Below are 72,089 nucleotides of genomic sequence, written 5' to 3'. Positions count from 1 at the left end.
CATTTTTTACTATCCAGTACATACAACTCCTGCCGTTTGACGACCCATCCGAACATTCATAAAACCAATCGTCTCCTACTGTCAAATCGAAGAATAAAAACGGAAGATAAAAGTTACGCCAAGTTACTTCTCCAAAGACCCCAATGTTATATGTGATAACGATAACAATAAAGACTGTAAACGCAAATAATAAAAACTGTGAACGCAGTCTGTACAGACTGAATACCTTCTTGTCAAGTTGTAATTTTTTTTAGGACAAGTACTGTAGGCTTATTGTACAAATTCGAAAATATTTTACGGAACTTATTGCACACATATCCATTCTCAGTTTTCCACTTAACACTTCATCATACAATATAATATTTCTAACTTCTGTGCCAATTTGAATTTAATCTGCCAGGCCAAATAGCTCAGACGGTAAAGCGCTGGCCCTCTGAACTCTAGTTATAGGCTCAATCCCGGTTCATTCCGGTGATAGGTGCTCGAATACACCAAGCCTCGTGTCTGTATATTTACTGGCAAGGTACGTAAAAGAACTCCTGCGGGACGAAATTCTGACACTTCGGAGTCTCGGAGTAGTTGGTAGGACGTAAAACGAATATTATTATTGTTATTGGTATTATTATATTCTTGTTCTTTTTCTGCCGTTTTTTCCCACATGTGGGGTCACGGGTGCGAACTGCGTCCAACATGTGGATCTCGCCCCCTTTTTACGGCCGGATGCCCTTCCTGACGCCAACACTATATGGAGGAATGTAATCACTATTGCGTCTTTCTGTGGTGGTTGGTAGTGTGGTGTGTTGTCTGCATATAAAGAGCAGAGTGTTGGGACATACACAATACCCAGTCCCCGAGCCAGAATAATTAATAAGAAGCGATTACAATCCGCGACCTGGCCGGGAATCGACCCCGGGACCTTCTGAACTTAAGGGCCATACGCTGACCATTCAGCCAACGAGTTGGACGTATTATTATTATTATTATTATTATTATTATTATTATTATTATTATTATTATTATTATTATTCTGCGTTGTCATTTCTTGATGGATACAGTACTTTTGCACCCATCTCTTGGACAGGCCAAAGCAAAGTGTAGCTTCCACCGAATTCCCACTCTCATCCAGGGCTGTGACAATAGGGAAGTTGCTGGGGTATGGGTGGTGCTGAGTAATGAACTAATGACATTCGGAGCACGTCTGATTGTTATGAAAGTTGTTGCTCATAGGGTCATTCGTGCTGTAATAACGATTTTTGGCCTGTTGAGGAAAGCAATGGCAAACTATCTCACCCCTAGTAGGCCTCATTTTGGTGCTGTCATGGTTTTTGTGGTTTTCCTATCACTTTGATCGTGATATTTGAGGATCCAGCCAGCCTACGGGCTGATGACCTAAATATATTATTATTATTATTATTATTATTATTATTATTATTATTATTATTATTATTATTATTATTATTATTATTATTATTATTATTATTATTATTATTATTGGTTTATCCTGTCTCCTGTAAAGTTCATGATTTTCACCAAGAAGATTTGCCTGTTGATATTTTGATTCATACAGGGTTTTTGTTAAAAATAATGCACATCTTAAAGCCTCTTAATAGAATGCTACTTACCTTGATATCACCCTTCAGCATGATGACAGACAATTCACATTGTTGCTCGTAAGAATCCCAATAAATCACCACTTCTTCTAGTTATACACTGTACACCTCAATTTGAACACATCACTTTGTTCTCCAGTTGAATTCCTTACAGCTGACGGTGATGGTCTGAATAAGAAGTGTATGCTTATGTTGTTATCGCCACTTAAAGCTTCGGATGTCTAATTGACAGAGGTTATCGAACGCATACCACGTGCGAACTACAAACAGTCGTTACAACGTTTCTATGCTGCGGTATCCATTGTGGTCAGAGGTTGATCACGTTGACAACAGGACCTTATTCTGTTTGTTTCTGGGAGAAGATTCGTAAACTTCGATATGAATACGCAAAGGATTTTAAACTGAGTAATCTTCGAAAACATTAAAAGTAATTAGTTGGGCGTAAAATTAAGTAACATTATTTCAAATTCACCACGAAGTAAGAATGTTCGAACATTAGAAGAAATATTAAACCATGTAATACAACACAGGATGAGTTATTATTTGTATCCATTTAAACTGTCACTTTCTGGCTTGTGAGCGTATGGTTGTTATTGGTTTGAGAACACACACTTAGCACGATCCTGAGCGGAGTGCAGCCAGCGGTGAGTTCAGCCACATGCTAACACTGCGGTCGTCCACACGGAAATGCCCACTCAAAGCGCAATTCCTCAGCAGCCAAGGATTTTGAGAGGCCGATCTTCGTACAAGATACACTGTCCCCTCCTTCATCTCTCCTCTCTGCCAGCTTGCCCTCAGTCTTACACGCTCTCAGGGGTGAGCAAAGGAGCAGGGGAATTCCCCCCTACTCTCACGTTTTGCTCTGTCGAGCTAAAATTATAATAAGGTCCTGTTTCACTCGGAAGAGACCAGCTTCCTACGTCACTCGCTATGCTTTCGTCTGGTGTGTTAAATATTGTGATTTATATTCTATACGAGGATTTCTCAACCAGTGGTGCGCGTGCCCCTGTGGTTACACGCCGGGCCGTTACGAGGAATGCGGAAAATAATCAGCAATGGCAGAAAAAGACGAGGTTTACAATTCATATCACTCGGATTATTAGAAAACGTGCAGAAACACACAACGAGAAGTAATACCCAACGTTTCGGAATCAGAGTTACATGTTAAAATTTGTTTAAAGACGCTGCAACATCTGTCTCGAAGTGAACGATTAGAGGAAACAGAGCATTCTTCAAGGTGAACGCGGGGGTACGCGTACCCCTTAAACTTATGAAGACTGTTTGAGAAAATATACTGGTAAATTTCTGTCTAGTCCGGCAAATATAACTTCCGACTTGATCAGGTTGCGTCAACGCGCTGCTCACAAGAACGGGAGAAAATTTAGAGTAATCTTCGATTTAAATCGACCTATCGAATTAGTTCCTGTTGATTGGCAACTCGGCATTAAGGAAAATGATTTGAAATACTGAGTGCAATTACCATTTTGACATGTTGATCACAAATAAAATAGCGTAATCAATTTTTATATAAACATGTCAGCCCCAAAAATGATAACCGGACTGTGCATTATTGCCGAAAATATAAAGATCGTGATATTTTGTCCAGTACAACTGGGAGTACCCCTTAAAAATTATTTAGAAGAAAAAAAAACACTGAGCGGAAAAGAATATGCCTGCAAAACCAACACTGCCATCTTTCTAAGCAATACAACGTCTTTAAACATTTAGGATACGGTATGTCTGATGCTGTTAATGCTGCAGTAGTACTATCTCACTTTTGAGCCTAATAAACTGAGATCTTCAAAGCAAGCTGATGACCTAAGTAACAGTTATTACAGGCTGTTCAGTAGTAGTAGTAGTAGTAGTAGTTGTTGTTGTTGTTTGAGTCATCAGTCCATAGACTGGTGTGATGCAGTTGTCCATGCCACCCTATCTAGTGCTAACCTTTTCATTTCTACGTAACTGCTATATCCTACGTCTACTGTAATCTGTTTACCATATTCATACTTTGGTCTACCTCTACTGTTCTTACCACCTACACTTCCCTCAAGAAAGGAACAAGTCCTGGGTGTCTTCAGATGTGTTGTATCATTATCTCTCTTCTTCTGCTTAAATTTCTCCAGATAATTCTCCTCTCACCAATTCGATTCAGTCTCTCTTCATTCACGATTAGATCTATCGATGTAGCCTTTAGCGTTCTTCCGTACGAACACATTGAAACAATCTTGTGTTATTTTTCTCTCCGAGATAGTTATTATCCATGCTCACTTCCACACAATGCCACGCTCCAGATGAAATCCTTCAAAAACATCAAATTCCTGTAGGTATCAATGTTCGAAATGAGAAAGTTCTGTTCTTAAGAAAGGCTTATGCTAGTCTGCATTTTAGCCCCTCCTTACTTCTGCCATTCATTAATTATTCTAATGCACAAGAAACAATATTCATCTACTTCCTTTAAGACTTCATTTCCCAATCTAATATTTCCTGCATCACCTGACTTCATTCGACTGCACTCTGTTATTTTTGTCGATTTATTTATTTTCATATTGTATTTCTTCTCCAAGACTGTGTCCACACTATTCAGCAATTTCTCCTGATATTCTGCAAACTCAGATAACACAAATACATATTACAATTAAGAATTCGTTCAAAACTAATTTGTGTTACGGATATTGTAAAATTAAAACTGCGATTTGTAATTTTAGTATTCTCAACTCTCTACCTCATTTCTGCTATTTACGTTAAAATAGGTACTGAAAAGGCAGTATTAAAAACAGCTAGAGTATTAGAAACGGCTATTGATCCAAGCTCTGCATTCGGGAGATGAGTGGGTTCGAACCCCACGTCCTCCGTCCAGAGAATGGTTACGTGCGATTTCCATAATAATAATAATAATAATAATAATAATAATAATAATAATAATAATAATAATAATAATAATAATAATAATAATAATAATAATAATAATAATAATATTTTGATTTTACGTCCCCTAACTACTTTGACGGATTTAGGAGACGTCGAGGTACTGGAATGTTGTCCCTCAGGAGTGCTTTAACGTGCCAATAATCCTAACGGGGCTGATGAATCTGAGTACTTGAGCACCTTCACATAGGCTACCACCGGTCTGAGCAGGGATCGAATTCTCCAACTCGAACTCAGAGGCTGGTGATCTACCGCCTAGGTTACATAGACCCCAGGTTCCCGTTTTCACTTCAAGGTAAATTCTGGGAAAGTTCCTACTCCTTCCACTTCCTTACCTACTTTCGTTCATTTCAACTCCATTACCCTCCTCAACTGAGGTTGTACATCTAACTTACTTACATCGCCGTGTTTCAGTACAGTGTTCTTATTTAATGAATGTTGTTAAATACCGGTATTGTACATTTATCCTACATTGACGTTTTTCTGTACAGTATGCTGATTTCAATGAATATTATTGAATATTCTATTTGTAAAAAGAGCCGGCCCCGTGGTGTAGGGGTAGCGTGCCTGCCTCTCGCCCGGAGGCCCCGGATTCGATTCCAGGCCAGGTCAGGGATTTTTACCTGGACCTGAGGGCTGGTTCGAGGTCCACTCAGCCTACGTGATTAGAACTGAGGAGCTATCTAACGATGAGATAGCGGCCCCGATCTAGAAAGCCAAGAATAACGGCCGAGAGGATTCGTCGTGTTGACCACACGACACCTCGTAAACTGCAGGCCTTCGGGCTGAGCAGCGGTCGCTTGGTAGGCCATGGGATTTTTATTTGTAAAAAGAAAGTAACATTACTTGTATTCTATTTATCCTAGTCTCCTCCCCTCACGCAAAATATTTACACTAATTAAAAAGGAGGTAGGCTAGGCCTAGGCCTATATATATATATATTGTACAATCAAGTGTTCCGAACGTGATTTTTATATAATTTGATTACCGTTCATAATTTAGACCAATTTTGTTGTATAAAGCAAGGACATATGTGATTACACGTCTTTATCACGGTGAGTTTTATAAGTACAAGGCTAGAAACCAGCTGTTCAAAACACGTCCCTTACCGCCATTACTCAGCTGAAGATATAAAAGTTAACCGCAAGATGTCACGGCGATCGTAGCCATCCTGTCCACACCGCTTCGTGGCTAAGTGAGGTAACATAGATCTGTTATAGAGATTTTTTTTTTTTTTTTTTTTTTGCATGTTGCTTTACGTCGCACCGATACAGATAGGTCTTGTGGTGACGATGGGACAGGAAAGGGCTAGGAGTGGGAAGGAAGCGGCCGTGGCCTTAATTAAGGTACACTCCCAGCATTTGCCTGGTATGAAAATGGGAAACCACGGAAAACCATTTTCAGGGCTGCCGACAGTGGGGTTCGAACCTACTATTTCCCGAATACTGGATACTGGCCGCACTTCAGCGACTGCAGCTATCGAGCCTTTTTTTTATATAGAGATCGGTCACAGGTATATGTAGACAGCGCAAGGGACCCCGTGGTCACCAACTTCAGTCTCATTTTGAGAGTCCCTGCGGTTAGATCTTTTCGTCGCCTCTTACAAATGGCAGGTAATAACGTGGATCTATCGTAACACTTCATTCAATGGGAGATGTCGGTTTAATAACTGGTTGATAGAAGGGAATTCTGTTGTCACGGCCTAGTTCGTAAACCGTAGCACCAGCTACTTGGGCTAGTAGGTGGTCGGATTTCTGTTCTCATGGCACAGAAGACGGCATATTTTACTTATTTTTAATCTTCTCCAACAGGTAGGAGTACGTAATTCTGTCTTCACTCCCATTCTCGTAAGAACCTTGCAGGGAATGAGTGTAAGACAAGCGCATAGCTTCACAGGCAGTCATTTAAGAACTCTTACAATATTCTCACGAAGTCCCACAGTCTGACATCCATTTTGCAGGCCGGTAAATCCTTGGAAACAATTTAACCTACGCTTTTAATTCATTTAGCACTAAACAGCATGATCCATTCATCGTAGGAGAGTTGCTTGTTAGAAATAAAATGTTTATTTTCATCACGTTCAATCAAATCTTTTGATGAACTCTGTTGAAAGAAACGATCAATGTTTGCTTTTAAGTTGTGCGATTTGTAAATTATTTTTGAATAAACAGTGTCTTGTAAAACCGCAGCAGGCCAATCATGACTTTATAACAAGAGTAATAATGATGGTAGGTGTGTGACGATGCCTCTTGAAGTACAATCAGCGGTGTTGATCTCAGGATGGGTATAGAGTAAACATGTATGTGTCCAATACGTAGGACTATGGAATTCATCCACAGTCAGTGTGCTTGCTTTGTGGCTTCACATATGTGTGTGTTTTGAATCTTCAGCCCGAAGTGAGGCAATTTTCCGTTGCTTTCCTTGCCGAGCCAGAAATTATTACATATCAGCAATTGAAAGGTAATTAAAGCATTATTTTATTACGTGAACTTATGATTAGAGGCGAGAATTATAGGCACAAAAACAGTTAAAATAGGCAGGCATATAGGCTCTTAAATTAGCCAAAATAGGCATTTAAATAGGCACTAACTTGTAAAATAGGCAACAAAATAGGCATGAAAAAATTACTTATAATTTAAAAACATACTCGATTACTATAAAAGGAATTTACAAGCAATGTTCCGATGTTTTCTGGTAACAATCTTATTCTCCTCTCATGCATAATGTTTTTATTCTGAGAGAAAGATATCTCTACACCACATGAAGTGAGTGGACAAAACTTCAATGAAAACGCTTCATCTGGTTTTATTTCGCTGACAGCGGCTGCTCCCCCGACTTCTTCCGCAATCCTAAATGACTCCACCAGGGGCATGCCACTCTTCTCCAACTTTGTGACTGCTCCCGGCAGCTTGTTGCAATTTGAAGATTCTGCGGTTTATGGAGGGGCATATTACCTCCCAACATTGCAGTGCATAGGTCGGAAGGAAATGGTTGTTGGTCACTGCCCAAAATGGATTGGTAGAAAGGCTGCGTTGATACAGATTTCTGTACTAGTACTGTATCAGATGCATCGCAGTATTTCTAAGTTGATCTATGTGGTATTTTTCTCACGTTTGATCTGAAAAATAATAAAATTGACATAAATTACATTGTCCCTATATCTTGAATTTCACCGAGCTCGATAGCTGCAGTCGCTTAACTGCGGCCAGTATCCAGTATTCGGGAGATAGTAGGTTCGAACCCCACTGTCGGCAGCCCTGAAGATGGTTTTCCGTGGTTTCCCATTTTCACACCAGGCAAATGCTGGGGCTGTACCTTAATTAAGGCCACGGCCGCTTCCTTCACACTCCTGGCCCTTCCCTGTCCCATCGTCGCCATAAGACATATCTGCGTCGGTGCGACGTAAAGCAACTAGCAAAAAAAATCTTGAATTTCTACAGTTGGGTTAATTGGCAGTAATGCTCAGTATATATCACGCATTTGTTTCATTAAAAAATACTATTAGAGATGATGTTTCTAGAAGTACAAAACTTTAAAGTAGGAACAAGGGGATTAGTTATACATGGAAATATGTCCTCAAGGATTCTCAATTATAATATGGCAGTATCGTGTCGAGTTCACCGGGTGAATAATATAATAAACAAGCCATGAAACGATACCGGAGTAGCGTAGAGGAGAGATCCGTTCTTTTTGCTTGCCAAGGACCCACTCTTACTTATATAGAAGAATGAAAACGAAGGCACTATCAATCTTAAATTTGTGAACATTTTATTTGTTTCGATTCGCCGGCTTTGGTCAGCCGGGTCAGCTGTCATGAAGACTATTTTCTGTTGCCTGCAATAGATCCTGCATCATGTGTGCCCACAAGGCCGCCACCCTCGTTGAAAATTAAAAACCGTGTGATTTGAAACTGTCGTGACATCCTCCCATAACCTTATACTTGTTACAATTTTGCAAGACTCTAGAGGGGATGCTAGAGGCTTGTTAACCTGGGAGCTTACGCCCCTCAGCTCCCCCCCCCCCCCCCCCCCACCAAACACAACGGTTACTAACCGGACCTCGCCAGTCCACACCAACTGTCTTTTCACTGGCCTGGTCTTGTAAAGATAGTCTTAGCAACCTTGTAAAACACGCTATGGCATCATCCTAGCCGGGCTACATTGAATCTGCAACCTGTATTTCGCAAAGGCTTAGCGGAAGTGTAATATAATTTACGATTGATTAAAGGGAGTTTTAAAAATTGCATTTCCGTTCTAAATCTCTATTTTCACAGGAAATGAATCACAGTTCAAAATACCGATGTAATTTTCATCCATTCTGTGACAAGAGACCACCGGCGTTCTAACTCATCGTTCAGTAATTTAATGATTATTTACATTTTAGCAATATAAATTATTTAAAGTTCACAACTAGTACAGCATTGCAACAAAACAACTTGCCACAATACATACATTAGTAGGCCTATATATGCTACAATGAAATGCGATCATAGTTCTATGTCCGGCTCCATTGCTAAATGGTTATAGTGCTGGCCTTTGGTCACAGGGGTCCCGGATTCGATTCCCGGCAGGTCAGAAATTTTAACCATAACTGGTTAATTTCCCTGGCACGGGGACTGGGTGTATGTGTCGTCTTCTTCATAATCATTTCATCCCCATCACGTCGTGCAGGTCACCTACGGGAGTCATATCAAAAGACCTGCACCTGGCGAGCCGAAGTCCTCGGACATATCCCGGCACTAAAAGGCATGCGCTATTTCATTTCATAGTTCTCAATCACAAAAAGATAAAAGGAACAAACGAACTTACCACCTTACAGCAAGCTTGACAGATCCGTAGTGAAACTGGTATTCCGTGTGATCCACTGCTTCAGCCAGTAGGACTTAGACGATTTTTCTTCGGGCATTGCCGCAAACACACTTCTACTTCTACTTCTTCTTCTTCTTCTTCTTCTTCTTCTTCTTCCACAATACGTTCTGAACATAAAGCATTCGCGTACAACAGTCCGCATCGAAAGGGAGCTGCAGGGAATATGGGTTGTGCAACATTGTTCTACGCTGACTGGTTCTAGGTTGGAAATTATAGGCACAATAAAACCAATGAAATATAGCTAAAAATACCCTAAAACGGATTGATATCCCAAAACCCTACGTTTATGAACACAGGAATAAAATAGGCAAATAAACTTCGAGTTCAAACTGTTCCTTGTTTTTCCTGATGGAAATTTCCCTAGAACTATTTCTGGTGACTTCTGAGAATTCCCATTTTTATTCGTGGGGTAAGCAGATGTTGAGCAAAGAGAAGACAATTCTGTCGAGCAGACTAGCTACAATATAATGCACCGGAAGAAAATCGGCTGTTTTAAAATATAGTCAAAAGGCATTAAATAGGTAATTATAATCCAAATAGGCACAAACCCCTGAAATAGGCATTTATAGGCACAATAAAACCAACAAAATATAGCTAAAAATAACCTAAAACGGTTTGATATCTCAAAAGCCTACGTTTATGAACACAGGAATAAAATAGACAAATTCCCGTCTCTACTTATGATTCTATGAACAAACTAAGGAAGATTTTGATGTCAAAAGGCATCATTGGGCTAGAAACGGTTCAAGTATAATGCTTCCACTTGTATCAGGCGTTTGTGTCCACTTAGTGCAATGAAATTTCTTTCTCTACTGTAACAATCGAATTATCTGAACTTTACACCGTAGAACTGCCGATGTCCAACAGGGAGAGATGCTGGAGGCTTGCATCAGCAGGAATAAACACTTCGTCTTATCGACTGAAGACTGTTCTGTCCAGAGGCCCTGCACGTGCTCTCAGTCATTACTATGCACTTCAAACTGGCCGTGAATAGCTCGAGAAAATTCGCTTAATTGTGTATGCATCATGCAGATACAACTCTTCCTAAAGCTTTATTACGGAGCAACGTTAAGAGGTTAAGAGTACAATGAACCGCAGTAGATCAACTGTACTTTACTAAGTTCTAAGGTCAGTAATATCCTGGTCAACAACAAGAACAAAAATGAAGATTTGTTAATGGAGAATTACAAAGAAGCATTATTTAGGAGGTAAATATTTTGTATCCTGGTTTACTTTCGCTGATGAAAAGCGACAACCTTAGTAGCTCTGCCAGTTAGTCGTCAGATTTATACTTCCTAGGCAGCAGGTTCGATTCCTGCTGAAGTTTGTGTCATTTGAAGATGTTTAATTGCAACCTTGCCCGTTGTTGGCTTCCATCAGTTTAAGAACTCATGTAGAACCAAATACCGGAGTCCGAAGAACTTCTAGATTCATGTACCTTTTTCTTTTTACTAGTGGTTTAACTTCGCGCTAACACGTCGCAGGTTTTCGACGACGGAAGGATTGGAAAAGACTAGGATTGGGAAGGTAGCGCCCGTGGCCTTAATTAAAGCACAACCCCAGCATTTTTCTGGTGAGAAAATGGGAAACCACAGGAAACCATCTTCAGGGCTTCCGACGGTCGAATTCGAACTCATCATTCGCCGAATGGAAGCTTAAGCCACGCGACACTAACCGCTCGCCCAGCTCGCTCGGTGAGAACGGATGCTATAATAATAATAATAATAATAATAATAATAATAATAATAATAATAATAATAATAATAATAGTAATGGCCAACATTAGAGCTCAATGAAGTTGTTTTATGGATGATCCAACAGGAGTATAATTGTTTGCTTGTTTGTTTGTTTGTTTGCAAGTTGTTTTACGTCGCACCGACACAGATAGGTCTTATTGAGACGATGGGACAGGAAAGGGCTAGGAGTGGAAATGAATCGGCCGTGGCCTTAATTAAGGTACAGCCCCAGCATTTGCCTGGTGTGAAAATGGGAAACATGGAAAACCATCTTCAGGGCTGCCGACAGTGGGGTTCGAACCTACTATCTCCAGAATACTGGATACTGGCCGCACTTCAGCGACTGCAGCTATCGAGCTCGGTAAGTATAACTTTTAAGAGATGTTGTAATGCTGAAATTTTGTCCAGAAAAGATGTTCTTCAGAGAACTGACATGCGTCTCACACAGGACACTTCTTTGTATCCTGGTTTACTTTCAATATATTAATGTACTCCGACAACGTTAGTATCGCTGTCGGTTAGTCGTCAGCTTTCTACTTTCTAACAGGCAGGTTCGATTCCTACTGAGGAATGTGTCATTTGAAGGTGTTTAATTGAGACGTTGCCCTGTCGTTGACTTAGATGAGAACCAGACACATACCGTCTCTTGAGATATTGTAACTGTTCCCTCTCGTCATAACACTTGGGGAGATGAAAGTTATAATCTTGGGACACATGAATATTAAATAAACTATTTGTGGCTTGCCCGCAAATTGCCACGCAAATAGAAACAATTAACATTCCATGGTTCCCCATTTCTCTATGTAATGTTTTAAATAAAACTGTAAACCAAAATTTATATTTACTAGCATAGTGACTTATACTTAAATCCCAGGGGTAGGATTTTAAATAATTAACCATTAAGTATCGCTTATGAAAGAAAATTAACGCAATATAAAATACAAATTAATTTATTATACAAAAAAATGAGATGAATCGGAAAAGTTTCCTTAAAGCGTGGAGGAATTTAGAATTTAATTTACTGAATTTACTTATTGCTTGCTTTATCTAATTGAAGCTCACCAATTGCAGCTTCCGTTGAAGTCATCTGGTTTCCGTGGTTACTCGTTCTCTTCTTCTCGATGTTGAATTTGCTCCATGGACATCCTTCCTTCCTTCTCTGATATGGTACGGGCTATCTGGACCTACACTCCCTACATGCCTAGTCTTTAAATTAGACATTAGCCCTATACTTGTAAAAACTGATCAGCGTTGATCGTAAGAGGAGACAATTCAGAGACATGAATTTTTCCATATTACTAGAAATCTCAATCCAACTGAGCTATACTATTTATACGGTACAGACTTGTACCAAAATTCCGTAGACTTGAACTAAACATAGTTCTTCGTCCACAATATTTACTGAATATGACACAAGCCATAAGCTTGTTTCGTTTCTCACGCAGATCCGATAACATTACCGCATCTAAGTACTGTATCGAAACGACAACACATTGTACAAAAGTAAGTATGTAGCGGAGCGACCACACACTGTTTCAAAAACACGTCGTTCAAAGTAGATGTTCACAGTAGAAGTCGTAGTGATGGAGTATCTCGTTAGGTTGTAAGGTTGGAAGGTCCCGTTCTCGTGTTGAGAATCAGTATATATCCGGGCTCACCCCCATTCTTGGTAACAGTTCAATCTCAAAACTCATATACAACGAAGTATCTGATTCGATAGATCGAAGCATCAACTCCCCTTCTCTTCCTCCTCGACAAGTCCAGAAGGCGTGGCGATGATGTAGCTGACCAGCTTGCAAGCCTCGAGCGCGGGTCGCTGTTTACTAGCCTTGGTCATAAAATAAACCCATGACTCACGCAAAATCCCAAGCTTCAAGAATAACCCTCCGTATACATAAATATGAGATGAAATGAAAACAACTATGTCTCAACATATTGACCGTATTTACAACATAATGAATTCTTATCCTACATAATATAATAATTTAAATAATGAAACGATGTTATCATATATACAATATGATTCCAAAAAGCCTTGATTACAAATGATTGACGTTGAATAAATATGTTATTACAAATAATTGCCGATGGCGGATAAACTTGATATCAAATGATATCGCGTAAAATGATATTATATTAAATTAGTAGGGCTGGAGAAGCCTGGACGGTTACAATATCATGTCGTCAATATTTCACATGCCTGCTTTTCTCTTTTAGTAGATAACACTTCTGTACTATACTTTCTCTCCCCAAAAGAACCTTTCGTGGACTCTTTGAATTTATCTTGAAATCATTGAAGAGTGAGGGAGAGAGTTAGGTATAAGGTAATTCTTACGAAACCTCCTACTGCAAGCTATTCAACCTCTTTTCAACATAAGTGTGAAGTAAGGAAATTCTATGATCTACTGTCCACCTACCATAAGAAATGCTACTTTAAAAAAAGTAGTCTTCATTTCATCCGTATTTCACCATCCGAAATACACAGGGAAGGAAGCATTTATGCATCAGACCTCTTGACTTTGGCCAAGCACAAAGCACTTTTCTTAACTATCTTCGGTGCATCTGCGGGCCAGACTATTCAAAGAATCTTTCGCCTGATGGAAACCATCACGGATTTCTTTGACCGGATATGAAGACGGAAGCCATGACAATGACTTTCAAGTTGCTAAGAGATATCATTCTAGCTTACCCAGTCGTATTTTCAGTTGTACTCAATAACATAAGTGCACCTGTTTAAATCCAAGGCGCCGGGCTGAGTGGCTCAGACGGTTAAGGCGCTGGCCTTCTAACCCTAACTTAGCAGGTTCGATCCTGGCTCAGCCCGGTGGTATTTGAAGGTGCTCAAATACGACAGCTTCGTGTCGGTAGATTTACTGGCACGTAAAAGAACTCCTGCGAGACTAAATTCCGGCATCTCGGCGTCTCCGAAGACCGTAAAAGTAGTAGTGGGACGTAAGGCAAATACGATTATTATTATTATTAAATCCAAGGCAGCGTTGGAAATCGAAATCGTGTGAACCACAGAAAAAGCTTTTGTTCTAACCCCTGAATTATGATGACCTAGGTAGAAAGAAAACGACAAGAATAACGGCCGAGGGGATTTGTTGTGCTGACCATACGACACCTCGTAATCTGCAGGCCTTCGGCCTGAGCAGCGGTCGCTTTGTAGACCAAGGCCCTTCGCGGCTGTTGCGCCATGGAGTTTGGTTTAGTTCATTTGGATTATGATGACGACTCTCAAGACTTAGATTGAACACATTTAATATGATGTACTGAACAAGGCCGAGCTCTATTAAAATAATCCCATTGGTTAGCTGGAGGTGGGTGGAGGAGGCGGGGTTAGTTAAAAGTTAAATATACAGAAATATACCATTAGCGTGGGTTATTGGGCGTCGTTGTTGTCCGAAACAACGAGTACCAAACTCAAAATAAATGATATAACGTTTTAAAACTTTATAATACAGTGTTATCATTATTATTCTAAGAAGTATTGTATTACTCTTTAATAGATCTCACAGGAAGGCCGCTCCACACTATATTGCAAGGTTACGTCATAAACACTCTCTGTTGCGGTAATGTTCTCATTGTCGCCCCCACAAGAGGTCATGGTCCGTCTATGAGGTGCGGTAGTGTAGAAGATTATACGCCAGTTTTCTTCCGTGTTCAGTCCGAGTGAATGCCAAGGTTTGATACACATCAGATCATTAACACATAGTCGTGCTATTGATTTGATTTCGTCAGAGACAAGTTTGGTTGTAAATATTGGAATAACGTATTTATTGTTCCATATTGTTGTTTCATACAGAGGGTGGGACGCTCCTCTATGGAAAAGTAAGGAGGTTATGAAGAAGATAAAGCCAAGATTTACAGTTCAGTTTACTACCGTTTTTGTACTATGTCACTATGCTGCCAAGACAAAAATGGCACACCTAGACCTACATGAGATGACGCTAGAACAAAGGCGCCCACAATTCGGCTAAATTAGCAGCGCTCTAACTCGAGCAGGTAATGTCTCGATCTATTTAGTGCGGTAAAATACGACAAGGAAAAAAATAAGTTATTTCGTGTAAACTAAGTACTTTGTGTATACAAACGCCATGTGCTAAGTAAATGTTTAATTAGGCCTGTATTAATTTCATTAGATTAGGCTTAGCCTAGGAAATGTAATTAATTGTTTTGAGACGTGATAACCAAATACTCCTTTTACTACTACCTGTAGTCATGGAAAAACAATAGGCCAACATAAAAGCTTTGTTTAGAAATACAACAAGTTTTAAATTTTTATAATAAATTCTTCCTCCACCTAGAGGCTGCCCAAAGACAAAGAATACACAATACAGTAAATACTGATTAAAACAGAAATAGTTTGTAAAGAGCTCGAAAAAATAAAAACGATTGTGAAATTGGACCTACAATTTTAAACAATTCTAAAACACAATTAGTGAATTTAAAAGCTACAGAAACATTTAAAAGGTTAAGAACAACTTGAGATGTCTCAAAATGATGATACACCACCTGAGAGCTTTTAGCACCTTGTCCACGGGTTCATCAGTGCTGACCCCGAAGAGTCTCACAATGAACGACGAACGATCCATACAATAGTATTGCGTAAAAATAATATACTCAGTCAGGTGCAATTCTGTGGCTATGCTTGCGCCTTGACTCCGCATATCGCCATCTAGTCTTTACTGCTGCCGACCTATGCGCAAGAACAACTGTAGTCCTTATTAACACTCATAACATACGTAATTTAAGCGTAAATGTGAATAGCGAATGTGTACGAGACCTTTTGGTACTGCAATCTACGAGCAGACTGTTGATGAGTGCGCCTCGTGTAACAGGATCTACTCTGGGTCGCGCGAGGAACAACGTTCCTGGCAGTGACCGCCGTTCGTATATTAGAGGCAATGAAACACGATGCACGTTCTCCTCCAACTCTAATAAACTGTAATAACAAACAGTAGCAGTGAATTAGACCATATTTTTGGCTTACTGTCCTTTCTACCAGTGTCCTAATCATTTCTGTGCGTTTAACCATAGACGAGAAAAACACCTTGTAGGTTTTTTTTTAAATATTCGTAAGGTACAACACGACACATTTGCCTGGAGGGAAGCAAATGGCCGTTTACTTGGTTTCTATTGGCTCTCAGATGGCAGAGTAGCCAGGGGTGCTATCGGTATTACTTGATCACCTCGTATGTTCAGCATTTCTCCCGTTTTGCTTCCAGTCTATCAGGTGCTGCTGTTGCTTTTTGTCCTTATTATGCGTCACGACATTCAAGTCATGAGTGTAACGACGAGAGAGAGAGAGACAGAGAAGGGGGGGGGCTAGTGAAATTCATAATAATGTTATTGTTTTTTACGTCCCACTAACTACATTTTAACGGTTTTCGGAGACGCCGAGGTGCCGGATATTTATCTCACAGGAGTTCCTTTACGTGCCAGTAAATCTAGCTGACGCATTTGAGCACCTTCAAATACCACCGAACTGAGCCAGGATCGAACCTGCCAAGGCGGGGTCAGAAGACCAGCTTCTCAACCGTCTGAGCCACTCAGAGAGAGAAATTGAGTAATGACCTACTTGTTATAGTTTCTTATTATTCGTTAAGTTGTATTATTGTTGTCGTTGAATACACCTATCGTTCCGCTCCATAACTGAATCCCCCGGTGAAAATTCATGTATCCAAAAATAAAATAAAAAAGAGTACCGCTATACCAGACTTTCTTCGATAATTTCAAAAGTACAAGAGCGAGAATTTTTTTTATCACTGATTTGAAAAGAGGAGTGTCCAATAGTGTACACAAGTCTTATGACACAATACCGAGAGTGCGCTGCACGAATTCACTATTTTGTGGAGAACCGGGGCCACCACGTGTTGTTCGTTTTGAATTCGTGAGTCCCATCGATATCTGTAATGACATTTTAGAGAAAAATGTCAGGTGCGTGTTGAATTATGAAATAGTTCAGAATATTGAGAAAATTCCTGAAATGTCTCAGCGCAAGCCTATTACAGATGAAAACAAGAGGAATGAGTTAAGGAGAATGGAACAAGCCCAAAATGTCCGAGACTGTGAATAGAGAGCCTATGTAGAACACAAGAAACGTGAGCTGGCCGAGTGCTACGAACAACCGAGCAGGTTTTAACTTACTGCCCAAAATGAAAAACAGAAGCTGTAATTGAAATAAAACAATTTCAGAAAGTAAGGTGTATGTATATACTATTTTAGTCTTATTTTTACCTCAAGATGACATCCACAAAGTTTGTACAGTGGTTTCCCAATCACCCTCTATTATTTTATTAATTACATGTTTTCATTTACAGGTATTTCCTAGTTTAGTAATCTTACATTAGTTTCGACACACTGAAAATCCTTTAAAGTTATATTTTTTCAATTTAGTTTCTCTATAGAAAATACTTCCCTCTTTAATCTCGTTAAAGAAATCAACATTCTCTATTGCTTCAAAATATATGTTTGTAAAAGTCCATGTCCGTGACTTGCTACGTGCCACTCTGTCATATGTTGTCGCTCACTTTCCATTTCTGTTCGTGGTTTTAATTATAATTCAAAAAACATTCAAGATATTTTCATCGCAGCTTACACGGTAGTGCGTTTTATTTATATAAACAGCATACACATCTTCCTCTGTGAATCTGTCTTGAGACATGTATCAACTGGACATCCTCCATGGTCTTCTGTCCTGAGCAACTTGTTTCAGTTGTTCATAGCTTCTGCTTGATTGACATTTATTAACATTCCAAACTTTCTTCTTCCTATTCCTCTTCTTCCATATGTTTTTCCCTCCATCACCCTCTGTTAAAGACAATTTCTACCTAGCATGTGACCCAACCAGGATATTTTCTTCTTTCTTTTCGTTTTCTTCTTAGCACTTCATTATTTCACTTTCTCTGTCCACTTCACTTTTTCCATTCTTCTCCACAACCATATTTCAAAATATTCCAAATACTTTGTATCTTTCTTTCTTAATGTCCATGATTGAGCTCCGTATGACACCACACTCCACAAATACTACTTTGCGAACCTCTTTCTTAAATTAGCAGGGATAGCCTTAGACGTCAAAAGCCCGTTCACTTTTCGAAAGCTCGTTTTCTCACAGATATGCTGTTTCTTACATCTTCTGATCAGCTTCTATTCCACGTTAACAAACTCCCCAAAAACATCATGTCTTTACTTGTCGTTTACTTAGAATAAAATAGAGGAATTGATTAGAAAGAATTATTCCTCTTTCCTGACATTTCTTCCCAATTATCTGGGGTAAGTACTAATGAATTAAGCATAGTTTTACGGCTTGATGCCCTTCCTGATGCTAAACTTATGTGGAGTGATGTATTCTCTACTGTGTGTTTTTATGGTGGTTAGTAGTGTGGTGTGTTGTATGCAAATTAAGATGAACACAAACACCCAGTCTCCAAGCCATAGGAATTAACCATACGCAGTTATAATTCTGGATCCAGTCGGGAATCGAAATCGTGGCCCTCCCAACCGAGTATGCTCACCATGTAACCAGAATGTTCTACCTGTCCTAGTGATATGATTACATTTCTCTTTTTCTCCTTAAACTCTTGTAGTCGGAAAGGTAAAAGTTTAATTAAACTACCGAAAGATGTACTGTACCAGTGCTCCTCAAAATAACTGGAGCATAATAGAGCATATATTTTTACACTATCATTTCGCGAGGCTATTTCTAGCCGGGTAATGAAATGTGTAGGTCTTCTTTGATTTGATTCCCGTAGGCGACCTGCGCGTCGTGATGAGGATGAAATGATGAACACATACACCCAGCCCCCGTGCCATTGGAATTAACCAGTTAAGGTTAAAATCCCCGACCCGGCCGGGAATCGAACCCGGGACCCTCTGAACCGAAGGCTAGTATGCTGACCGTTCAGCCAACGAGTCGGACTCTAGCCGGGTGCAACTCTTGCAAGGCAGACCCTCCGATGAGGGTGGGCAGCATCTGCCATGTGTAGGTAACTGCGTGTTATTGTGGTGGAGGATAGTGTTACGTGTGGTGTGTGAGTTGCAGGGATGTTAGGGACAGCACAAACACCCGGACCCCGAGCCAATGGAATTAACCAATGAAAGTTAAAATTCCCGACCCGGACGGGAATAGAACCAGGGACCCTTTGAACCGACCATCCAGCCAACGAGTCGGACATTTTTACGCTGATCTCATTACTGAGTAGGTTATAAGAATTGTGTTTCTATGGTGTTCAATAGAATTGATAATTTCATATCGGCTTAGTAAATCCATCCAAGTATGGATACCACTCGCGCTGAGAAATGAATGAAAGACGAAAAATAAAATTAGCGTTTTCTTTTTGATTCTACGAAGCTGGCTGCTAGATAAACTAATTATAACATTTAATATTTCTGATTCGAGGAAAATAAGACTCATGTATGTATCCTATTAACGTTTATAAATAAGAATGGATGAATTCCAACAAACCAAGTGTACGTAACCATCAATGATACAGAGAACAAAATAAGTACATAAGAAAATATATCATTTGGGATTGCTTGGTGTTTCTCCATATGGATGGCTACTCCAGATACATAAGCACTTTTTCACACAACTTCACGGATTGTTTAAATCCTTCAACTAGTACAAGACTGTGTGGGTTGTTGCTTCCAGCTGCAACCAAGGAACTTCCGTCCGCTGTTTTGAGAACATCACTTCAATTCATTTGAACTTCTTTTACGGGAAGTTTGATCCCCCGTTAAACCGAAATTTGACTACAGTTTTCATCTGATTTCTGTGCGTTTGGAATTAATATCATAAACATTTTCAAAATACAGTGAAAATCGCAAGTCTATTCACTATAAGCTTCTGGAACTGAACGTTTCTTTACAGTTTTGTAGAAATATTTCATTAATTCGTACATTAAAAATAAAATTATTATTCATTTTATTCTGTCTGGCTCCTTGGATGAATGGTGAGTTTCAAGGCCGCTGTTCAGAGGGTTACGAATTCGATTCCTGGCCGGATTGGTGATTTTAATTGCGAATGGTTAATTCTTCTGGCTCCGGGACTGGGTGTTTTTGTTTGTTAAAATACATTACTTCTCATATACAAACACAACATGCTACACTACCAACCACCACAGAAACACGCAATAATAATAATAATAATAATAATAATAATAATAATAATAATAATAATATTAATAATAATAATAATTATTATTATTATAATTATAATTATAATTATAATAAGATGCCACAAGGCTGCCTGCGTATCAATTTCGACGTTCTGTTTCATTCAACCGGATGGAACGAGTGAGTTGGATAAGCGGTTCGCACCGTGTAGCTGTTAGCTTCCATTCAGGAGATTATGGTTTCGGCAGAGCTGAGGATGGTTTTCCTTTTTTTTCTTCCTGTTTTCAAACTAGGCGTATACTGGGGCTGTACCGTAATTGAGTCCACGGTCACTTCCTTCCAAATACTATCCCTTTCCATCTCAAAATACTGAGTGCGTAAGTGCGACGAAAAAACACTTTTAAAAATATCTTCCGGATGCAGAGAAACTGGACCTCAGTTGGGCGACTTGCGGCTTAATTTTACATTTAGTCAGGTAAATTGTGTCAAGGGTAAGGGAGAAGAGGCACTGGGCGACGATATATTTTCTGGTGGGAAACCTGTGCCAGTGATCCAGTCGTAAACAGCTGGCTTAATTAGAGGCCTGGACCAGACTGACCGCCAATGTCCATAGAGGATATGGCACTTCCAGAAGAAATCGAATAAGAAGAATAAGAAGAAAAACCTAACGAATTATAGAATAAACATTATATGCAAAGGTGTGGTAGTAGAACAAATCAATACGAATGAGTAATTGGGGACGATTTTTACAGAGAATGCGAAGATCAACGAATAAATTATGAACAGTTACGGAAGCTAACCGAGTCCATTACTAAATAAACAACGCTATATCAGGAAAGAGGAAAGATAATATAAATAAAAGAACAGATCTTAAAAAGAGATTTTCCTTCCACTCAAGCACATGAACGCTAAAGTCGGTCAACTTTCGAAAAAAAACCCAATCAGAGCAAAACTGAAATTAACTCTGGATCCGAGAAGAGATAAAATCAGGAATGAAGGGACAAGAGAAGTAGGATCTGACCCTCTTAGAAAGCACACTGACAATTGGCATGGTTCGGGCATGATAATCAAATGAAAGATATATAACTCCAGTCCATAAGGCAAGACCAGAAGGAAGAAGAAATTGAAGAAGACCTAGTCGTACGTACGCAGACCACTGAAGTACTTTGAATGAAATTAGGAAAGTGAATAGGGGAGATTAAGAGACTTGTAAAACACCATGGGAAGTGGACTGAATGGATCAAAGAAGGAACACAAAAGCTGTAATAGGATAATGGCAAGGTTAAGGAGAAGAAATATTACGTATGTCATCAGTAGAGTGCGGATTCAAATGCACTAAAACACAGCAAAATATGAACTCAAAAACAGCACTGTATTCAGTCTATGCACTATTGCATACTCTGCAAAATACATGTTTTCCTTCTTTACATTTTACAATTCATTTTTAACGTCGCACCGACACAGATAGGTCTTATGGCGACGGTGGGATAGGAAAGGGCTGGGAATGGGAAAGAAGCAACCGTGGCCTTAATTTAAGGTACAGTCCCAAGATTTGCCTGGTGTGAACATTAGAAATCATGGAAATCCATCTACAGGACTGTCGACAGTGGGGTTGGAACCCACTATCTACCGAATGCAAGCTCATAACTACGTGACCCAAACCGCGCGGGCACTTGCTCGGTTGTTTTCCCTCTACGTATAAGGTTAGTTCTCCATATATAAACTGTTGAAGCAGAATATGTTTAGCCTTTCCTTTTGGCATGTTTTCTAATGTTTACTGGTCTTCGTACAACGAAGATATGAAAGTATAAGTTAGAGATCCAACATGGCGGCGCTCCGATGAGCTTACAATGCATTGACCAGATTTGTCAACGTCGGCGCATTACACAGAGCTATTGAATAACCAACACAAAATATGAATGGCAAAGATAGGTTAGAGCTACAAAATATTGTTCTGAAGAAGACCGTTGGTCCGCCTACGGACAAGACTAAAGGAACAAAGAAAATGGTGGCATTATTTTGTTTCAGTCTACTCCGATTTAAATTCTGCTATATAAGGTAAGAGAAGCCTCCGTGGCTCAGGCGGCAGCGCGCCAGCCTCTCACCGCTGGGTTCCGTGGTTCAAATCCCGGTCACTCCACGTGAGATTTGTGCTGGACAAAGCGGAGGCGGGACAGGTTTTTCTCCGGGTACTCCAGTTTTCCCTGTCATAATTCATTCCAACAACGCTCTCCAATTTCATTTCATTTCGTCTGTCATTCATTAATCGTTGCCCCAGGGGAGTGCGACAGGCTTCGGCAGCCGGCACAATTCCTATCCTCGCCGCTAGATGGGGGCTTCATTCATTCCATTCCTGACCCGGTCGAATGACTGGAAACAGGCTGTGGATTTTCATTATATAAGGTAAGAATACTTTTCTGGGGCGGGTCGGTTGGTCCCCGATAAGCATCGAGTAAGGATCTCTACTCTCTGTTACTTCAGGTATCGTAAAACATTATTTTTCTATGATTCTAACATCCGAACCGGATACCAAAGAGCCACAGAGGCGTACACATTGTCACGCTCTTTTTAATATTGTCGAGTATCAGCAACCATATATTGTTAAGGCTTCCGGCGGCGAATCGAATATTGAAATGTTCATTTCTTTGCACTGTCGTACTGATTTGAATGTCAATGTACAGTATTACCGGTGTCTTATTAAAAATCACAAGCACTGCAATATTATACATCTATATACACATATGAGGAGTGCTTGTTCTAAAGGTGCTATTTCCACGTTAGAGGAAGCTGTGGGAAAAGCGCAAGAAACGTAAAATTAAAGGGACATGGAACGTATCAATCATCGTGTTTGGCGCGCGGCTGTGTTCTTGCATCCAGGAGATAGTGGGTTCGAACTCCACTGTCGGCAGCCCTGAAGATGGATTTCCGTGGTTTCCCACTTTCACATCAGGCAAATGCTGGCGCTGTACCTTAAGATCACGGCCGTTTCCTTCCAACTCTTAGGCCTTTCCCATAGCTTCATCGCCATACGACCTATCTGTGTCGGCGCGACGTAAATCCAATTGTAAAAAGAAAAGAGCACCTTTTGAATAGACACTTCTCATATGTCAAGAATATGCTCATATTACGTAGATACGAATTTATATGCACTATAAAGCATAGCCAAACGACTTCAATTGCTATGAATCGCCTTTATTTATTATGGGCATATAACATCTTGAAACAAACAAGTCATGTAAATATGTCAAAATCCACCCTCTAGTCATCAGAGATCTTCTACATGCTTATATCCTCCGGCATGGAGTGCCGTAAGGACTTCTAAAAATCCAATTGCCATTGCTGGCCAGACCTAATATTAACAGTGCACTGTGTCTTCTGATATGGGCTAGAACAGATTTGTTACTTTCATCGTCCTGTATCCGTCTCACCCTTGGCTTTGACTATATGAAGATGACTGGGGCATCAACAATGTTAGTAATGTCCTTCTGAAGCCAGTCCCTCTTCCGGACGGCATGAAAGTGCCACAGCTCACAGGACCGGTTGGTTGCATTTACGTTAGTGCCGAGGTTACGCGTAGTGGAAGTCTTTACTTTCCACTTATCTAATAGCCTTTATGGCCTGTATGGAGATAGCTTTGCTTTGCTTAAGATGTCAAGCAAAATCGTTGAAATTATCACTTTCTTCTCTTAAGAGGGATAACTACCTCTAACACTACTACCCACCCACTACAGTCACCACAAGTTCTTAACACAGTGAGAAGTTCGAACAGATCACTTGAAGCTATCACAAGATTCCACATTTTCCAAACCCGAGAATTCTTACATCAAATCTATATAAATTTGGAAAGCCTTCCATAATAAACAGTTAATACTACTACTACTACTACTACTACTACTACTAATAATAATAATAATAATAATAACATAAAGAAAGAAAGAAAGAAAGAAAGAAAGAAAGAAAGAAAGAAAGAAAAAGTATCGAATTATATTCTAGTTTATAATGTTCATCCATAAGGCTATTGCCAATACTGGTAAAAATTCTGAAGTTATACATTAAATACAATTAAAGAAACTGCTGCATGTGTCTGCGAGTGTGTTGGGGAATGAGTCAATTTCAGACTTATAGATTTAAAGGAAGTAGTGAGCACAGGAAAGACTCGTTGGCTGAATGGTCAGCGTACTGCCCTTCGTATCATAGGGTCCCGGGTTCGATTCCCGGCCGGGTCGGGGATTTTAATCGCTGCTGGTTAATTCTTCTGGCTCGGGGATTGGGGTTTTGTGTATGTCACAACACTCTCCCCTTCATATTCAGATAACACACCACGCTACCAACCACCACAGAAACACGCAATAGTGATTACATCCCTCCATATAGGGTTAGCATCAGGAAGGGCATCCGGCCGTAAAACACGAGCAAATCCACATGTGCGACGCAGTTCACACCCGCGACCCAACAAATGTGGGAAAAGCGGTAGAGAAGAAGAAAAAGAAGTGACTGAATAAATGAGTGATTAGGTAATTGTCGATAGAGAATGAGTGAGCAGTGAGAGATTATTTATACATGTACATCTTGCACAGTATTTTTTGTATTTTGTTAATATTTTAAATAATATCTCATCTTAAAATAGCCAACGGCCGTAGCAGTGTTGAAACACCAGATCCCGTGAGATATCCGAAGTTAAGCAACATTGAGCGTGGTCAAGAGTTGGATGGGTTGCCACGCGCTGTTGGTGGGGGTAAGGGAAGGAAGGAGCGGAAAGGAACTGGCCACCCTACCGTACGTAAACTCCGGCCCAGGCACACTTCTGCGGAGGTTCGGACCTGCCTTCGGGCAAAATACACCCTTACCTTACCTTCTTCTTAAAATAGGTCTACCGGGCGAGTTGGCCGTGCGCGTAGAGGCGCGCGGCTGTGAGCTTGCATCCGGGAGATAGTAGGTTCGAATCCCACTATCGGCAGCCCTGAAAATGGTTTTCCGTGGTTTCCCATTTTCACACCAGGCAAATGCTGGGGCTGTACCTTAATTAAGGCCACGGCCGCTTCCTTCCAACTCCTAGGTCTTTCCTATCCCATCGTCGCCATAAGACGTATCTGTGTCGGTGCGACGTAAAGCCCCTAGCAAAAAAAAAGGTCTAGGAAGATTATTTTATACGTGCAATACACCGGGCTCGCCCTTTTTCTCTAGACCTTCCATATTTACGCTCGGAATTGTGGTAAATAAATAATCACAATATTACCTTTGTTTTCTTTGTTTCAGAACACAAGGCGTAATTTGAAGTCCAACAGGGAACAGTTTATCAACACGTGAGTCTGATTTTATTCAAACGGAATTGCACTGACGAATTTAAATGAGTGAGGAATGTAATTTGCCTTTCCGGCGCCGCTCGAGCCAATGCTCCCTTGCCTCCTGACAACGGCGGCTTTGACGAGAGAGTCTAAAAGAGCCAAACAAGTTCAACAATCGTGCCATTCACTTGTGACCGGCTCATTACCGTGCCGTGCAGCCCGCTGTCTTTAAGTAATTTCGTTTTCGATGAATGTGTTAACTATACACAGAGTATAACTGTGAGATCGGTAAACTCGACCTGTAGTACTATCAAAGACAAATAAGTGCCAAATGCATTCTATAACGGTAATGATTACTTTTTTCTTTTTCTGCAGATTGCCAGAAAAATTGAAACTAATTATAACATATAGGATTGGTTGTAGATACTGGATGTATATTATTTAAATGTATCAAAATATGCATACGACTGTGCTGCATTAAGCTTTTAGAATACTGTGAAGATCTTCGTTGGGGTAATCACATAAATGGGATTTTAAATAAAGGATCTCTGCACATGGTTATGAAGGTGTTTAGGGGTTGTAGTAGGGATGTAAATGAGAGGGCTTATAAGTCTCTGGTGAGACCCCAACTAGAGTATAGTTCCAGTGTATGGGACCCTCACCAGGATTACTTGATTCAAGAACTGGAAAAAATCCTAAGAAAAACAGCTCGATTGGTCCTGGGTGATTTCAGACAAAAGAGTAGCGTTACAAAAATGTTGCAAAGTTTGGGCTGGGAAGAACTGGGAGAAAGGAGACTAGCTGCTCGACTGAGTGGTATGTTCCGAGCTGTCAGCGGAGAAATGGCGTGGAATGACATTAGTAGACGAATAAGTTTGAGTGACGTCTTTAAATGTAGGAAAGATCACAATATGAAGATAAAGTTGGAATACAAGAGGACAAATTGGGACAAATATTCATTCATAGGAAGGGGAGTTAGGGATTGGAATAACTTACCAAGGGAGATGTTCAATAAATTTCCAATGTCATTGAAATCATTTAAGAAAAGGCTAGGAAGACAACAAATAGAGAATCTGCCACCGTGGCGACTGCCCTAAATGCAGATCAGTAGTGATAGATTGTATGTCCAACCCTTGCCCTGTTTATCTACGGGGTCGTGTATGAATCTTCGTAGTGAGTTTTTACGACAGGATGCCCATCCTGACATCAACCCCACCAGAGGAGTTAATGAGGTGAAATGAACGACGTGATATATGATGGCAGGAAAGGAGAGGGAGAAACCCAGTGCCGGCATATAGCCTGGTCCTGTGGAATAGCACCAAGAGGTCTACACTCAAGTTTTAGCATTCCTATCAACATCGATAGGTTCATATGCCATCACTCAATACGAACACTGCGAAGAGGATTGGAATTTAATCCAGGCTTTTGCCCACGCAATCTAGTGATTATAAACTGTATACCACCACCTCTCCTACTTCCGCCAGGCAAAATTTTGATGGTGAATGTTTTTTCGACGTAGGGAACTCGATCCAGCTAACCACACGACGTCAGATCATATAGACATGACGCCTGAACGTTCATGGCCACAAGGTGGGCTCTGTGAAGATATGTATGTTGTATGTTGAGTGCTCAGCCTGGAGGCTGGAGGTATAAAGAGATTCAGCTCCATCATCAGCCTAGGCGTCACTAAAGAGGTGTACCAGGAAAATGAGGAATCAGATAGTTTCCCGTTGCTTTCCTCACTGAGCCAAAAGTTGCTATTACATATCAGTCTGCAAAGCCCATTGAAATACCCGCACCAACTGACCCTATGAACAACATTTTCACACCATTCATAACAGGGCCTGGTTGCAAAAGGAATGGCACTACTAGCATTGCTCATACCTCGGTCACTTTCATGTTGTCAAAGCCAAGAATGAGACTAAGACAGGTTAATGAAAGTAACAAATTTGTTCTATCCCACACATGGGCGCCCATATGACAGTTTGTAGAGGGGGGACCAGACCTGGTGGGGTACGTAGTATTTTTATTATTTTGGAAGATAAATGGCGACTTGTATTCTACGGTAGAATAATCCACGGTATCCCCTGCCTGTTGGTGGGGCACGGTACTACCGCTACTACGTAATACTGACTTTTAAATCATTTTCTTGAAAGGAAAAACACCTGACTACACTAGATATTTTCCTTGCCCTCAGAGGTAGGGGGGGGGGGCGGCCCCACCTTGCCCCCCGGGTATGGGTGCCCTTGATCCCACACCTGACGACATATCGCACTGTAAACACTAGATACTGCCAGCAAAGGCAGTGAGAAGATATCAGTATACAAATAAAAGTAGGTAAAAATTTAATGATATATTGGTTAAAGTTAAATGGACAACGGGAGGTAAATAGTGTACCGACATCAGATGAGATAGGGTGAGTGTACTACTGTAAGTTAGTGGACGACCTGAACGAGTTAATGACCAGATTTATCTTTAAACCATCTAAATAAATGGCACCAAGCTTCTATACAATCATAGAGTATGTGCATGCATGTTTCATTTTACACTAGTTCAAAAATAAGATTATCTTCATAATTGCTAAAATATAAATATTGATATCTTGAGTTCGGTTAAAGCTTTTTTTATACAAGTATATATGCTAAGTACTGCCCTTTATATACTTCCAAACTTATGTAAAATATTCTTAAAACGTAGAATTATGAACATTTAGTCCTCATAACTTTGTTTCATGTCTCATCATTCACCGGTGCAATAGTAGCAAACGAATAGAGGGAAATGGCCATTCACTGGTGTTCAGGCAAACAGGAATTTGTCATTAATAATAATAATAATAATAATAATAATAATAATAATAATAATAATAATAATAATAATAACCTCAAATGATTGAGGTTGCCAAACCGACAAAGAATATCATACAGTATAAATTTAGTACCTAATCTAATTACAATATAGAATAAAAGATAAAAAATAATGATATTGATAATATAGAAAAAGCAGTCCTTAGTGACAAATAAGCAGCAGATAAAATACTTCAATTGACTTAATGAAGGGGGCGGACCGCAGAGGTGATGCCTCAAGATTTTGCTGTTTTATTTTGTTGTGTTGAAGCAAGTAATTCAAGTTACCATTCTTCAGACATAAACTGAGCGAAGCTTCAGATTCTCAGATCATCAGTTTCAATTATTCAATCCAAATGTGCTATTTTACGCTCCTTAAAGGGTCATTTATCAGAGGACTCACCCCATATCTACACAGAGATTATTGGGTAAACAAGGCGAAAAGGAAGCTTCATTAGACAGACTTGCAATGGAAGACTGCTGGGATAAAGAGATTCAAAATGAAGAAAAAAATAGTGCCGTAGGTCTTCTGAGCATAAATACGTTGTGTGGGTGTTGGGTGAGTGTTAGAAATATAACAGGTTGAAAACTGACGTTTAGTTTTTGACAGGTCGGCTTGCTGTTTCTTTGTCGTCATTGTTGGTCGCTTCGCTAATTGGTGTTGCAGATTTATGGCTTTATGTTAGACAGCACAGTGTAACAAAGTATATTTCCCTTGTGTTCTGACAGCTGGAGAATGTTGCATTTCGGTTGGGGCTGTTGAACGAAACGAAAACGATTCGGAACGTTTTTTTTGTTGCAAAGGGAATGTGCATGATTGTTTCCCACTTGAGTTTAATTCCAATGACTGGAAGAATTTCTGCATAAATAGGTAAGCTGCGCTTGTAGTTAGTCATGTTACTTACTAAATTCTATTTCAGTTAGATCTGTTAAGTTCTCAGGTAGGGCTACATTGTTTGTAAGTTTGAAGTAAACAAACAACTTTAATATCTTATATCTGCATCAGCATACTTGAAAACCACCAGCCGCCAATGCTAAAAGCATCGTCAAGTTTTGTGAATACTTACAAACCTGTTCATATATGGCAGACGCTCAGATAATTAAAAAAAAAAGTGAATGCATCGCATTGTATAAGTTCCTCGCGTTTACACTGCTTAGAAACAATTGAATCTATATCTATAATGTTTGTTTGGGTATCACAGTGTTTGTATCGACATGAGAGGTGAATTATGTTTTGATATGTATTAACATTAAGTCTCATATAATAGTAAATGCGATGAAAATAAAACGCCGTGTGCTCTTCCCTTTTTCTTTACAAGTTGCTTTACGTTGCACCGATACAGATAGGTCTTATGGCGACGATGCGGCAGGAAAGGGCTAGAAGTGTTCTGAAAGGCAGCAAACAAAATTTGGATTTGAAAGTAAGTCCGATATCTAGAAATAAGATAAAACAAAAGCGCTCATATATTTCAATTAGAATTTAACCAGATATTTCTCTTCCCTTTACCGTGCGTTTTCCTTTTATCTGAGGCTTGGAATGTAAGCACAGTAATGTTTGATAGCTATGCTGTTTTCTGTATACACATTCATAAACACGCGTTACTTTCCGTTTATAAAAGTGTCAATTTGGTGAGGTAAGGAAAGATGTTCCTTCCTCTAACTGGCTTGCGGTTCAGTTTCGAAGTGGATTTACGTGGTATTTCTACACATCTCTCCGAGAATGACTGAATGATATCCAACACGCAAACTATAGCCTCCTTGTTCCAGATCATTGTCTCAATCAAATAAAATACATACGCCACATCTTCAAGGCTTACCATATTTCACACATACTGTGTGATGGGGTTGGCTGAATGGTCAGCGTAGTGGCCTTCGGCTCTGATGGCCCTGGGTTCGATTCTCGGCAGAGCGAAGGATTTTAGCCACATCTGGTCAATTCCTCCCGCTCCGTGAATGGGTGTTTGTGTTCGTATTGACACACATGGTCTTGGAAAAAGTAGATGCTGCATACAGGAAAGTCAATGAAACCTTTGGAGAAAGGAAATCTAGGTGTATGAATATTAAGAGCTCAGATGGAAAACCACTCCTAGGGAAAGAAGACAAAGCAGAAAGATGGCAAGAACATATCCAACAGTTGTATGAAGGTAAAGATGTAGATAATTTGGTTCTGGAACAAGAAGAGGCTGTTGATGCTGATAAAATGGGGGACCCAATTTTGAGGTCAGAGTTTGACAGAGCTGTGAGAGACCTAAATAGGAACAAGGCACCTGGAATCGATGACATTCCTTCTGAATTACTGACTGCCTTAGGAGAAAACAGCATGGTAAGGTTATTTCATTTAGTGTGTAAGATGTATGAGACAGAAGAAGTCCCATCCGATTTTCGGCAGAATGTTGTTATACCTATTCCCAAGAAAGGCGGTGCTGACAGGTGTGAAAACTGCCGCACTATTAGTTTAGTATCTCATGCCTGCAAAATTTTAACACGTATTATTTACAGAAGAATGGAAAAACAAGTTGAAGCTGAGTTGGGAGAAGATCAATTTGGCTTCAGAAGAAATGTAGGAACACGTGAAGCAATCCTGACTTTACGTCTGATCTTAGAGGATCGAATCAAGAAGGACAAGCCCACGTACATGGCATTTGTAGATCTAGAAAAGGCATTCGATACTGTTGATTGGACCAAGCTATTTACGATTCTGAAGGTGATTGGGATCAGATACCGAGAACGAAGAACTATCTACAATCTGTATAAAAATTAGTCTGCAGGGATAAGAATCGAGGGCTTTGAAAAAGAAGCAGCAATCCAGAAAGGAGTGAGGCAAGGCTGCAGTTTGTTCCCCCTGCTTTTCAATGTTTACATAGAACAGGCAGTAAAGGAAATCAAAGAATAATTTGGAAAGGGAATCATAATCCAAGGAGAGGAAATCAAAACCCTGAGATTTGCCGATGATATTGTTTTTTTTATCTGAGACTGCAGAAGATCTCGAGAAGCTGCTGAACGGTATGGACGAAGTCTTGGGTAACGAGTACAAGATGAAAATAAATAAGTCCAAATCAAAAGTAACGGAGTGCAGTCGAATGAAGGCATGTGATGTAGGAAATATTAGATTAGGAAATGAAGTCTTAAAGGAAGTAGATGAATATTGTTACTTGGGTAGTAAAATAACTAACGATGGCAGAAGTAAGGAGGACATAAAATGCAGACTAGCACAAGCAAGGAAGAGCTTTCTTAAGAAAAGAAATTTGCTCACTTCAAACATTGATATAGGAATTGGAAAGATGTTTTTGAAGACTTTCGTGTGAAGCGTGGCGTTGTATGGAAGTGAAACATGGATGACAACTATCTCAGAAAGAAAGAGAATAGAAGCTTTTGAAATGTGGTGTTACAGAAGAACGCTGAAGGTGAGATGGATAGATCGACTCACGAATGAAGAGATACTGAATGGAATTGGTGAGAGGAGATCGATTTGGCTAAATTTGTAAGAAGAGATAGGATGATAGGACACATCTTACGACACCCAGGACTAGTGCAGTTGGTTTTTGAAGGAAGTGTAGGTGGTAAGAACAGTAGGGGTAGACCAAGGTTTGAATATGACAAGAAGATTAGAGCAGATGTAAGATGCAGTCGTTACGTAGAAATGAAAAGGTTAGTACAGGATAGGGTGGCATGGAGCGCTGCATCAAACCAGTCTGTGAACTGATGATTTAAACAACAACAAGAACACAATGAGCACAACAAGTGTAATTGAAATTTGATTTGCTACAAAAATATTATATGATTTTCTTTCGTATCTCTAAAAATTTCCGAGAAAATGCTTTTGTGTGTTATGGTGTATTCTTTGGAGGGTTGGACTGTGATTTCCTCACTTTGAACGAATAAAATAAGCCACAAAATAGCGGACAACTGACTCGTCTACTTCAATGTGAGAACCGTACATTAGCGCTGCGTGTAAGTCTATCTTAATTTAAATGTGCTTTATTGCCAATGAACCTGAATAAGGTTTTAAAAAAAGAAACAAAGTAAAACAGAATCGCACTCGGCCAGCTATCACGGCTCGGAGATTCACTACAACATACTGCACTAACATAACAGGGTGCGTTTTATCTCACACCTTGCTGATTTTTAACATTCTCCAAGCTGCAAGTGATGACATATTTTAGCGATAAGCTATACCTTGGATATATACTGTTCTTTAGGGAACCGTAATAAACGACATTTATGCTCAGGCCAGTTATACCATTGCACATTTCTACAGCCACAACATTGTTATATTAGTGCCATTTTCAAAATTATTTTGCCTACCTACGTACAGTACGTAGGTTTTTCTTACAATGTGCTTTACGTCGCACCGACACAGATAGGTTTTATGGCGGCGATGGGATAGGAAAGGCCTAGGAGTGGGAAAGAATCGGTCTGTCCTTAATTAAGGAACAGCCCCAGCATTCGCCTTGTGTGAAAAACACATTAATTACTAAAAACTAAATTAAATTAACTGCCTGCCACATCATATCATTTAATTCCCACCAATGATGGCTATCAGTCGCTGACGAGTATGATTGTTTTCATGAGTCCTTAGATGGTTGTAGAGGCCAATTTTGGAGCCGAAGTTTCTCTCACATTATTGAGATATATTTGGCCGGCTGGGTGCTGGCTGTGTAGTGTTGTTTTTCTTTAGCAGTTCCCATTGTTTCCTAGCATTGCGCTTGTCATTTTCCATTTTCCGACATTGTTGTTTAAAGCGCTGAGTTCCTTCCAAGACATCACGGCGCGATGCCGCACGATCAAGTCAGTAGCTTCCCAGTTGTCTGTTTTAACTTGACATTTCTTCATGTAGGCTCTTAGTGCAGCTTTCTTCTACTTCTGCGGTCCTCTGTGACGTCTTTGACGATCCTTTAGCTGGGAATACAGAAATCGCTTTGGCAGACGGAATTCAGGCATACGAACAATGTAGCCTGTCCAACAGAGTTGGTTCTTGATGATCACGGCTTCCTTACTAATGGAGTTTGCTTCTTGAAGAACACTATTGTTAGTGCGCCGATTTTGCCAATTCACTCTCAGGATCCTTATCATGCAGTGCTGGCGATATTTTTCGAGGCATCGTATGTCCCTTCTGTAGGCTATGCTTCCCACCCATATCTAGTGGTATAACAATAACTTTGTACACATAAAGCTTGGTCTGACCACTGATATTAGGATTAACAAACACCCTTACCCGAAGGCGACCAAAAGGCATGCTAGCAAATTTGAAGTGGTGTTGGATTTCGACATCAACATTTGCTGAGAGGTTTACGACAACAGAAACCCAAAAGATACGCAATCGCGATATCTTACTTTTGCCTAACAGTGTAGATTTCCATTGGCCACTGTTGTTCATATCACGCAATTATGTAAATTACCGTAGTTAAAGAAATCTGAATGACAGTCTGTGTCACATTGCTCTTCACAGACGGAGAAACACACAAAGACCTAATTGCGTCGAGACTCATCGCTACAATTCCAGCAGTGCTTGGAATATACGACAATGTGTTAAAACGAGGTAATTTTACCCTTCAGGGGCCTGGAAAGGCAATTGTAATGGAGAGATTTATCATTAAAGAACATAAATACATACATTATCATTATAGACTGTTATGCCTTTCAGCGTTCAGTCTGCAAGCCTCTGTGAATTTACTAAACGTCGCCACAATCCTCGATTTTCAACTAGTGTTGTGGCCTCATTTAGTTCTATCCTCTTATCTTTAAGTCGTTAAAAACCGAGTCTAGCCATCGTCGTCTTGGTCTACCTCTACTTCTCTTACCCTCCATAGCAGAGTCCATTATTCTCCTAGGTAACCTATCCTCCTCCATTCGCCTCACATGACCCCACCACCGAAGCCGGTTTATGGTACAGCTTCATCCATCGAGTTCATTCCTAAATTAGCCTTTATCTACTCATTCCGAGTACCCTCCTGCCATTGTTCCCACCTGTTTGTACCAGCAATCATTCTTGCTACTTTCATGTCTGTTACTTCTAACTTATGAATAAGATATCCTGAGTCCACCCAGCTTTCACTCCCGTAAAGCAAAGTTGGTCTGAAAACAGACCGATGTAACGATAGTTTCGTCTGGGAGCTGACTTCCTTCTTACAGAATACTGTTGATCGCAACTGCGAGCTCATTGCATTAGCTTTACTACACCTTGATTCAATCTCACTTACAATATTACCATCCTGGGAGAATACACAACCTAAATACTTGAAATTATCGACCTGTTCTAGCTTTGTATCACCAATCTGATATTCAATTCTGTTGAATTTCTTACCTACTGACATCAATTGAGTCTTCGAGAGGCTAATTTTCATACCATACTCATTGCACCTATTTTCAAGTCCCAAGATATTACACTGCAGGCTTTCGGCACAATCTGCCATTAAGATCAAGTCGTCAGCATAGGCCAGACTGCTTATTACATTTCCACCTAACTGAATCCCTCCCTGCCATTTTATACCTTTCAGCAGATGATCCATGTAAACTACGAACAGCAAAGGTGAAAGATTACAGCCTTGTCTAACCCCTCTAAGTACCCTGAACCAAGAACTCATTCTACCATCAATTCTCACTGAAGCCCAATTGTCAACATAAATACCTTTGATTGATTTTAATAATCTACCTTTAATTCCATAGTCCCCCAGTATAGCGAACGTCTTCTCCCTCGGTACCCTGTCGTATGCTTTCTCTAGATCTACGAAACATAAACACAACTGCCTATTCCTCTCGTAGCATTTTTCAATTACCTGGCGCATACTGAAAATCTGATCCTGACAGCCTCTCTGTGGTCTGAAACCACACTGGTTTTCATCCAACTTCCTCTCAACGACTGATCGCACCCTCCCCTCCAAGATGCCAGTGAATACTTTGCCTGGTATACTAATCAATGAGATACCTCTATATTTGTTGCAATCCTTACTGTTCCCTTGCTTATAGATAGGTGCAATTACTGCTTTTGTCCAATCTGAAGGTACCTTACCAACACTCCATGCTAATTTTACTGCTCTATGAAGCCATTCATCCCTGCCTTCCCACTATACTTCACCATTTCAGGTCTAATTTAATCTATTCCTGCTGCTTTATGACAATGGAGTTTATTGACCATCCTTTCCACTTCCTCTAGCATAATTTCACCAACATCATTTTCCTCCTCCCCATGAGCCTGGCTGTTTGCAACACCACCATTATGATTTCCTTTTACATTGAGAAGATGTTCAAAATATTCCCTCCACCTCTCCAGTGATTCCCTGGGATCTATTACGTGTTCACCTGAATTACTCAAAACACTGTTCATTTCCTTTTTCCCTCCCTTTCTAAGATTCTTTATTACAGTCCAGAAAGGTTTACCTGCTGCTTGACCTAGCCTTTCCAGGTTGTTACCAAAATCTTCCCATGACTTCTTTTTGGATTCAACAACTATTTGTTTCGCTCTGTTTCTTTCTTCTACGTACAAATCCCTGTCTGCCTCGGCCCTTGTTTGGAGCCATTTCTGATAAGCCTTCTTTTTACGTTTACAAGCTGCTCTTACTTCATCATTCCACCAAGATGTTCGCCTTTTCCCATCTTTACACACAGTTGTTCCTAGGCATTCCGTTGCTGTTTCTACTACAGCATCCCTGTATGCCACCCTTTCACTTTCTACATCCTGAACCTGCTTACTGTCTACTGTTTGAAACTTCTCACTAATCATATCCATGTACTTCTGTCTAATTTCCTCGTCCTGGAGATTTTCTACCCTTATTCGTTTGCAGACAGATTTCACTTTCTCTACCCTAGGCCTAGAGATACTTAGTTCACTACAGATCAGATAGTGGTCTGTATCATCGAAAAATCCGCGGAAAACTCGTACATTCCTAACAGATTTCCTGAATTCAAATTCTGTTAAGATATAGTCTATTATGGATCTGGTACCCCTAGCCTCCCATGTGTAGCGGAGAATGTATTCGTAACTGCTAAACCCAAACTAGCACAGAAGTCCAGCAAACGCTTCCCATTCCCATTAGCTTCCATATCTTCCCCACATTTACCAATCACACATTCGTATCCTTCAGTTCTATTCCCAACTCTCGAATTGAAATCGCCCATTAGTACTATTCTATCCTGCTGTTGACCCTGACCACGATGTCACTCAATGCTTCATAAAACTTGTCCACTTCATCCTCATCTGCACCCTCACATGGTGAATACACGGACACAATTCTAGTCCTAATTCCTGCAACTGACAAATCTACCCACATCATTCGCTCAATTTACGTGCCTAACAGAAACTATGTTGCGTGCAATGGAATTCCTGATAAAGAGCCCTACCCCAGACTCTGCCCTTCCCTTTCTAACACCCGTCAAGTACACTTTATAATCTCCTATCTCCTCCTCCTTATCTCCCCTTACCCAAATATTACTTACTCCTAGCACATCCAAATGCTGTGGCTACTCCAACCACTACTCTTATACCTTCATATCTTCCACATAATATAAATAACATTTGTTTGAGCGCCAGTTGCTTTTTTAAGAAAAACAACAAAATTCGGTAGAGCATACCTCTTATATCAATTATCTCAAGGCGTGAGGTGATAAACTCACATATCTGGCAATATACAGGGATATGGATCAGGAAAATATTAAATTACTGTTGCATTTCCACAATTGAGGATTGTACATGGAACTGGAATCACTTATTATAATTAAAATAACACTGAGTTTATGACTATAATTTACGTCACAATGAACAATCATTGACGTCTTTTAATTTAACAAAAGAAATATATCGTGAGATTTGCGGTACTAATAAAAGGAAAGTTTAATCTAAACAAAAAAAGCTATTGGCATGAACTTGAAGTGAGATGTGATATCGCCGCTGATTACATTCTTCTTCATGTTATGAATGCATAACATGTCTGATGCTTTAATTACCTGATGTCGGCATACACGCTGTTGAACTTGAAATTCTTGGGAAAACCTCTGAGCTGAAGTCGGGAGCCGTCTGCTGTTATCTTCTTATATAACAAGGAGTTGGCCTACATACCATGTACGCGTGTAGGGAGCTCCAATGTAATTACGTCCACTCAATATATTATAAGAAATTTGAAAATATTATTGAAACATCTTGTGAAGTCCATCCTCACAAGAAGATGATGTTTCTTTATCTGCATAGTACCCGTCTCTGCTCGGATACAACCACCACTTGTAGACCTCCTCGATTATTACTTCTTCAAACACAACTCTTAGCTCTGACCATCACACGAAGACCACTTCTTCCATTTGATACATCTGACTGTTTCATATGATCTGCACAATATGATCTGAATAATATGAACTGAATACCTCTCCCCACCGTTGCATCGACTTATATATAACCTCGCGATGACGACTCATCTCCCTACTCACTGTTCATCCCTTCCACTTCCACATACAGTAGCTGGCGAATACAGACACTTGGTCGCAATCACGTGCTCACGCACTGATGTCATCAGTCAAGTGTTGTCTAAGCGTGCCCAAGCGGATTGCAGGTGACTAAGTTGAATGCGTCACCGGGAAATCTACTTGCACATAACATTCTCAGTTAAACATAGCCTCGATTGCAAAATACTATGCCAGCTCATCTAGCCAGAGTTACAAGCCACAGCATGACAATATGAAACCAACAAATCTCACTTACTACAATACAGAATAATTACAAACAAATTTCACTTACCCTATGATTAAATACAATAATATACGTGATACCTAATTATTACAGTCTAAATGATGAGAAACAGAATATATAAAATCTAATGAATCGGGTTAATAATAATAATAATAATAATAATAATAATAATAATAATAATAATAAATACTGAATGGAATCTGTAACCCTGTTGTACGGTTACAATGCATCCTCTTCGCTGACTCAGCCAGTTCTACTTTCTTTCTTCCATAAGCCCCATTAATATTGATAGCTCCCCATCGAATTCCCTCGCCTGTCAAATGGGAGTGGGACTCAGTTACTCCCATAAGTCCGAGGCTTGCTTAAAGTGTTCTGAGCTCGGTAAATTCATGAAACAGGATGCTACCCTACTTGCACATAGTCGAAGTGAGGATCTCTCCTCTAACGGGTTATGGACCACCGGTGAATTGTATAGTCCTAGCCGCCTGAGCACAAGGAGGGCCACGACTCAGAATGTGTCCGAGATGCCCACTCCCATTCCATAGCAACTGGTATCCCGACTGTCAGGACCGCTTACTAGGCCACTCAGCCGTTGCCCATGGTTCACGAACTAGGACGTGACTACAGTAATCCACAAACATGAACCTAATCATTAAAAAAATATTGTTAAATCGAAAGGAATTTTATATGGTGTTAATGGAAATGGTGCCGGGACCAGAATATTTTATCGTTACAGAGGGGTTATCGTTGTATCGGTAATCGTTGTACGGAGTTTTCGCTGTACGATTGAAATTTAAAAAAAACAAAGAGATTCAACATGGTATGATATAAAATACCGTACATGGCACAAGTGGAGGTGTTTCACGTACTCCTTTCGAAATTAGAATAATGCCGGACTGCTTGGCAGTAAACATTTCAACTCTACACAAGCATATCATTTCCGATCCTTGTAGCTATTCCATTATTGTAAGTGAGTTATTGGTTGTACAGCCAACGAACCTACATAATGCTTGCTCCAAAGCTCCCTGTTTAGGCAACAGTATTTTCTTTTTTTTTAAGTTGATGCTTACTAAGTACTTTGTTAGAGGATTCAAAGTACTGCGTTATTGAAACTGTCCACAAAGTGTACTGAGTTCAAAGAAGAGGTTAAGAAGACGAGGAAACAAATTTCCGGTGCAGTGACCTGCTTTCATAATATGATGGAAGGGATGCTAAAATGAAATTACTTGCCATATGCTGGCAGGTACATCAAAGTGCTCTACTAGACATCCGGTACAGTCTGTCAAGGAGTCTCGCTTTGTTTTACGAGGCTAGAACCTGCTCGCTGTAGATAGCAGGAATAATAATAATAATAATAATAATAATAATAATAATAATAATAATAATAATAATAATAATAATAATAATAATAATAATAATAATAATAATAATTAGAGCTGACGAATTAATCGATTAATCGAACCGATTAAAATTGTAGTGTGGTGAAGGAAAATAAATCTGTTTCGCGCGGCACAAAACCTGTGGTCCGCCTCTGTGGTGTAGTGGTTAGCGTGATTAGCTGCCACCCCCGGAGGCCCGGGTTCGATTCCCGGCTCTGCCACGAAAATTTGAAAAGTGGTACGAGGGCTGGAACGGGGTCCACTCAGCCTCGGGAGGTCAACTGAGTAGAGGTGGGTTCGATTCCCACCTCAGCCATCCTCGAAGTGGTTTTCCGTGGTTTCCCACTTCTCTTCCAGGCGAATGCCGGGATGGTACCTAACTTAAGGCCACGGCCGCTTCCTTCCCTCTTCCTTGTCTATCCCTTCCAATTTTCCCATCCCTCCACAAGGCCCCTGTTCAGCATAGCAGGTGAGGCCGCCTGGACGAGGTACTGGTCATTCTCCCCAGTTGTATCCCCCGACCAAGAGTCTGAAGCTCGAGGACACTGCGCTTGAGGCGGTAGAGGTGGGATCCCTCGCTGAGTCCGAGGGAAAAGCCAACCGTGGACAATAAACAGATTAATAATAATAATTGTTACGGAGTATCCCGTGGTAGTTAGAGGTGAAAGAAGGTGCGGGTGTGAACGGGTCTCAAGCTACGAAATTAGAGTTCATGTAAAATTTAACAAGGTTATATTTTTTTATAAAATCAAAAAAAATAACAAGCATGGCAGGTACAGAGTAGCAAGGCCACTATTCGAGAATGTACAATTACAGAGTTACCGGATGGGCTCCGAGAGCCAAACCCACAATACTTGAACAAGTAGCCCAATTTTACAATATACAGGAATCCAACAAAGGGGCAGAAGACCCCAATCATGCCCAGGAGCACTTGCTCCAAAATTACACAGTAAAGCCTGCTCGAGGCACACAGAAATCACATTTCAAAAGAGCAATACGCTCTCAATGTTCTGGCCTATAAAAGACCACACCAAAATTGACTTTCAAGTTGTCCTCTAAGGACATAAACACAGGGGTAAGATACCCAACCTACTGAGGCCTATTAAATGAGAAAAGATTAATTACATGGCCTCTAAAGTACCAATTTGAGAGGAGGCGAACTGCACTCCTAATGCATTTGTTTAAAAACCTAATTTGGCTCTAGGCCACTAATGCAAGGGCTAATCCCATACTACAGAGGTGACTTTAGAAAAGAAAAATTTACATTACATTAAGGAAGAATCGGTTGTGAGAAATAAGTTCACCTCAACACAATATGAGTGGGAGCTCGAGAGGGTTAAGCACTCTCTATCCCAATATGTAGCTTAAAGGATAGAATAAATACAAGGTATCTTTACATTTTAGGGAAAGTTACATGGTGGAAACGCTTCGGACCCGCCCCGAGAGCTAAACTGCTGAGCTAGCAAGAAAAGAAGTTATTATACGGCCATTACCTTATTGTTGAACTGCTGCCCGAAGAAAGAGGCGCTTCCCGCCCCCTGCTAAGTACTTTACACACTGAAAGATGGAACAGAAGTGGCCCAGAGACCCCAAAATCAGCAGTTTATATACTCTCGCGGAAAGTTCGAGGCGTTTCAGGGAAGAAAACACCCGCCCACAATCACTTTATTGGCTAGGGTACAGCAACATATCCCCTTTGGAGAAGATACACCTGATTGGTTAGAAATTAATTTTAAAAATTCGGGATTGGCTAAATACAAAACAAGGGGAAAGAAAGGGGTATACAGCCAACTTAAACAATAACAGAAATAAATTTAACAAGAAACAAACTTTTGAAATAAAAATTTCTCCAAAAAACAGTTCTTTCACTTCGCACTAGGGTGCACTATTGTTGATCTTCAGTAGTGTCCTCTAGAAGAGAAAGTTCACACTTCTTACAATAGGGAAACAAAAATGCGTCGAAAACGACCCAGTACAGAAACTACAACATTTCCCAGTAGTGACATCTTCTGAGAAACTTGAAAATTAATACCGTAGATAAAGTTCAGACTTCCTCCAGCAGAGGAGTTTCAATTGGCGCAAATTTTAAATAAGCGGCGTGGAGGTGTACCGCCCGGTACAATAATAATAATAATACTTAGAGCTGACGAATTAATCGATTAACCGAACCGATTAAAATTGTAGTGTGGTGAAGGGAAAAAAATCTGTTTAGCGCGGCACAAAACCTGTGCATTGTATTTTACAATATTTGCTAGCCTCACCTATTTATTGTATTTTGATTTACCATAGTAGGAAACGCCAGTTATGTCACACTATCCTCGCGTTCAACTACAGTAGCACTGTTCCTGTGACCGCCAAGCAATCGCTGACCTCAACCACATCTTCTTCTCGTGCCATCTTTATAATGTACAGCAGGAAAAATTTATAACAACTTTACTTTCATTGAACTTCCAACTACCACTCAACATCCAGTGCATTTTATCATCCCAACAACCAGAAGCGTATAATGCAATCGCCTTATTCTTTTTTTTTTTTTTTTTGCTACGGGCTTTACGTCGCACCGACACAGATAGGTCTTATGGCAACGATGGGATAGGAAAGGCCTAGGAGTTGGAAGGAAGCGGCCGTGGCCGTAATTAAGGTACAGCCCCAGCATTTGCCTGGTGTGAAAATGGGAAACCACGGAAAACCATCTTCAGGGCTGCCGATAGTGGGATTCGAACCTACTATCTCCCCGCCTTATTCTTAAAAGACACCGATTTAAGATTATAAAGTTTGATGTGATACTACTTCAGAAAAACTACGTAAACATACTACAGTTGCAGTTCCAATTTGTTCTTTTTTTTTTCTCTTCGTATGTGTGTGCGCGCATTCTGTACGGGCTCGGAACGTAATACCATTATAATACTATGGAAGATTCATAGGTGTATATGTATTCTAAATGTATATTTAATGTATATGCTTTGTTATCTAATGTATATCTAGCTGGCTGTTTGGTCTGGCACCTAAAGCCAATAAATTAATTTAAAAAAACTACAGTAGCAGAGCATAGGGGTTGTTGAACCTGTTTGCTATCAAAGGCCAAATCATGTTGCTGTGCTCTTCCCCTAGTCACTGGGCAAGGGAGGGGGGAGGGGGGCGGAATAGCACCGACGAGACGCAGCCTTGCTGTACTCGTAAACCGGTCTAGCTTTCGTAATAATAATAATAATAATAATAATAATAATAATAATAATAATAATAATAATAATAATAATAATGTCATTAGGTCTTACGTCCCACAAATTACTTTTACGGTTTTCGGAGACACCAAGATGCCAGAATATTGTCCCACATGAATTATTTTACATGATACTAAATGAGCACTTTCAAATAACACAGGACTGAGCAGGATCGAACCTGCCAAATTGCGATCAGAAGACCAGAATCTACCGTCCAGCAATTCAACCTGGCATTAGAGCATCCGTTTCACCGTATTTAGGACATTATACACCTGTTGTCCGACTCGTTGGCTGAACGGTCAGCGTACTGGCCTTCGGTTCAGAGGGTCCTGGGTTCGATTCCCGGCCGGGTCGGGGATTTTAACCTTAATTGGTTAATTCCAATGGCACGGGGGCTGGGTGTATGTGCTGTCTTCATCATAATTTCATCCTAATGACGCGCAGGTCGCCTACGGGAGTCAAATAGAAAGACCTGCACCTGGCGAGCCAAACCCGTCCTGGGATATCCCGGCACTAAAAGCCATACGACATTTCATTTTTACACCTGTTGAGATCCGTAGTTATAAACATTCATAACTGTTTTCTAGGCAGACCATTAATTACGAGTAGTCAGTTCTTCTCTTTCTTCTCCTTCTTTTTCATATTATTATTATTATTATTATTATTATTATTATTATTATTATTACATACATACATACATACATACATACGTACGTACATACATACATACAAACATTATCCTTATAGACTGTTATGCCTTTTAGCGTTCAGTCTGCAAGCCTCTGTGAATTTACTAAACGTCGCCACAATCCCCGATTTGCAACTAGTGTTGTGGCCTCATTTAGTTCTATACCTCTTATCTTTAAATCGTTAGAAACCGAATCTAACCATCGTCGTCTTGGTCTACTTCTACTTCTTTTACCCTCCATAGCAGAGTCCATTATTCTCCTAGGTAACCTATCCTCCTCCATTCACCTCACATGTCCCCACCACCGAAGCCGCTTTATGCGTACAGCTTCATCCATCGAGTTCATTCCTAAATTAGCCTTTATCTCCTCATTCCGAGTACCCTCCTGCCGCTGTCCCCACCTGTTAGTACCAGCAATCATTCTTGCTACTTTCATGTCTGTTACTTCTAACTTATGAATAAGATATCCTGAGTCCACCCAGCTTTCGCTCCCGTAAAGCAAAGTTGGTCTGAAAACAGACCGATGTAAAGATAGTTTCGTCTGGGAGTTCACTTCCTTCTTACAGAATACTGTTGATCGCAACTGCGAGCTCACTGCATTAGCTTTACGACACCTTGATTCAATCTCACTTACTATATTACCATCCTGGGAGAACACACAACATAAATATTATTATTATTATTATTATTATTATTATTATTATTATTATTATTATTATTATTATTATTATTATTATTATTATTATTATTATTATTATTATTATTATTATTACATATGACTTCGCTCCAGTGATACATTCCAAAGTGTATTTTTTAGTGATGTGCGCGAGTGATGCCTGGAATCGCGGTACTCGATTCTTTCGAGTCCAGGCTCGGACTCGCTTCGCTTGCGAAGGCTCGATGATAGCATGACGTCACACGTTCGCTCACTCGCCGGCTCGTAGATGGATGAAGCATGCGTACAAGCGGTCGCTGAGGGTTTATGGGATTGCGACAGCGCGGTACGATATGAAAAAACTGAATGAATGCGCAAAAGGAATAACCTAAATTTGATAATTACTTGAGAACGATAATAATGCCACTTAATACGCATAATAAGATATGAAAATATCCGTTTACGGCGTCTCGCACACACTTCACTGAATATGCCATCTATTCTAATATTGATAATATAGCTTATTTGGCCTTCATAGCCCAACTTGGCCGGTTCGATACTGGTTTATTCCGGTGGTATTTGAAGGTGCTCAAATACGTCAACCTAGTGTCGGTAGAATTACTGGGACGTAAAAAATCTCCCGGGGGACTAAATGCGGTACCTCGGCATCCCCGAAAACCATACAAATGTACGTACTTGGACGTAAAAGTTATAACATTATTATTATTATTATTATTATATTATTATTATTATTATTATTATTATTATTATTATTATTATTATTATTATTTCAAATCCCTGTCACGGTATGTATGTTGTAATTAGTGTATTTTAAACATGTGCTGTTTGTAGACTATAGACGGTATTTCTGCACACATTGTATTGCTTCGCTACTGGTAAATTATATCTCATGTAGCCATTATGCATATACACGGGCGTAGATGTGCTAATATGATCGGTAGTGTGACAGATTTCTTGTAACCATAGCCTATTGCTAACCGCGCCAAAGCCTACAATCGTCCGGGGGAACAGGTGAATTACAGCAGTTTATATGTTCATCATACTTTCGGTAGATATAATGTCGGGTATTAAGATGAGGCGTCCAGAATGTGACGTACGTTCACGCAGCAAATCAGCGGACAGAACGTCATTCTGTTCTAGCTAAACAGCTGACAGTTTGTTAGTAAGTCACAACCTTTAGTGCCTATGATGATGATAATAATAATCATAACAATCGAATTATTGACGACCGATGACTGAACAACATCAATCATCAGCAGCAAACATATTGCACTCCACACCACAAAAATATTCTGTGGGTGACCCTGAATGCCGTGCACTCCAGTACAGTAGATTTTAGTTCTAAGGCATGTCCACAGATAGCGACACCAGTATGCTTGGACTCGAGTCTGGAGTCGAGTAATACCGATTCTAAGAGCACATTACTCGATTCTACTCGATTCCGTCGCTAGCCCATCACTAGTATTTTTGTTTTTATATTAAATATACTACTTTTTAACATCAAGACACAGTTAACTCTACGTGTACCAATCACGTGAGGAAACAATCTGACGCAGCTGTTATGCAAGCAAACCGAGGGACGTTGCACTCAGTGGTGATGGCGTGAACAAGTGAATGCGACACTGGATGTAGGCTCCACGCTAACTGCCCCATTGTCATTGCTGGTATGTTGCTGCCTCTCCAGCACTGTAGCCAATTGATTACATAATGGAAACATTTACATGTTCCGAGTTAGCTGATATTCACCTTGTTCACGGAGCAGCTGAATAAACTGCACATGCGGCACAGCAGTGTACGCAACGATTTTATAACCACCGTATTTCCAATAGCCGAACGTTCGTCGCTGTGTACCGAAGGCTCCAGGACCCAGGCTCGTTTAATCCCCGGAACGAGTGTCGTGGACCGCATCGCGATCCCTCGGAGCTTAGGCTGCAAGAAGGACTTCTTAAATTTGCCGAAGAAAGATCGACTGTAAGCACAAGGAACTCGGCAAGACAAGTAGGTACGTCTAACTAGACTGCTCATCGTACATTGCGTGAACAGCTATTGTAACCACAGAACTACCACAGAGTTCAGCATCTCCCCCAGGAAGTAGCCGCATAGTTTGAGTCACGTAGCTATCAGCTTGCATTCCGGAGATAGTGGATTCAAACCCCAATGTCAACAGCCCCGACGATGGTTTTCCGTGGTTTCCCATTTTCACACCAGGCAAATGCTGGGGCTGAACCTTTGTGAAGGCCACGGTTGCTTCTTTCCCATTCCTAGTCCTTTCCTATCCCGTCGTCGCAGTAATACCTATCTCTGTCGGTGCGACGTGAAGCAAATTGTGAAAAAACAAACAAGTTGAGCTTCTCCAAGAAGTGGATTACCTACCGAGAGATGAATTCTGTACCTGGATTTTGCAACAGTGTGAACGTAATGCAGACGTTCCGCAAAGTGTGTTGGTTACAGATGAAGAATCTTTTACTTGGGAGTGTATAATTAATTTTTACAAAGTTCATATATGGGCAGCAGAAGACCCTCATGTAATTTACCAAGGTCATTTCCAGCACAGGTTTTCTAAAGGTATTACGGCTGTAACTTTTTGAGATCAGCTTCATGGACCATTGGAGCTGCCTGGCTCTAGTTATCTCCATTTTCTGCAGTCTTCTCTGCCAGAGACTCTGGGCGACGTTCCACTACAGATACGTAATTGGATGTAGCTCATGCACGATGGGACACCTCCTCACGTCAGTACGTATGTTTGTAGATCGCTAGAACGCCGTGTCCCCAATCGGTGGATAGGTCGGTTGGCAATCGAGGTCCTCCACTTTAAATCCACTAGATTTTTATTTCTGGAGGCACCTCAAAGACTTGCTGTACCAAGTGTAAATTGTCGATTAAGTAACTCTAAGACAACGTATTTGGGATGCCATTGCAACTGCGAGAGCTGATGTGGAGATGTGGGCTTTATGGTTTCACCACATGGAAGTGCCGTCGAGTTAACGGACATTTCGAGCATTTCCTATGAAGGAACAGCACAGCAACTTCGGACGTTGAAGTACATGTTCCAGTAATTGGAGAGTCAAGTTCAGAGCTATGATTAATAATTCGGAGTCGTTGACAGTTAATATTTTCTTTTACGTGTATTCTGAAAAATTAAGAGCTACGATATTTGAATGTGAGGGTTAACTTTTATTTAGTCTCACTAACTTCTTTCTACGGTTTTTGGAGATTCCGATGTGCCAGAATTTTGTCCAGAGACCCCGAGGTGCCGGAATTTTGTTCCACATGTGTACTTTAACGTGCCATTAAGTCTACTGATAGGAAGCTGACGTATCTGACCATCTTCAAATACCACCACACTGAGCCAGGATTAAACCTGACGAGCCAGGATTAAGCCTGACATGTAAGGACTAGGAAGCCAGTGATTTAACCGTCTGAGCCAGTTAGCCCCACTTTACTGGACGAGTTAGCCATGTGGTTAGGAGCGTGAAGCTGTGAGCTTGCATCCTGGAGATAATGGGTTTGAACCCCACTGTTGGTAGCCCGGAAGGTGGTTTTCCATGGTTTCCCATTTTCACACCAGGCAAACGCTGGGGCTGTACCTTAATTAAGACCACGGCAGCTTCTTTCCCATTCCTAGGTCTTTCCTTTCCCATTGTCGCCATACGACCTATCTGTGTCGGTGCGACGTCAAGCAAATTGAAATAAAATAAAATGAAATAAAATAAAATAAAGAAATAAAGCACTGCAATCTCAGCAATAGGTTATGATGTTTTATTCTAGCATTATACATGTTCTTTTGGTTCGGAAGGACGAACTGTAGGTATGTTTAATTTATGTAGTTTAATAACAGCCGGGCTGAGTGGCTCAGACGGTTGAGGAGCTTGCCTTCTGACCCCAACTTGGCAGGTTCGATCCTAGCTCAGTCAAGTGTTTTTTGAAGGTGCTCAAATACATCAGACTCGTGTCGGTAGATTTACTGACACGTAAAAGAACGCCGACGGGAGTAAATTCCGGCACCTCGACGTCTCCAAAAACCGTAAAAGTATTCAGTTCGACTTAAGCCAATAACATGTACATTAAACGTTTCAAACACGACGTTTTATGTGCTTTAATAATTCGCTTTCAGTATTATTCATTTGGATAACCTATCCCTTGCATTATTTCTTTAACGCAATGAACTTTGTTTACGTATACATCAACATGATTTTCCCGTGTTCATTCTCCTTTTATGCAATGCAAAACGGGGATAGCATACTTCATGTGGTGGAGTGCCTATCCCAAACCTACGCTCGAATAATTATAATAACATAAAATCTTACAGACCCCGCAACGACACAGATAGTGAGGCTCTTTCCACACTCACTAGAGCATGGTACTGATAACCACATATGTCCTAATTCCCTCAAAGACCTAACAGAAACAGAACCCTGATTAAGACCGGCTATTCGATACATGTCCATTAACCGAGATTGATGACCAAGGGCGTCTGAAAATCTTGAAACGGAAAGAAAATATTTACAATTTAACGTGGACAGGCTGTCCGTAAATAAACAAAACTGGTTTGGGAAGAATGTTACGTAACATATCATGAACCTATAGCGCCAGCCTTCAGCTGTTATCTTGGACAGGATGCACACACCCGTAAAGAGAACCATTTAGCAAGAATGGTGTGTAACTTGTCACAACCCAGTAGGATCAGCCTTCAGCTGTTATCGAGGACAGGCTGTACATATACATAAACTACGCAAAGCTATCAATTCTCATCAAAGAGGCGTATTAACTACTCCAAAACACCATATCCCTTTGCTCATGAAGGTAACTTCCAACGATTACTATAATTGAATATATAGTGGTTCGACACATCTTTTTCGATTGCTCCAAATAATATCTGCACGCATACCCCTAACACTCTGTATATTCACATTGAGTGTTTGTGAGCTTTAATTACAGATATGGCTTATGAACCAATGCTTATCTGTGACCGGGAGAGAGGACTAATTATATACACATACATTTTTATATATGAATGCTCTTTCCCCAGTTGGTGGTAATGCGTGACTGGATGAGAAGAGTGTGTATTCATTTATTAATGCACGAACACGATTGAATAATGAAATAATTCACTCATTCATTCATTCACTCATGAAACTCTCTCCAAAGTTGGTGGTTACCCGTGGCATGGAGAGAGTATACACGTCTTAAGGGTATACGTGGAGATATTTTGCTAGTCGGTAAAGAAAAATACATCTCAGAACATATGCTATTTAATTTTTACCTTGTCCTATTAGTTTTCCCATAAATTAGCCACATATTTCAGGACCTAATGTATTTTGAGCAGCTGTAGTAGGAAACGCCGGTTGTGACATACTGTACGGTCCCCGTGTAGTAGAGTACAGTAGCAGAGCATAGGGGTTGTTGAAGTTGTTTGTTGTCGAAGGCTAAGAAATATCGCTGTGCCTTCCCTTAGCCGCATGGCAAGTAGGGGTGGTAGAAACATATGCCAGAAAAACTCCCTGTACTCGAAAACCGACCTAGGGTACTCTGTGAGAAGTACACGTAAATCCTTACCGACGTATCCACTCTTGTACTTTCTCATGTTGCCGCCGAATGCTATTTTATACTCGTACAAACCTTTTTTCTATAAATGTAATTATTGTGTTATTCGGATTTGTATGGACATCTTCGTTGGTTGAAATGGAACTGAGCTTACAGTGTAATTCATAAACAATACCTAAGGTTAATTAGTTTAAAGTTGTTAAGCTTCAGGAATATGTTCGGTACAATTTCAGTCTTTAATACGGGCTACGACAATTACAACTGTATGTGATGCGGAATATTGCATACAGGCGAATCAAGTGTTGTGCAGTGGTGTGTAATTTATATGACGCCAGTGACATTACTCAGTGATCCAAGCTGACGGAAATGAAGGGAAATAGTTAGTGAGTTAATGAACAGTTGGTGCACGATTTCATTGCTGTTACTGTGTCAGTCTGTGTTGAATTTTTGGTAACTGACAATGCAAATTGTCTATACTATTTTCAGATATAAACGAAAGAATGCTGGACACTGAAAAAACGCTATCCGTAGATTCAATGAAATTGTTATTCATGCCGCAAATTTCAAAGGCCGTAGTTACATCCATGTTTTTGAAAGTTGCTAGAAGGGTAAGGAACTACTATGAAATTGCCGCGCCGGGCTGAGTGGCTCAGACGGTTGATGAGTTGGCCTTCTGACCCCAACTTGGCAGGTTCGATCCTCTCTCAGCCCGTGCTCAATTACAATACGTCTGCCTCGTGCCTGTGGATTTGATGGGTGGTGGTGATGATTGTTGTTTAAACGGGCCTAACAGCTAGATCATTGGCCGCTAATGGTACGTTGTGCAACGAAATGAAACGACAATTAAAACTCGAAAATGTATCCACTGACTAAAATCTAAAACGAATGATGATGAGAAAATGACCACGAATCCAAAGCAATCAGTGGATCCATTTCACAATGCCACATGATGCCTGTTGTCCACAGGGCTCCAAAATTGAGGTCACCGGCCCCTCATAATTGTACTATTCACTGGTAGTGCAGAACCATGGTGGTACTAATCACAGGTAGAAGACTCCTAGTGTTCCTCGCGTGTCTGTTAGGTCATCAGCCGAGAGGCTGGATGGATCCTCAGATAGCACCACCAAAGGCTATGCAGGTATAGGTAAACCATAAAAACCAATGGCAGAGCCCAAATGAGGCGTACTAGGCAAGATAATAATAATAATAATAATAATAATAATAATAATAATAATAATAATAATAATAATAATAATAATTTCGTGTGGCTATTTCTAGCCGAGTGCAGCCCTTGTAAGGCAGACCCTCCGATGAGGTTGGGCGGCATCTGCCATGTGTAGGTAACTGGGTGTTATTGTGGTGGAGGATAGTGTTATGTGTGGTGTGTGAGTTGCAGGGATGTTGGGGACAGCACAAACACCCAGCCCCCGGGCCACTGGAATTAACCAATGAAGGTTAAAACCCCCGACCCGACCGGGAATGGAACCCGGGACCCTCTGAACCGAAGGCCAGTACGCTGACCATTCAGCCAACGAGTCGGACACTAGGCAAGATGAGGAGTGAGGTAGTTTGCCATTGCTTTCCTCACTGTACCAGAAGGTGCCACTGCAGCACGACTGATCCCATGAGCAACACCTTTCATAACACTAGGACACTATTTGTGTTCCGAATTTCATTACTCAGCACCACTCATACCCCAGCAGCTTCCATATTGTCACAGCCATGGATGAGACTGGAACTTCGGTGGAAGCTACACTTTGCTCTGGCCTGTGCCAAGAGACGGATACAAAAATATTGCATCCATCAAGAAATGGCAATGGGCATGGTGGTACAAATCACAGGGAGTGTATACCGATGGTATGTCACACACAATAGTACCACTAACAGGTAAGACAGACCCATGGTGTTCCTCATATAAGGGTACTACTCACAAGCAACGCAGACTCATGGTGTTCAGTGGGACTAATCACGGGCGCCATTATTCCCGTGGTGTTCCTCACATACTGGGATTAATCACAATCACAGGCCACGTATACTCATGGTGTTGCTCACATAGTGGTCATAATCATAGGCAATGTAGACCCACGGTGTATCGCACATTATGGTACCACCCACATGTAACACATGCCCGTGGCGTTGATCATATAAAGGCACTACTCACGGGCAATGCAGACCCATGGTGCTCCTCACATAGTGTTAATACTCATAGGTAACGCAGACTCGTTCTGAATACAGGAGAACCAACGCAATTCAGCGTGGCATATGGCAGCTCCTCCCACACGGACGCCAGTCCGTGATGTTGCGCGCCCGCTACCCAGCCTCGGTGGAATGCACACGATGGTACTAATCACAGGCAACGCCAAAACCAATGGTGTTCCTCACATAATGGTAGTAATCACAAGTAATCTCATGGTTCCAGTACCTTCATCGCTTGGTCGCCCCTTATAGTCGCCTCTTACTACATGGAGGAAATACAGTGGGTGTATTTTTCATCTACGTCCCCCATCCGCAGGGGTAACGGCAGATTTACTGGAACATAAAAGAACTCTTACCGAGTAAATTCCGGCACCTCGGCATCTCCGAAAACCGTTAAAGCAGGGGGACGTAAAGCAAATAACACTGTTATTGAGTGTATTTTAATAGAAGGTTCATTATTGGACAGGAAGTGCCAATAGATAACATTTTGACTAAATGAGCAATTTAATTAGAGCGTCTTTAATAATAATGATAATCATATTTTAATAAATATTATAATGGTTTTTACGTTTCACTAACTCATTCTTACGGTTTTCGGAGACGCCGAGGTACCGGAATGTAGTCACGCTGAAGTTCTTTTACGTGCCAGTAAATCTACCGACACGAGGCTGACGTATTTTAGCACCTTCAAATAGCATCGGACTGAGCCAAGATCGCACCTGCCAACTTGGAGACAGAAAGCCAGCACCTTACCCAGCGCGGCACCAATAATCTTACCTGCACGGTTAATCGATGTAGCTTACCTGGAGTTCCTCATAGGTACGTTACGAGAGTTCTCGGAGGACGCGTCGCTTCGACTACGCAGAACCATGAGGTTTTTACATGACTGATGTAAGCTGCTTACTGCGTGATCATTTGGATGAGACATTTCGTCAATGGTGGATAGGACGACGTGGACCCATCAATTGGCCCACCATATCTCCAGACCTTAATCCAATGGATATTTATGTCTGGGGAAGCATGAAAAACAAAGTATATTGAACTGAAGTAACCACTTCGAATGACCTCCGAGAACGTATTTTTCAAGCAACAGAGTGGAACAAACCTGGTGTCTTGGCTTGAATGCATCGCAGCTGGATTTGGAGAAGTGAAGCCTGCATAGAAGCCCAGTGTGGTCACTTTGAACAATTTCTACGAGTTTCACTTTGGTATGTCAGATGGTACGCCATTTCTGCAGCGTACTGACTTATGAGTACAGTACAGAATCGATATAGTGTTTTGAGTCTCGATAGTTCGATATTCCCATAAATCCGAACAAAATTTTTAAGTACCTCTAACAAAAAATTATAAATCGAGAGTTTCAGTACGCGAGTGCTTTTTACGTGGTGAAAGCTGGGCACAACACACGGAAGACGTGCTTGTTAAAACGCTAGACATTGACATTGAATGCAGTTCGGCGGTTTCTCAATTCTACCCTGCACGCGGTTTGGGTTCATTACATGTGTTCGAGCAAATTGTATAAATACTTTTTCATTATGACTTAATACATAAGACACTTTACATTTTAAAGGGCTGATGACCTTAAAACACCAATAATCATATTCATTATCACCATCATCATTATCACATTACAAAAATTCATTGAATGCGTGTTTTTATATTCACCACTATTGAATTAGGAACTATAAAGTTTAACTTAAGTAGGTTTCTTAGTGCAATTTTTAACATTTATAAAAGACAAATTAAAATCTATTGTAGTTGAAAGCAATCTGTATATTTTTGTTTCCTAAACTACTGTGCTGTACTGTTGAACATCAATACATTTTTCGTATACACAGGCTTTTTCGTGTACTTTCGTAAATCCGTGTTTTTCTATTCGAGATAGTCTTGTGACTGTTCATCTGGAATTACCGTGCCCCTTCTGTATGTTAGTTCATTCTTTTCTACAACAGTGTGTTACTATTACGACTGTATTTCCTCCGACCATGCCACGCTTATGCCTGTGTCACTAATGCGAACCTTGTTTGGCTATGTCCTGCTTGATTATGTGGCTCCCGTTACCTTCTTCTTCTTTTTCTACTGAAGCCTTATGTCTTATCTCGAGTGTATTCTACCGGCATCATCTTAACACGCGGTAGCTTAATCTACTGCGATTTGTTATTAGCACCATCATAGTAAAATGTAGGATATCTTTGTGGTGAAATTCTCTTAGATACGCTCGATATCTGTGAATTGTGTATAATTTGATAACTCATCTGGTACTCATGAAAGTGACCGTCGGCCAGGCGTCAGGCTAATAGCTACATGTCTGTCACGTGTAACCTTGTTTATGTTTCTCAGATTTGTTGATGTGTATGTTTGATGTTTATACACAAAACCTGTTTGCCACACTTCGTCCTCTCGCTCTAACCACAGTACGAGGTTATAACTGACTCATCCCCAAGAGCTTTACTTGGTTCTGGTCTTACGCATAGTATTTTTTAGTTGACTACTGCGACCGATGTTGCCACGTGTGACGTGCAATTCATCTTGTTTCCTCCTGAACCACGCATTATTACTATTTTCTTCCCTGTCGTTCAGCCCTTAATTTAATAATAATAATAATAATAATAATAATAATAATAATAATAATAATAATAATAATAATAATGTTATTTGCTTTACATCCCACTAACTACTTTTACGTTTTTCGGGACGCCGAGGTGCCGGGTTTTAGCCCGCAGGAGTTATTTTTACGTACCAGTAAATCTGCCAACACAAGACTATCTGAGCACCTTCAAATATCACCGGACTGAGCCAGGATAGAGCCTGCTAAGTTGGGACCAAGAATCCAGTGGTTTAACTATCTGAACAAATTAGACCGGCAACTTTTATTTTAATAGTTTAATAATCAGTGCAAAAGCAGCAGTAAGTTATAATCCTTTAATTTATACATTACACATATGCTTTTCGTTTGGAAACAAGAAATAATGTTCTTACGTCTAACTACTTTGACGGCTTTTGGAGATGCCAAGGTGCCGGAATTGTGTCTCGCAGGAGTTCTTTCATGTGCCAGTAAATCTACCGACACGAGGCTGACGTATCTGAGCACTTCAAGTACCACCGGACTGGGCCAGGATCGAACCTGCAAAGTTGGAGTAAAAAGGCTAGCAACTCAATCGTCTGGGCCCCTCAGCCTGTCAGGAAGCAGGAAATGTAGGTACGTTTAATTTATTTAGTTTTGTAACATGTCCATTATTCGTTTGAAACAAAACGTTCGATGTGCTTTGAGAATTCAATTACTACATCCTATCCCATGCATTCTTTCGTTGACGTACACATCAACACGATTTTGCCTTGTTTCTTGACCTTTATACAATGCAAAGTGGGGATCGTACCATATTCTCGTCCCGGAGCGCCTATCCAAACCTTACAGTTGAATAATTATATCACACGTTCGTACAGACCCCGCACCGACACAGGTTTTCAGGTCATTTCCATACTCACTAGAGCATGGGACTGATGACCACGGATGTCCCAATCCCCTAAAGGACGTAACAGCAAAAGAAGCAGCATTAACGCTGACAATTCGAACATCTAGAGTGCCTGAAACCGATGACCAGGGGTGTCTGAAGTCCCTAAGACGGAAACAAAATACTAACAACTACAAAACCAGTCTGGCGAGAATGTTATGTAACATTGCGTACCCTAGTATCAACCTCCAACTGTTATCGTAGTTCAGTTGCTCTTAAACATAAAACCTGTTTGGCAGGAATGTTGCGTAACATCTCGTGGCATTGTATCGGTAGCGTTCAGCTGTTACAGTAGTACATTTGCTCTTAGACATGAAAAGAAACCAGTTTGGCAAGTTGGCGCGTAACTTGCCGGATATCGAAGGAAAGTTATTCATTCACAAGAACAAGGCATATTACTTATTGCTCACGAAAGAAACTTCCGAGGATTACTACAAGTCTGATTTATATAGTGGTCTGTCACATCATTCTCTATTGTTACAAGAAATATCTGCACGTATACCCCTAACAGCCTGTATATATCATTTACAGGAACCTATATCAGTCAGTCAGTCAGTCAGTCAGTCAGTCAGTCAGTCAGTCAGAATGTTCTCTCCATAACGGCCTGGTTCCACAGCAGTAGACTGTGAACATGTATTCATTTTCATTCATTAATGAATTCTCTCTCCCTAGTTAGCGGCTATCCGTGAGTGGGTGAGAAGAGTGTTTATTCATTAATTCATGCACGAACGCAATTCAATCATGAAATAGTTCATTCACGAATTCATGCGGTTTTCTATTTATTCTTTTATCATTCAATTTATTTATATGTTATAATCTATATATATAAAATAACTTGTCCTGACTGACTGACTGATTCATCATCGCCGAGCCGAAACTACTGGACATAAAGAAATGCAATTTTGGGCATAGATTCATATTAAGATGTACGTGCTCGCTAAGAGAGGATTTTTGGATATTCCTTTGCTAAGGGGGTGAAAAGGGGGTTGAAATTTTAAAAAGAGTGTATCGATATCTCAAAACTTTGAAAGTTTACAGATGTAAAAATTGGTATTTAGAATCTCCTTTAAAAATAAGGAAACACGTATTTTTTTGTTTCCAGAAAATCCCAATAGGAGGGGTGAAAAACGATGAAAAATGGGTTGAATGCCTTTAATCAGAATACCAGTACTTAGATCTCAGAAACTGAACATATTACAGTCCTGAAAATTGGTACTTTTGATCTCTTTTAAAAATAAAGAAACACGTATTTTTTTGTTTTTGGAAAATCCAATTAATGGGAGGGTGAAAAGGGGGGTGAATTTTTAAAAACAGTGCAACTATATCTCAAAACTTTTGAAGTTTACACATGTAAAAATATATATTTAGAATCTTCATTAAAAAGAAACACGTATTTTTTTTGTTTTCAGAAAAACCCAATAGGAGGGGTGAAAAAGGGTGAAAATGGGGGAAAATGGGTTGAATGCCTTTAATCAGGATACCGGTACTTATATATCAGAAACTGAAGATATTACAGTCCTGAAAACTGGTACTTTTGACCGCTTTTAAAAATAAACACGTACTTTTTTGTTTTTAGAAAATCCAATTAATTGGAGGGTAAAAAGGGGGGTGAATTTTTAAAATGAGTGCATGTATATCTCGAAACTTTTAAAGTTCGCTGATGTAAAAATTGGTATTTAGAATCTTCATTAAAAATAAAGAAAGAACGTATATTTTTCTTTTCGGAAAATCGCAATAGGAGGAGTGAAAAGGGGTGAAAATGGGTTGAATGCCTTTAATGAGGCTACTTATATCTCAGAAACTTAAGATATTACAGACCTGAAAATTGGTGTTTGGGATCTTCTTTAAAAATAAAGGAGCACATATTTTTTTGTTTCTGGAAAACCCAATTAAGGGGGGGGTGAAAAGGGGGGTAATATTTTAAAATGAGTGTATCTATATCTCAAAACTTTTAAAGGTTATAGATGTAAAAATTGGTATTTAGAATCTCCTTTAAAAATAAAGGAAAACGTATTTTTTGTTTTCGTAAAATCCCAATAGGAGGGGTGAAAAGGGGTGAAAATGGGTTGAATGCCTTTAAAGAGAATACTTATATCTCAGAAATTGAAGATAATACAGACCTGAAAATTGGTGTTTGGGATCTCCTTTAAAAATAAAGAAACACGTATTTTTTTGTTTGTGGAAAATCCAATTAATGGGGGGGTGAAAAGGGGGTGTTTAAAAAAAAAGAGTGTATCTATATCTCAAAACTTTTAAAGTGTATAGATGTAAAAATTGGTATTTAGAATCTCCTTTAAAAATAAAGAAACACGTATTCTTTTGTTTTCGGAAAATCCCAATAGGAAGGGTGTAAAAGGGTGAAAAATTGGTTGAATGCCTTTAATGAGGCTACTTATATTTCAGAACCTGAAGATATTACAGACCTGAAAATTGGTAATTTGGATCTACTTTAAAAGTAAAGAAACACGTATTTTTTTCGTTTTTGGAAAATCGAAATACTGGAGGGTGAAAAGGGGGGGGTGAATTTTTTTAAATGGGTGCGTCTACATCTTAAAACTTTAAAATTTACAGATGTAAAAATTGGTAGTTAGAATCTCCTCTAAAAATAAAGGAACACGTATTTTTTGTTTCCTGTAAATCCTAATAGGAGGGGTGTAAAAGGGGTGAAAAATGGGTTGAATGCCTTTAATGGGGATACATACATCTCAGAAACGAAAGATATTACAGAACTGAAAATTTGTATATGGGATCTCCTTTAAAAATAAAGAAACACGTAATTCTTAGTTTTTGGGAAATCCAATCAATGGCGGTTAAACAGGAGTGACAAATTGGGATTAATTTTTTGAAAGACTATATCTACAGAATATCTTGGAAACGTAAAATGTTACAGACGTAAAAAGTGGGTGTTTGGAATCTCCTGTAAATGTAAAGAAACATATGTGATTTGTTTTTGGAAACTCCACTTAAGGGGAACTCAAAAGGGGTGAAATTTTAAAATGAGAATTTTTACAGTATATCTAAAAAAACTTAACATGTTACAGAAGTGAAGGTATTTTTTATCTCTATTAAACATAAAGAAACGTGTGTTTTTAGTTTTCGGAAATACCACTTGGGTGGAGGGGGGTGGTAAAAGTGACTGAAAATGGTGTTGAATTCTTTTAATTAGGCTACTGATATCACAAAAATGAAATTTGATCTTTGCAATCTGCTTTAAAAGTATAGAAACACGTATTCTCGGAAAATCCAATGAAGGGGGGGGGGGGAAGAATTGAAAAATTAATTGGCTTAATTGTATGATAATACGTACATCTAATAAAAACTAAAGTTGTTACAGACGTGAAAATTCGTATTTGGATCTCCTTTAAAAACAAAGAAAAGCGCGTTTTGGTGGGGAAACCATCTTGGAGGGTGGGAGTGTAAAGGAGTTGAATTCCTTTCATGAGGACACATAAATCAAAAACTGAAGAAGTTAGAGTCGTGATCATTGGTATTTAAGAAGATCCTTTACTATTAAAGAAACAAGTATTTTTTGCGGGAAAATTCACTTGGGGGGGGGGGGGGAGTATTGTGATATGAAGTGCAGAAAGTAAATTATTTTTATTGTGATACTTATATCTCAAAACTGAAGGTAATAGATGTGAACATTGGTGTTTGGAATCTCCCTTAAACATAAAGATACAAGCATTCTTTTAATTTTGGGGGGGGGGGGGGTGGCGGTAAATAACCTTAACGGCGGTGGGGTGTAGAAGGAGGTGAGACCTATTAATTTTACTGTTCTTAATGTACTTATAAGGATCCTCCGTTGCTCAGGCGCAGCGCGCCGGCCTCTCACAGCTGGGTTCCGTGGTTCAAATCCCGATCACTCCATGTGACATTCGTGCTGGACAAAACGGTGGCGAGACAGGTTTTTCTCCGGATACTCCGGTTTTCCCTGTCATCAGGCATTCCAGCAACACATAATAGTAATAATAATAATATTCCGGACCGTCGTCAAATGTGCGGACCGTGCTGGAAACGGCTCGTGGACGGGTAATGACTAAGAATGCAGTCCGGCCGCGGGTTCAGTGCCGCCAAAGCACCCAATATGACACCACGCCGGATCTCCTGAAGGATTTTATCCATATTAAAAATGATTATAGGGAAAGATGGCAAAGATTTACGGACCCATCTGACCGGGAGGAATACCTGAGCCTAGCCCGGGAAGTACGAAATCGATTTCTGGAAAGGAAGATTGAAAAATGGGAGGAAACGTGCCGTAAAATAATAGAAAACCAGTCAGATCGGGAATTTTGGTGGATTCTCGCAGAAAACAAGTCAGATCGCAAATTTCGTCATATTATATATCTAAAACAATAAGCATTCAATTATAAATTTCAGTATAATACCGTAGCGAAGCACGGGTATCTTGCTAGTCTATATATATATAAAATAGCTTGTCCTGACTGACTGACTGATTCATCATCGCCGAGCCAAAACTACTGGACATAATGAAATGAAATTTTGGGGATATATTCATATTAAGATGTAGGTGCTCGCTAAGAGAGGATTTTTGGATATTCCGTCGCTAAGGGGGTGAAAAGGGGGGTGAAATTTTAAAATGAGTGAATCTATATCTCAAAACTTTAAAAGTTTACAAATGTAAAAATTGATATTTAGAATCTTCTTGAAAAATAAGGAAATACGTATTTTTTTGTTTTCAGAAAATCCCAATAGGAGGGGTGAAAAAGGGTGAAAAAGTGGTTGAATGCCTTTAATCAGGATACCAGTACTTATATCTCAAAAAATGAAGGTATTACAGACCTGAAAATTGGTACTTTTGATCTCTTTTAAAAATAAAGAAACCCGTATTTTTTTGTTTTTCGAAAATCCAATTAATGGGGTGTGAAAAGGGGGGTGAATTTTTAAAATCAGTGTATCTATATCTCAAAACTTTGAAAGTTTACAGTTGTAAAAATTGATATTTAGAAACTTCATTAAAAATAAAGAAACACGTATTTTTTTGTTTTCGGAAAATCCCCTGTAGGAAAGGTGGAAAGCTGTGAAAAATGGGTTGAATGCATTTAATGAGGATACTTATATCTCAGAAACTGAATATATTACAGACCTGAAAATTGGTGTTTTGCATCTCCTTTAAAAATAAAGAAACACGTATTTTTTGTTTTTGGAAAATCCAATTAATGGGGGGTGAGAGGGGGTGAATATTTGAAATGATTGTATCTATATCACAAAACTTTTAAAGTTTATAGATGTAAAAAATTAGTTTTTAGAATCTCCTTTAAAAATAAAGAAACACGTATATTTTTGTTTTCGGAAAATCCCAACAGGAAGGGTGGAAAAGGGTGAAAAATGGGTTGAATGTCTTTAATGAGGCTACTTTCATTTCAGAAGCTGAAGATATTACAGACCTGAAAATTGGTATTTGGGATCTACTTTAAAAATAAAGAAACAGGTATTTTTTCGTTTTTGGAAAATCGAAATATGGGGGGTGAAAAGAGGGGTGAATTTTTAAAATGAGTGTATCTACATCTTAAAACTTGAAAAGTTTACAGATTTAAAACTTGGTATTTAAAACCTCCTTCAAAAATAAAGAAACATGTATTTTTTGTTTTTGGAAAATCCAATTAATGGGGGGTGAGACGGGGTGAATATTTGAAATTTGAAAAGTGGTACGAGGGATGGAACGGGGTCCACTTGTGGAGGGAAATTGTGAAATTTGATATTTGGATTCTGCTTTAAAGTAAAGAAACGCGTATTCTCGAAAAATCCAATGAAGGGGGGGGGGGGTGATAGAATTGAAAAATTAATTGACTTAATTGTATGAGAATACTTACGTCTAATAAAAACTAAAGTTGTTACAGACGTGAAAATTGGTATTTGGATCTCTTTTAGAAACAAAGAAAACGCGTTTTTAGGGGGGTGGGGGGGAATCATCTTGGTGGGCGGGTTTGAAAAGGAGTTGAATTCCTTTCATGAGGTCACACAAATCAAAAACTGAGGAAGTTAGAGTCGTGATGATTGGTATTTAGAAGATCCTTCACTATTAAAGAAACAAAGTTTTTGCCGGAAAATTCAATTCGGGGGGGGGGGGAGGAGTGTAAAGAAAGTGAAAAAAGTGAATTATTTTTATGGGGATACTTATATCTCAAAACTGAAGGTAATAGACGTGAACATTGGTGTTTGGAATCTCCTTTAAACATAAAGAAACGTGGCTTTCTGTTATTTTTGTGTGTGGCGGGGGGGGGGGGGTAAATAAACTTAACGGCGGTGGGGTGTAAAAGGAGGTGAGAATAGTTTATTTTACTGTTCATAATGTACTTATAAGGAGCCTCCGTTGCTCAGGTGGCAGCGCGCCTGCCTCTCACAGCTGGGTTATGTGGTTCAAATCCCGGTCACTCCATGAGACATTCGTGCTGGACAAAACGGAGGCGGGACAGGGTTTTTCTCCGGATACTCCGGTTTTCCCTGTCACCATTCATTCCAGCAACACTGTCCAATATAATTTCATTTCATTTGTCATTCATTATCCATTGCCCCAGAGGAGTGCGACAGGCTTTGGCAGCCGGCACAATTCCTATTGCCGCCGCCAGATGGGGCTTTATTCATTCCATTCCTGACCCTGTCGAATGACTGGAAACAGGCTGTAGATTTCTGATGTACTTATTCTGATCATAAACCGATCATTTTTTATCTTTCCTGGGTTCGTTTTCAAAAGCCATCTTTTCCTTCGGAGAACGTTCTTAGATTACAGTAGATTCTCCTGGCATATAAATAAAAATTTAAACACCTTTCAAATAAGCGATAGGAATGAGATTAACCGTCCAATTGACCCAACTGACCGGGTGAAATACCTGGACCTAGCCCGGGAAGTATGAAATCGATTGCTGGAAAGAAAGATTGAAAAATGGAAGGAAACTTGCCGTAATCTATTAGAAAAGGTGTCAGATCGTGAATTTTGGTGGATTCTCTGAGATAACCAGTCAAATTGCGAATTTCGGCTGATTATATATAAAACAATAAGCATTCAATTATAAATTTCAGTACAATACCGTAGCGAAGCACGGGTATCTTGCTAGTTGTAGGATAAGTCTATAAGGACTGGTAACAGAAAAGTAAGCAGTATATCAACTTAGGAAGGATAAGTTACATGTTTGTCCTAGACTATATAACTCTGTTAACGTCTAGGACAAAATAAATAAATCAACTTTAAAGAAAAACAAACTACAATTTATATAATCAAATCAACTATATTGAAATATATGAAAAATATTAAATGCTTTTTAATTCTTTGATGTTATTGATGATGTTTGTTTTTTAAAGGGGCCTAACATCTAAGGTCACCGGCCCATTTTAATTCTTTGGTTACTTGCATGTCATCAATGCAATTAAAATTTAAAATATAAAATATATGTCTTCTTTATTGCAGATCGAATTATAAAACATATATTATACCACTTGCTTTTTTTTAACTTACACTCCGTGGCCTTAAGTGAGGTACCATTCCGGCATTTGCCTGGAGGAGACGTGGGAAACCACGGAAAACCACTTCCAGGATGGCTGAGGTATGTATCGAACCCACTTCTACTCAGTTGACCTCCCGAGGCCGAGTGGACCCCATTTCAGCCCTCGTATTACTTTTCAAATTTCGTGGTAGAGCCGGGAATCGAACCCGGGCCTCAGGGGATGGCAGAGATTTAAGAGTGGCAAGAGGGCTGGTATGTGGTTCAAATGGTACAGGCAGCTCACCTCCATTGGGGTGTGCCTGAAAAGAGCTGTATCACCTCGGGATAAGGACACGAGTTTACTTTACTTTATGCGCTAACATTCTAGATGGTAGTCCAGTAACATTGGATCCGTCACCATCTACCCGGGGACAGGCACCGTTACCGATTTCCTGCAAAAATAAATTTAAAAATCATCGAATTCCATTTTTTGGGGGGTTTGTAAGAAGTGGCGTATGTTGAAGAAGGGTCAAATATGACAATATTTAATACTGTTATAAATAAATAATTGTTTGGCGATAAGCATGTGTCAAAACAGACAATACCTTTATGAAATCTCTCCCAAGAACAAAAAGTTTCCCATCAGAAGGTATGGAATGTCATTACCTACGATATATTTCAGAAGACGATTCACACACATTGATGAATGACTATTTGCTATTGGGGCTTTATTCCATATAAACCGTGCTAATCGAATACGGTATCGCCAGCTGCTTTGAAATTTAATTTTACACCAGATACCGAATTCTCATTTAAATTTAGAGGAATTTTGAATGTAATTTGCACTGTTCAACAGCTGACCAGTGGCTATTCCTGTACATGAAATACAGTACAGCTGACCAGTAACACACTGACTGCGGGCCTACACCCCTTCTACCTCCTCTATCGTGCCCGATGCTCAGCGCTCTCACGGTTCAGGCGGGCAGGCATTAGCAAATCAGAATGCTACATTTGTCTTTAAGAATTTAAAAATATATGGCAAGAAATGTTTATCTCTGCTAATATACAGGCCAAGGGCTTTCGTCAGAATGCTTTACGATGTCAATCGATTCAGCGGTTCTCTCAAAATCGATGTTACAAAAAGAGTTTAGTGTATTGAAGGTATTTATGTTGACGATTGGGCTGCAATGAGAATTGGTGGTAGAATGAGTTCTTGGTTCAGGGTACTTGCAGGGGTTAGACAAGGCTGTAATCTTTCACCCTTGTTGTTTGTAGTTTACATGGATCATCTGCTGAAAGGTATAAAGTGGCAGGAAGGGATTCAGGTAGATGGTAATGTACAGCAGTAAGCAGTCTGGCCTATGCTGACGACTTGGTCTTAATTTGATGCCATCTGGCTGTCTGCTCGTCAATTTTAGGCCTATCGGATGGAAAAGTAAACCGAATCTCTCTTGGACGCCTATGGCTGAGTTTTAATTATTTTACTAATTACATTTATTAACGTTAGAGAATGGCAAAGATGTGGAAGAATCTGAAAAATGAAGAATGTTTTGTCATCAATCACACTGTTATTGCAAGCCAGTGAGAAAAATGAGGTTAATTACTTTTGCACATTTCTTAATGTACAGAGAACATCTGTTGTGTTTCTTACTGCATATCAGTACTGACTGTGTCCAGAATTGCTATTGGTACGGGTGCATTGTTAAAAACTCAAGTAGTATATACTGCTAATAATAAGAGTTGTGTATGACATTTCTTAGAGGGAGGTCCGTTTACTGCCTGCCGAGGCGGGATAAAGGGAGTGGCTGTGTGGTTGCCATGGAAACGAGGGTGGGGCGTCTGCGGTTACCATGGAGATAAAACTTCAGGGCAGCTCGTCTTGCTGGGAGTTGCCAAACCTGTCACTGTCACTGATAAGAACCTGATTGTTTGTATAAGAGTGATCGCAAATGGGACGACACCGCCTGGCCAGGTAGTCTACAACAGATCACAGGGATCAGAATGAAGGAGGGAACAAATGAGCCGGAAGTGAGGGGTAAGAGTATGTGGAAAGGAATGCTGGAATGTGGCAACATCGTGAAATGGCACGTGCAGTGCTCCTCCCTCCAACCTTACCTGTCAGACGCCAACTTTAGTTAAGTCTAGTATAGGTTTAACAGGTACGAAAATGTTTGATTTATGTTTTCGAGTCTTCAATTTATCTGCGATACTTGACGGTTTGCCATAAATCACTACACTTTAAACCAGCAGTTCTCAAATGGTTGATTTATGTTTCTCGAGCGTCCGAGTGGTTTATATTCAGTATTGTACTTTCCACTAGGTTTCCTAATCTATCGGGACTGACACCAAGCCTTTGAAATCCTTCTAAAGCAGGCCAGATGTGCCGCAATATTCCAAAAGGCGAAGAAATTTGAGAACCCCTGCTTTTAATACACGACTGATTCATTGTCATTGTGGTTTTACCTCTTTGAGTCTGTCCATTAAGTCTCCAGCCAGGAGGTTGGTTGGAGCCTTATATAGCATCACTAAAGTTTATGTGGTTAAAGAGAAACAGTAGAAACTAATTGAGGTACAGAACGAGGCATGGTGAAGAGTGTGGTAGTTTGCCATTGCTTTCTTCAAGTGGCCAGAAAGTGCCATTGCAGCACGAATGATCCCATGAGTAGCTAGCTCCTTTCATGACACTCAGATTCACTAGTCCATTTCCGAATGTCATTACTCAGCATCACCCATGCCTCAGCAGCTTCCATATTGTCACACAGCCTAACTTAGGTTGGGACGGTCAGTGCATGCTACTTTATGCTGTGGCCTGTGCCAAGAGGCAGATGTAAAAACACTGCAACCGTAACGAAATAGCAATATAGAATAAGTACGAAAATTAATTTCGTATTTTTTCATTGAACTTGTACTTTCATTTACGAGCAAGTACAAAAGTAAAACACATCAATAAAACAAAAACATGCTAATTTCACTTGCAATATCACAAAATCGGACATCTTACACTTCAACGGCTACTCAAGGTTGCCAACTTCATGGCATGAAAACCCTCTAATCAGTCTCTAATAACGTGTAACTAGTGACAAAATACATCCAGATTTTTCAAGTATTCCATCTGTAGGGTTTATATTATTATCGCCCGCTCCATGGTGTAGGGTGGTGTGCTTGCCTCTTATCCAGAGGTCTCAGGTTCGACTGCCGCTCAGGTCAGGGATTTTTACCTGGATCTGAGGGCTGATTCGAGGTCCATTCAGCCTTCGAGAGGCCCCAGTCTAGAAAACCAAGAATAATGGCTGAAATGATTCGACATGCTGACCACACGACATCCTGTAATCTGCAGGCTTTTGGGCTGAGCAGCGGTCGATTGGTAGGCCAAGGCTCTTCGGGATTGTTGTGCCAAGGGGTTTGTTTGTTTTTATATTATTATTATTATTATTATTATTATTATTATTATTATTATTATTATTATTATTATTATTATTATCATCATCATCATCATAGTTAACATAATAAAGCCAAGTCGTCAAAGGTTAAGATGAAACAATTTAGGTAAACACAGTATAATGTCACATATTATGCATCGAAATGTTATTAATACAAAAGTGCTGGGTCGTCGGGATCTGGTAATGAAATACAATATTGTTGGTTAACTCAGAATGTGTCCGGCTCCATGGCTGAATGGTTAGCGTGCTGGCCTTTGGTCACAGGGGTCCCGGGTTCGATTCCCGGTAGGGTCGGTAATTTTAACCATCATTTGGTTAATTTCGCTGGCACGGGGGCTGGGTGTATGTGTCGTCTTCATCATCATTTCATCCTCATCATGACGCGCAGGTCGCCTACGGCCTTCAAATCAAAAGACCAGCACCTGGCAAGCCGAACATGTCCTCGGACACTCCCGGCACTAAAAGCCATACGCCATTTCATTTCATTCAGAATGTGCACTGTACTCATAGGTTGAAAGAGTACCAGTCTTCTTCAGAGCTTCATCTAGGATATGATAATCACAACAACACTTCCAAACACTTTATAGACTGGAGTGAAAATGAAATGCCGTATGGGTTTTAGTGCCGGGAGTGTCCGAGGACAAGTTCGGCTCGCCAGATGCAGGTCTTTTGATTTGACCCCCGAAGGCGACCTGCGCGTCGTGATGAGGATGAAATGATGATGTAGACGACACATACGCCCAGCCCCCGTGCCAGCGAAATGAACCAATTATGGTTAAAATTTCCGAACCTGCCGGGAATCGAACCCGGAACCGCTGTGACAAAAGGCCAGCACGATTACCATTTAGCCATGGAGCCGGACCTAGACTGGAGTGCCATTGAGTAAATCTTCACCCATTCTTTTTATCAAGCCCGGGTTTACCAAATTCATCGGTTGAAAGTTTCCTCTAGTTGGCAGTTGTCTAATGCAAACTCAGTAGATATAAAGCCAAATTTGAAAGTCTTTTAAAAGGGGGTTCTTCGCTAGCGATTTAGCGATTTCTTGCCAAAAATCAACTATATTTCGTGTATTAGGCCTTTCTACTACCGTTCGTTTTTTTCCAGTGAGAGTCTGTTTGTGTAATCTTGTGGTCTTTAAACTTCGTAAGTTCTGTCAATGGAACATTGGATGGTTTCAAGACAAGCGGACATTCATTAGATAACAGTTATGTAATATTTTGTGGTACTTCTATGTTTGTGGGCAAATGCTGTTGCAACTGTGTGTCTAACTTCTTGGTTGAATTGTCAGTGTACTGTCCTTCTGTTCAGAGAGTCCTGGGTTCGATTCCCGGTTGGGTCGGGATTTTCTCTCTTTTGATTAATTCTTCTGGCTTGGGGACTGGGCGTTTTTTGCTCTCCGAACAGTCTACTCTTCACATTCAGACAACACACAACACTACCAACCATAACTAAAGTACTCAATAGTAATTTTACCCCTCCATAGAGTGTTGGTGTCAGGAAGGGCATCCGGCAGTGAAACAATAAACTCCATATGCGCGACTCAGTTCGCAAATTCGACACTTACTGACGGAAAAGGAAGAATTAGCTGTTGTAGCTGCGTGGAGTTTCACAATCAAATGTTCTTTTCACTAAGAATAGTTCATCGTTTGGTTCTGGTTCCCCGGTAAAAACCCGTGTGTCGCAAAAAAGTGTACATCAGACTTCATTCAATAATTTCAGAATTATACAAGATAGCAAAAGTATAATAACCAACATGAAAAGAGGAAGATCCAAGGAATCTATCCAAATAATTTTCAAGGCCAGTCGAGTCGACAGTGCATCGGAGCTCTGAGTGTTAGGGACGTCGACCTGATAGCAAGTACCGTGAGGTATCGTTTCTTTTATCTACGCGAGATTTGTCGATATCTGTGAAAATATTTTGTGAGAAAACCTGATTAGATGCGTTAAAATGGTGAAACATTAGATAATTTTGTGAAAATTTCCGAAATATCACAATATTTTTATTTAAAGAAGGTCCAAGCCTACCGCAGATGTAAACAAGTAAAAGAGTCAAAGAGAACTGAACACGCCCAGGATGTTCAGGGCTAAGCGTAAGAGAGCCTTTGTAAGACGTACGAAAGTAGAGGCAACCGAGCGCCACGAACCGCAACCGAGTGTATCTAACTCACTTCTTCTGTCTAGCCTCTGGAAATAGACGAGCCCGAATCCACGTGACAAGATGTCATGGAGTCCCTGGAGATTGTAAATATTGTAGTGTGATTTCATAACATTCGCAGGAGATGCCAGCCAGCCATGGCCCTTCGGGGCTGTTGCGCCATAGTTTATTTTTTCTCGTTTATTTTCTTGAAAGCAATTTACAATTACAACAACAAGGAAGGAAACAAAATGGACTTTGGCCTACCAAGCAACCACTGCATAGTTCGAAGACCTTCAGATTGCGAATGACGCATGCCCAACGTGTCAATTCTTCTTGGCTTCCATCTCCACGGCAGATAACTCCTGAGTTACTCCCACACTGAGATTCAGAAAAAACTCCCTGACTTGGCCAGAAATCGAACCCGTGGCCTTGAGGTAAGAGACATGCTCGCCACATCCGTACTGTGTGGCCAGCTTACAAGTAATTATAGGAAATGGTAACGTTACATATCCGATTAGTTTACTTAGTAACTTTTTCCGCGGATACTTCAGACGCCAATTATCATTGATATGGACATTGAAGATTGCACGACTACAGTCCAATCTAATATCTTTTCTCTTACATCCCCTATCATTCTTAAGTTCGGTTGGCCAATGCAGGTATCCGTGATAATTGGTTATGCAAGTTGGTCAAAGTACTGATTTTCCTGAATTCCTTTCCATTATCATGCAAGAACATGATTCGTAAATCAATGACAGAGGAGTAAACAATTTTTTAACATTATAACACTATAGCATGATCACAAACAATTCGATTTGGCATACGATTTATAATACATTTGCAAACTATCATAGGAAATTAGGATTGTTAGATAAATGAAATGAACATTGTTCTCTAAATATTAGTACCTTTTTCGGTGGATATTTCAGACTGAAAATGACAAACTGGTCTGAAAAAGATCTAAAACCTAGTGAACCAAATTTATATTAGTGGAAAATTCAACACCTCCTCCTTTTCATTATCCCGCCCACAATGACTGCAGCTTCCTGGTTAGACAGAGGGTGCTCCCCTTTAGGTAGTCCTCTTCGCCTCCTCAGGGTGCGAAAGTAATGTGTTTTAAATCAAGTATTGAACCTAAGAAGATATCCAATTGGTCTTGTCACTGCTAATCGCTTGAAACTGTGCGGCTCTGTAGCTCGGACATGTATAAAATTCATGAGTAGTTTAAGAACACAAACGTAAGTGATTTAAACCATGAGTGCAGGAAATTACTTTATAAATTGAATGAATGATTTATTATACTATCATCACTTAATGATTTCCACTTACAGATTAAATTTACTATTAAAAAGAAAGGTAAATATACTTTGTTGCTTTGAGCACGAAGCCAGACATCTATTGTGGTTAGCACACAGTCTAACGTCAGGCAGACCATACTGAAACGAAAAATGAGAAGACCAACAGACTTCCGAGCAAGAAGCGGAAATGATGATGCATAGAGAGAATTTCTAATATACACTAAATAACATTATTGTTTCGTAAATAATAATAATAATAATAATAATAATAATAATAATAATAATAATAATAATAATAATAATAATAATAATAATAATAATAATAATAATAATTTTTACTTCACGACACAAATAAAGGTAAATTGTAACATGCGACAGAGAATTTTGTTCTTCGAGAATTTCAATAGCTTCTCAGTTATTTAATAAAGTACGTGGGATGTACCCTCTTTACGAACTTTAAACTTTTTAAAGACGACTGTCTTGTTTGCCTTTTATAGCACCGTGTAATACTCTATATCACCTTAAGTATTTATTTCCGAAGAATATTCACTTTGATATAGGTTTGTAAGATATACAATACAATGACGATGCGTCACAAATATCTCAGCTTCTTCTACCTCTATTTATGACGACATTTCTTTTCAAAGAGGCCCTCATAAATTACAACGGATTAGCAGCTGAGAGTAAAAACAAACAAGCAGTGTTCGTTACCGGCAGAGTCGCTGACGCCGGCCTTCCAATCTGCAAGTAGTGAGGAAACACTCTGTAAGATAGCAGCACCTACCTGAATGTATTCCCGATCCGTCTCCTCCAGATCGTCTCCAGCTTCCAAATCAGGATCTCGGTTCTGAAACATTAAATGAAGTTAAAGCATTAGCAACTTCTGGAATGAAAATAATTAAAATAAAATCATAACGAAATTAAAATGTATAATTTTTACAAATATGTCGATGATGATGATAATTTCGTGTGGCTATTTCTAGCCGAGTGCAGCCCTTGTAAGGCAGACCCTCCGATGAGGGTGGGCGGCATCTGCCATGTGTAGGTAACTGCGTGTTATTGTGGTGGAGGATAGTGTTACGTGTAGTGTGTGAGTTGCAGGGATGTTATGGACAGCACAAACACCCAGCCCCCATGCCACTGGAATTAACCAATGCAGGTTAAAATCCCCGACCCGGCCGGGAATCGGACCCGGGACCCTCTGAACCGAAGGCCAGTACGCTGACCATTCAGCCAACGAGTCGGACGATGATGATGATGATGACGATGATGATCATGATTATTATTATTATTATTATTATTATTATTATTATTATTATTATTATTATTATTATTATTATTATTATTATTATTATTATTACCACAATATTGTGCTGAAGATATACCATACATACCATATGCTATTCTCTTCCTTAACTCATTAAAAATCAGTATCCACTACCATATATGGACTACACATGAATTTGTATACCTAACTAACCTAGAACGTCTATAAATGAAGGACGATGGGCTCCAATTGCGCGCGACTTTATTCCGACCCTATTTTCACCAGCACCACCACCAACACCCCCTTACTTGTGCCAGGCTCCTCCCTTCAACCTTTCCTATCCGACCTCCATTGGTCAACTCTTGTTCTTTTCCGATCCCGAAGGTACTAGGGTTGCAAGGCCTAGGGAGTCTTTAATTTTACAGCCTTCGTAGCCCTTATCTTTCTCTGATCAATAACATGTTTCGAATCCCTCCAATTTTTCTCTACCGATAGATGTTAAGTGAGGATGGTAACCGTTTTACTTACGCTTAAACATTTGTCACCGAGTGATTAGGCTAGTAGTTTAGGTTACGTAGCTATGAGTTTGCATTTGAGAGCCAATGGGTTCGAATCCCACTGTCAGCAGTCCTGAAAATAGTTGTTTATGGTTTTCACACCAGGCGAATATACTTATAATTAAGGCTGTTGTACCTTCCTAGCCCTGTCCAATCTCACCGTCTCCACAAGACCTTTCTCTGTCGGTACGATGTAAAATAAGCAGCGAAGGAAAGATATATGTAACACCACCAACCTTGAGTGGTATAGACACAAGGTCATTTCATTTCATGTGTTGTTGTTGTTTTTGAGTCATCAGTCCGTAGACTGGTTTGATGCAGCTCTCTATGCCACCCTATCATGTGCTAAACTTTTCACTTCTACGTAACTGTTGCATCTTACATCTGCTCTAATCTGTTTGTCATATTAATACCTTGGTCTACCCCTAGGGTTCTTACCACCAACACTTTGTTCAAAAACCAAATGCACAAGTCCTGGGTGTCCTAAGATGTATCCTCTTATTCTATCCCTACTTCTGGTCAAATTTAGCCAAATCGATCTCCTCTCACAAATTCGATCTATCCATCTCACCTTCAGCATTCTTCACCATCTTCATTCTTCTGTAACACCACATTTCAAAAACTTTTATTCTCTTTCTTTTTGAGCTAGTTATCGTCCATGTTTCACTTCCATACAAT

The sequence above is a fragment of the Anabrus simplex genome, chromosome 5 (genome assembly GCF_040414725.1).
Source record: "Anabrus simplex isolate iqAnaSimp1 chromosome 5, ASM4041472v1, whole genome shotgun sequence".
In the NCBI taxonomy this organism is placed as follows: Eukaryota; Metazoa; Arthropoda; class Insecta; order Orthoptera; family Tettigoniidae; genus Anabrus; species Anabrus simplex.
Note: the sequence above shows the minus strand (reverse complement) of the source record.